The 71,258-nt window shown below is 43.4% G+C and overlaps 4 protein-coding genes, 1 non-coding gene and 1 pseudogene across 5 annotated transcripts; 5 read left to right on the top strand and 1 right to left on the bottom strand.

Annotated features, from left to right (window-relative positions):
• The first annotated feature begins 19,732 nt into the window (after positions 1–19,732).
• LOC136480149 (uncharacterized) lies at positions 19,733–22,628 on the top strand (annotated as a pseudogene).
• Positions 22,629–24,572: 1,944 nt separating this feature from the next.
• LOC136482240 (lysM domain receptor-like kinase 4) lies at positions 24,573–26,815 on the top strand. Its single transcript, XM_066479467.1, has one exon. It carries the CDS (start codon positions 24,635–24,637, stop codon positions 26,729–26,731), a length of 2,097 nt encoding a protein of 698 aa, XP_066335564.1. The 5' UTR covers positions 24,573–24,634; the 3' UTR covers positions 26,732–26,815.
• Positions 26,816–28,393: 1,578 nt separating this feature from the next.
• Positions 28,394–28,467, top strand: TRNAE-UUC (transfer RNA glutamic acid (anticodon UUC)). Its single transcript has one exon. It is a non-coding gene; the product is annotated as a tRNA-Glu (tRNA).
• Positions 28,468–28,556: 89 nt separating this feature from the next.
• Positions 28,557–31,415, top strand: LOC136482239 (uncharacterized). The gene is made up of 7 exons (XM_066479466.1): positions 28,557–28,713; positions 28,832–28,928; positions 29,039–29,180; positions 29,255–29,337; positions 30,259–30,393; positions 30,745–30,849; positions 31,020–31,415. Exons 1-7 carry the CDS (start codon positions 28,649–28,651, stop codon positions 31,134–31,136), a joined length of 744 nt encoding a protein of 247 aa, XP_066335563.1. The 5' UTR covers positions 28,557–28,648; the 3' UTR covers positions 31,137–31,415.
• A 7,025-nt stretch (positions 31,416–38,440) lies between these two features.
• Positions 38,441–40,672, top strand: LOC136482238 (actin-related protein 2/3 complex subunit 5A-like). The gene is made up of 4 exons (XM_066479465.1): positions 38,441–38,765; positions 38,847–38,919; positions 39,006–39,106; positions 40,333–40,672. The coding sequence occupies exons 1-4, from the start codon at positions 38,665–38,667 to the stop codon at positions 40,466–40,468; spliced, it is 411 nt and encodes a 136-aa protein (XP_066335562.1). The 5' UTR covers positions 38,441–38,664; the 3' UTR covers positions 40,469–40,672.
• A 12,836-nt stretch (positions 40,673–53,508) lies between these two features.
• On the bottom strand, positions 53,509–55,352 carry LOC136482237 (transcription factor MYB60-like). The gene is made up of 3 exons (XM_066479464.1): positions 54,997–55,352; positions 54,707–54,836; positions 53,509–54,351 (listed from the first exon to the last, which is right to left on the bottom strand). Exons 1-3 carry the CDS (start codon positions 55,130–55,132, stop codon positions 53,721–53,723), a joined length of 897 nt encoding a protein of 298 aa, XP_066335561.1. The 5' UTR covers positions 55,133–55,352; the 3' UTR covers positions 53,509–53,720.
• Between the last annotated feature and the right edge of the window lie 15,906 nt (positions 55,353–71,258).

Here is a 71,258-nt window from a genome sequence, read left to right as displayed (position 1 = left end):
TTGAATTACTGTGATCTTGGTTGTATGCAAGTTGGTTTGAAATTCTTCGTGGTTTTAGTTGACTACCGAGTTTATATGGTCTCAAGTGCGAGAATTTGATCGTTTCGGTGATCGTTTTTGTACTTGTGCTCTTATAAATTGGATGGTTCTACGACAGCTAGCATCAGAGCTAGATTCATCACTAAACATGTCATACGAGTATTTAAAAACAAAAGCTTTTGTTGCGAAAATGGTTTCCAACTTATAGTTATATATAAGAGTTTCAAAATCTAAAATTTTATAGTATGCTGGTGATCACATCCCTTGTAGCCCACATAAGGACTTTTAGGTGGCTTATATAATTACTAACTTGGGGGAAAGTGATTGTTTCTATTTCGTCATCTATGCGGCGTGCTATTGCATGGGTGCCATTCGCTTGAATGGTAATGTATGGATCAATTGCCTCTATGCCAAGGTAAGTGTGAGTTGTGAGAGCATGACCGTCCAACTGTCGGTCTAGGGGAGAGTTAGTTGTGGTTACTGGAATATTTACATGTTGCACACATGTATATATGAAGGTACTTAATTATGGGTATATTTATCGGGTAGTTTTGGATACCAAAGTATATATATCCGGGGATATATAGAGAGAGTATCTTAGCTTACTACTTTCATTGTTAGCATTATATATTGTTGGGTTGGCCTGCAATGAAATTTTCTACAGGTACGCTAACAACGCACTATGTAGATCGACTAGTTACCGCTATTCAAGAGAACGTGTGTATGCCACCGTATATTCCGCTAGAACTTAACTTTTCTTAGGTTTGTGAGGACGTACGGAACATGCATGCATCATATTCACTCATGTCATTCATATTGCAGTACTCCCTCCCTTATAACTTACTTATGCCTACCTTGAAAATAATCCTCTCATGAGAGTTGCATCCCTTTTGATACAGATGGACACGCCCGTGTTTCCTCCTGGTAGTAGCACCTTTTTGGACTAGTTTGGTATGCCTACCTTGCTCTAGAGGGTGCTAAGCTCAGTTGGGTACCCGGAGGGGCCCCGTTATACATGGGTGTAGACAATGCCATTTGGAGAGGTGACATGGTACAATGTGACCTTGGTGGTGCCACAGAACCCCACGAGACCGCTATGGCATGGGTGGAGCACCGAGTCTGATGGGCAAAGCCCATGGGAAGCCACACAGGTTGCTGCCCTTGAGGTGTTTATGGACATAGCATAGAGTTTTGAAGACGAATTAGTGGGTGGACCAGCTGCATCCATTCCCTGAGTGGCTCCTATAGATGTTGAGTGGACTCAAGAAGCTAGCCAGGCCTTGGTCTAAGGCCATGGTGAACGTGTTTAGAGCGACAATGTGGGAATGAGTGCTATGATGGCCATCTTGAAGCTTTGTCAAGTCAGGCAGGACACCCTCTCTAGAGTATTAGAAGAAGCTAGCAAGGCAATGGCAGCCTAGCACAAGTTTAGGTTGCGTGCCCGCAAGTATCGCCGTAGGGCGGAGGCATGTGGGCAAGCTCAGTTGGAGGTAGATGAGATTCGAGGCATTGCAAATTATCAACTACAGTAGTGGGGGCAAATAGCATGCGAGAGAGATGAGCTCCATAACCAGCTTATGAACCTCACCATAGAGAGATGAGGCAGTATAGGAGTTGGACCATGTGACCCATCATAGAGACATAGCTCTAGAGTTAGCAGAGGAAAGGCGTCAGGGATGGATTATGGCTAACCACAATGCTTTTTAAAGGGAGAATGAGCTCCAAGAGCAGCTAGAGGAGCTTCAGGTTGAATACCATCACCTAAACAAACGCCTGTTTCCTATTCCTCACCCTCCACCAGTTTACCCAAATCTTGGACCTCAAGTGATTGAGGCCGATGAAGAAGAAGAGGACATGCAGATAGATGTCAATGCAGCTGAACCTGCAAATGAAGAGGAAGAGGAAGAGGATGACCCTGAAGAAGTCCAGGGCATCTCTAATGTGGACAGTGACCACTTCAATGAGTAGTTAGCTAGCAAGTCTCCCTAGTTTAAGCTTTTGCCGCCATTGTGTAATGGACTCAGTACTATAGCGAATGTTGGATGTACCTTTTAATTTGAACGTGGCATGTAATGTACCTTAATCCGCTTCATTCGGGATGCTTATCTTAGTTGGTGGAATTTACAAACTTATCATGTTGGAATGCACTGCGAATGGCGCTAGTAATCTATTAATGATGTGGAGATTGGAGAATGAATTATTGCCTCTGTTTTATTGCATGAATTTTACATTCTCTCCAGTAAATTCAGTTTAGCATAATTATATTATTCCTCTCTAATGTGCTGACATCACCAATAATTGTTGGTTGCGCAATGTTGCATATGTCGCGCACTCGTGCCACTGGTATGGCTAGTGATGATGATGATCTCCCACCGCCACCACCGCCCACACCCGTGGAATTGATGGCAATACTAGTTGAAGGATAGCGCACTATGGCAAATGCTCTCCTCACGATTGCAAATCATGATGGCCGTGGTGCACGCCAAGGACCTGAACCAAATTAGTATAGCAACTTCAAAGATTTTCTTGACACTAAACCACCGATCTTCAAGGAGGCTAAAGAGCCCCTCCAAGCTGATGAGTGGTTGAACACTCTCGAGTAGAAATTCTGTCTGCTTTGCTTGACTGAGGTGCTAAAGACTGAGTATGCATCTCACTAACTGCATGGGCCAGCTAGTATTTGGTGGAGTCATTATCGGTCCACTATGCCCACTGACGCCCAAATCACTTGAGATCTGTTCAAGTCTACTTTCAAGGGAAATTATATTCCTCCTGGTCTCATGGCAATCAAGCACATTGAATTTATGAAGCTAACACAGGGGAACAAGAGCTTGAATGAATACATGTAGGCTTTCAATAACCTTGCAAGGTATGCTACTGAGTTTGTTGACACTGATGCCAAGAAGATCGCTAGTTTCAAGCAGGGACTTAGCCCTAAATTGATGAAGACTATGGGAAATTGTAAGTGTGCTACCTTTAATGAGTTTGTTAGTGATGCTTTATCTCAAGAAAACAACAATGCTATATATGCTACTTCAAAGAATCGCAAGAGAGCCTATGAGGCGGGTGCCTCATAGTCCAAGGCTCCAGTCACACCTAAGGCTCCATTCTATTCTCTGGCATCAGCTGTTAAGTTCCGTACACCGCTGAAGAAGAATCCAGGCAAGACTGAATTTCGCAAGGCTTTTACAGTTGCTCTTCCAAAGGGCACTACTAGTCAAGGCAGCTCCAATGTTCCTCCAAGTAACATGCCATGCTGGAACTGTAGCAAGCCAGGTCACTAGGCAAGGAAGTGTCCTTATCCCAAGAGGAATAATAACCAAGGTGGCCGCCAAGGGCAGGTGAACTACACTAATATTGCTGATATTCCTTCAGGAGAGGTAGTCATGGCTGGTAAGTTTCTGGTTGATCAACACCCTGCAGTTGTACTATTTGATTCGGGTGCTTCACATTCTTTTATGAGCCCCGCATTTGCATCCAAGTTTAAACAGAAAACATACACTATAGAGGGTGAGGGTTATTGTATTAAGGTTGCTAGTGGTACTATCCCCACAAAGCTAGTTGTTGGGGGTGTGCAACTTGAGGTAGAGGGACGAAGTTATCAGGTGGATCTGGTCATTTTACCGGGGCTGGGTATTGATGTGATATTGGGAATGAATTGGATGAGCAGTCATGGGGTGCTTATTGATACATCAACTAGAGTAGTCATGCTCAGAGATCCTAGTAATCAGGAAGGTTTTCTAGTGCAACTACCTAGGGACATCAATCTCTCTTGTGCAGCAAATGCGGTGCAAGCAAAGGCTATTGTAGATATCCCAGTAGTGTGTGATTTTCTAGATGTTTTTCCTGATGATTTGCCTGGATTGCCCCCGGATCAGGATGTGGAGTTCAAGATAGAGTTGCTACCTGGTACAGCGCCCATATCTAGAAGACCTCATAGAATGCCTCCCAATGAACTAGCCAAACTTAAGACCCAGTTGAATGAACTTCTAAAGAAAGGCCTTATTCGTCCTAGTTCGTCTCCGTGGGGGTGTCTGACTATCTTTGTGAAGAAGAAGGATCAATCCCTGCGCATGTGTGTAGATTATAGGCCTTTGAATGAAGTCACAATCAAGAATAAGTACCCTCTACCATGCATAGATATCTTATTTGATTAGTTGTCTAAAGCAAAAGTCTTTTCCAAGATTGATTTGAGATCTAGTTATCATCAAATAAAAATCCGACCTGAGGATATTCCAAAAACTGCCTTCTCTACAAGATATGGTCTTTATGAGTATCTTGTTATGTCTTTTGGATTGACCAATGCCCCCACACACTTCATGTATTTGATGAATTCGGTGTTTATGCCCGAGTTGGACAAATTTGTGGTGGTATTTATAGATGATATCTTGGTCTATTCTGAGAATGAAGAAGATCACATTGAACATTTGCAAGTGGTTCTCACTAGATTGCGTGAACACAAGCTTTATGCAAAGTTCAGCAAGTGTGAATTCTGGCTTTGTGAGGTACCTTTTCTCAGACGCGTGTTGTCCAATGGTGGAATTATGGTGGATCCCACCAAGGTGCAAGAAGTGTTGGACTAGAAGGCTCCAATCTCGGTGCACGAGGTTCAGAGTTTTCTAGGATTGGCTGGCTATTATCGTCGCTTCATCCCAGATTTCTCTAAAATAGCCAAGCCTATGACTCGGTTGCTGCAAAAAGACACGAGGTTTGTCTGGACTTCCGAGTGTGATGCAGCTTTTCACACCCTGCGAACCCTTCTAACTTCGGCTCCAGTTTTGGCACAACCGGACATCGAGAAACCTTTTGATGTGTTTTCTGATGCATCCAGCATAGGTTTAGGAGGTGTTCTTATGCAGGAAGGACGAGTTATTGCTTATACCTCTCACCAACTTTGGAAGCATGAGGTGAATTATCCTAAGCATGACTTAGAACTCGCTGCAGTTGTTCATGCTTTGAAGGTCTAGAGACATTATTTGCTTAGCAATGTGTGCAACATCTACACTGATCATAAAAGTCTTAAGTACATCTTCACTCAACCTGAGTTGAATATGCGTTAGAGAAGATGGCTCGAGTTGATTAAGGATTACAACCTCCAAGTGCATTATCATCCTGGCAAGGCAAACATCGTTGCGGATGCCTTAAGTAGGAAATCTCATTGCCACTCTTTGATTGAAAGTGACCTCCATTTGTCAAAACTCCTACATCCTACAGTCCTTCACAACATCGCTGTCAGTTGTACTCTACAGAGTTGAATTATTGAGCTACAGAAGACCGATCCAGGTGTGTTCCACATCAAGCGCAAGATGAAAGAGCAAGAAACCAAGCATTTTCAGGTAGATGAAAATGACGTGTTATGGTTCAAGGATAGGTTAGTGGTCCCAAAGGATAGAGAGCTTAGAAATCAAATCATATCCGAAGCACATTCCTCTAAATTATCTATTTATCCTAGTAGTAGCAAAATGTATCATGATTTGAAGCCTCGTTTTTGGTGAACCAAGATGAAGAAAGAGATAGCCACTTATGTGGCTAGGTGTGACACTTGCTGTCGAGTCAAAGCTGTGCACATGAAAGCTGGATTGCTTCAGCCACTCTCTATTCCAGGTTGGAAATGGGAGGAGATAAGTATGGATTTTATTGTTGGACTCCCTACTACTCAGAGGAATTTTAACTCTATTTGGGTGATTGTAGACCGTCTGGCCAAGTCTGCACACTTCATTCCTATTTGCGTAGATTTCCGTCCAACTGACTATGCTGAGTTATACTTCAATCAGATAGTCCAACTTCATGGGATACCTCACACTATTATCTCTGATAGAGGACCATAGTTCACTGCTCGCTTTTGGGAGCACTTACACGGATTATTGGGAACTAAGTTAGTAAGAAGCTCTGCCTATCATCCGCAAACCAATGGGCAAACTGAGCGAGTGAATCAAATCTTAGAAGATATGTTGAGAGCATGTGTCATCTCATCTAAGGGTTCATGGGAAAAGTGGTTGCCCCTAGCTAAATTCTCTTATAATAATAGTTATCAAGAGAGTATCAAGATGGCACCATTTGAAGCTTTGTACGGCTAAAAGTGTAGAACCTCGTTGAATTGGGTTGAAGCCGGTGAAAGGAGGTATTATGGAATTGATTTTGTTCAAGAAGCTGAAGAACAAGTCCGTACTATCCGAACCCATATGGCCGCAGCTCAAGCTAGGCAAAAAAGTTATGTTGATCGTCGTAGAAAACCTATCGAGTTCGAAGTTAGACACTTCGTTTATCTGAAAGTCTCGCCCATAAAGAGTGTCCAACGCTTTGGTGTGAAGCAAAAGCTTACACTGAGATATGTCGGTCCATTTCAAATCATTGGACAAAGTGGTAAGGTAGCATACAAGATCCAATTACCTCCTGAGATGAGTGCTATCTTCAATGTCTTTCACATTTCTCAGTTGAAAAAATGTCTTCGCGTCCCTGAAGAGAGAGTTCCATTGGGGGATATCGAGTTAGAATCTGATTTGACTTTTGAAGAAAAACCGGTCCGAGTAATTGACACTCGTTAGCGAGTGACTCGGAGTCGGGTGGTCAAGTTTTACAAGGTCATATGGAGTAATCAGGGTAGTGAACACGATGCAACTTGGGAAAGAGAAGATTATCTGAGGGAAGGTTATAAGGAATTCTATCAACAATGGTACGCTTGTCAAATCTTGGGATGAGATTTTTATAAGGGGGGAGGGTTGTAACACCCTAGGTGTTTGGCTTCCACATTTGCACTGGCATTTCATAAACATGAGCATCATTCATCCATTCATGAGCTTGGATTATTGAAACATGCTTTTGAAACATTGCAACATATTATTCTATTCCATGTGTGTTTGTTTTATGAAATGAATAGTGTGCAACACTCAAGTGCAACATGTCCAACTCACTCTTGAAATGTGTCACATACTTTAGTAACATGGTTAGTTAGTACTATGCAACAAACTCATGAAACATATGAAACATGGCTTCGAAACAAAAGTAACATTTCACTTGTTCTTCCTTGTTTCAATACATGTGATGCTTGACTTTTGTGTGATCCATATGTGGTGTGGCTAATTATCCTCTTAAACAACTTATCTACACTTAGAATGTCATTAGGAACAATGTTCATGTTGACCATATTGCCTAATTAGACTTTCAAGTAATGGTTTGACTTGTGTTGACCCCTAGGACTCTTTTGTTTGACTATTTAAAAAGTACAGCTTAGAGTGTTTGCATGGCTGTACACCCTTAAGCAAAGTTGTAGGAAATGTTATAAGGAACAAAAGTTATTTTATGACCATCTCATGAAAATATACACAACATGCTAAAAAATGACCCACAAGTCAGTGTTGAGATCTATTTGGAGACTTAGAATTTTTTTAAGTCTTGGGACTGATTTTTAGTTTCATGTGTCGATATTTGGAGCCTTGTATCTTCCAAACCAAGCCAAAACAGCTCGAGCTCCAATTGTAAAAGTTTTAGTCCTCATGTAGATCTCCAACTTTGTCAACTACGCCATGAGCTAGATCACCACGGTTTAGAAAATATGGAGCGATGAATTTGCTCTGTCAGTCGGCACCGTTGAGCACTGAAACAAAAGTTCAGTCCGGCACAGTGGCTGACCGGCGTCAGGCCAAGCTCGCCAAGTGGTGGCCGTACGCTGGCGCTGCCCCCGCCGGTCAGGCTATCGCTGCCATGAAGATGCCACACACCCATTGGCTCGCTTACTCACTTCATCCGCGCCTCCTCACCTCGCCAGTTCGCCAAAAGCCGAGCGCAGCGCCTCCGCCATTGCTGCCGAGCGCGTCGCCGTCGCCTAGCTCCCTCGCCACCACAAAATTGCTGCCTCCAGCTATCCCCAAGCTTTGATGTCTTCCTCCCTATCTACTCAACATGTTCTCAGGACCAAACGAGCTATGGTGAGGGCAGATTTCGCCATTTTTTCCTCATCGGAGTTCACTGACTCCTTGGCTGCCATCACGGCGAGCTCACCATCGCTCTACGCATTCACCCATTCCCTTTCCTTCTTCATGATAGTACTAGCTGAGGGTGTCCTTTAGCTTGGTGCTGACCTCATGGCGAGCCATGACCTCACCGGCGTCGAAAACGATGAAGAAGATGATCAAGTGCAAGTGCTCTCTAAATCAAATATGCAAGATGACACTAATCAAGCAAGTTCAAGTGGCTCTCATAACAATGAACAAGATCAAGTGGCTAGTACATCATCTCAACCCAATGATCAAGCTAGTGCAAGCAATTAAGTTCTTATTATCCATCTAACTAATATTGCAAGGGATCATCCATTGGACACTATCATTAAAGATATTTCTGGAGGTGTACAAATTAGATCAAGATTGGCTTCATTTTATGAGCATTTCTCATTTATGTCATCTATTGAACTAAAGAAGATAGATGAAGCATTGAAGAATATTGATTGGGTGAATGCTATACATGAAGAATTGAACAACTTCACAAGAAATCAAATATAGGAATTAGTTGAGAGACCAAAGAACCACAATGTAACACCCTAAAATTTGCATGTTTTTAAAATAGCTTAAAATGATTTATTTATGTATTTGTTGAGCATGTAAACTTAGAAAAATAATAACTTTGTTAAAACTAAAACCAAATATAAGGTCTATATACATGTTTATGCATTCATGCTGATTTGTTGTTATGAGATTTGTAGCCCTCGAGCCCCTGGGTGATTTGGATAGAATCACCTAGGGGTAATTTGGACCCTTCGCGGGTATGGCTATGAGATTTGTTGTTTTGATAACTGGATAGTTCAATTGGAGTCCTGGTATTTTGTTCACGGGGATCCGATAAGAGTTAGCCTGGCTAAGACTTAATCGTGGGTCAAGATACTTGTGGCACTCATGTGCCTAGGTTTAGGCCACTCGTGGGCCTATCCTTCATCGTAAGGCTGCCTTGGGACAGTCATCGAAACCATTGATGGGCCAGCCCTCGAACTCCTAGGCCTAGGCGAACCGGAGGAACACTTTTTTTACTTGTATCCTTTCACTGGTAAAGAGTCCTGGTCTGTCCAGGAAGGCAAAATGTTTGGCGTGACTTTGGTGGGAAAGGATAGGGATTGCGGGCGCATATCTCATGTGGTGACATGGTGGCGAATCATGGCAGGCATGGAGATCTAGGCGGACGGTTGCCTTCCTCGCATCCATCACCCCTATAAAACCAAAGGGTTTGCCCCTAGGGTTTCATATATTGCCTCCATGCCTTTGCATCTACAACCTCCATCGCCAATCGCCTAAGGCTTCCGCACCCACATCTCTGCCACCATCAAGTTCACATCCACCCTCCCCAATCGTTCAATGGAGCCATGGTGTAGATCCGATGTCACCCTCCAGCGCTTGGAGGGCCTCATTCACCGTGGCCTTCTTTGCGCGCGGACCACCACCGAGGAGTGGTGGCTTCCCAGCAATGAGGACACGTTGTCACCACCCGAAGGCTACGTTGTGTCCTTCGCTCACTTCCACAAGTGGGGATTCACCACCCCCGCCCACAAGTTCCTTCAGGGGTTGCTAAATTACTACGATGTGGAGCTACGGCACCTTACTCCTAATGGGATCTAGCACATTGCAGTGTTTGTTGCCCTATGTAAGGGGTTCTTGGGGATTAGTCCCCACTTCGACTTGTGGTGGCATTTCGTCGCCGTCATCCTCCTGAAGAAGCGGGAGAAGAGGCAAGAGCTGAACGTGCCGATGGGATGCGTCGGCATCTAGCTCCGCAATAACCGGGTCAATGAGTATCCATCGATGCATCTATCAACCTCCAACAAGGGGTGGCATTTGCATTGGTTCTATGTCAGGAACAACATAGCTGCCCCCTTGTCGGAGTTCACCGAGTGCCTCATCGAAGAGGTCCCGGAATCATGGAGGAAGTGGGGGTTCTAGAGAAAGACAAGAAGAAAATCTAGGACCATCTCACCACCGTCCGAATCCTGAAGGAGAGGGGTGTGAAGGGGTAGGGGATCATCGGTGCCTATCACACGTGAAGGGTGGCGCCGCTGATGAAGCGCGCACTTCCCTTGCATATGATGGCGCCCGAGGTGTCGCTCGATGGGACAACGCTCGCCGAGGGAGCGCTCTCCCCCTCCGAAGTGGCACAGCGCATCAAGGAGGCGATGGAGCCTTCGCAGGACAACATCGGTGCTGTTCTTGATTTTATGTATCCAGTGCCGGGGCATCCCCCAATGCGATCAAAACCAAGGTACATTGACTTTGTAAGTTTTCTTTCCTCGTGCCTCCTTTTTAATTGAACTCCCAACCCCTTGATGCTAATATTAAGATAGGGAGACCAGCCAAAGAGACTCATTTTTATAGATCACATGGCCCCGCTGTCGAAGGACCCGTTCATGGCAGTGGCAAATCGCACCGCAGCCGAGTGGTAGAAGAAGGCCAAGGAGCACAAGAGGAAGAAGAAACTGTAGAAGCTGCTAGCATGGGAGCGAGGAGAGGAGACTGATAGTGATGGCGATGATAGCAACGATGAGGAGGACGACAAGGTAGCTGCCGACATTGAGTGGGAGGACCCGGCAAGCGAGGTACGCTGACAGGTATCCACTCATCCATGCACAGGCCTTTCTCGTTCCACGTGGGGGAAAGCGTGTTCGTGGGGCCGACGGAGATAGGCCGAACCATCGGCCTACCCTAGGAGATAGCAGGAGCAAGCGGGTCTACCGCCATGCCTGAGGTGTCGGTGGAGGGGGGGTGGCTCTACTGCCATGCCCTCGGATGCAAGGGAGGCAGGCCCCTCTGCCCAGGAGCAGGGGGCGGTCTCAAAACAGTCCCACCCCGACAAGGCAGAGCAGAGGCTCAGGGGTTCATCCCCCAAATGTCTCCACCGCCCAACAGCACCAACGTAAGTCACATGCTTCTCTGTTTTTCTCTATTTTTGCCTTTTGTCATCGTGACTCACACCTTTGGTTTCTTCTACAGCGTCAGGAGGCGGGTTAGACGGGGCACTTCTTTAGTGCTGGCACCTAAAAAGAGCATCACCATTTAGGCAAGGTGGGGGCCATCGCCTGACATTGCTCCCATTTTGGGTGAAAGCGGAGCTGGCATCACAGCCTCATCAGTCAGTCAGGCGTCACCCGTGGCGGTGCTCGTGCCCTCGGTGGGTCAATTGGTCAGCGAGGCTAAAGGAGCGTCCTCAGAGGTCGCCAAGAAATCAATGACGAAAGCAATTTTGCCACCGACATTGGAGAGGGCAGAGCTGCCGGCCATACTCGTTGTGTCGACCATGACGGGCGTGGCACAGCCAGACAAGGTCCTACCGACGAAGGCAGAGGTGATGGTGGCTATAATGGATGGGTCACAACCAAAAGTTACGATGGCGGCGCCTAAGGCAGCGGCATGTCCCGTGCTACCGGCGGCCCTAGAGACGACGCCCGTAGTGGGCAGGATGGAGGGGGTCATGGCTGAGGGACCCCAAACACCATGGCGATTACCAAGGAGACTGGTAGGGTGCTGTCCTTGGCCCTAACATCACAGGGCTGCCATCCGCCCACACGGGATGAGCCCCTGCTTTGGTGGGTGAGTCCACGGGACCCGTTGTCAAAACCCTTCACCCTCGATGATGCTGCCGAGGGCACGGAGTGGGAGAGTTTCAATGAGGAGATCATGACCGCACTGGAAGCTCTAAACTAAGCCAGGGGCGCCCTACAAGACGTCATCATTCCCACCGGCTAGGTATTCACTTAGTCTTGCCTCTCACTCTCTTCTTTCTTCATTTATTTTTGTTTTCTAACCACCATCTTTTTTTAGTCTCTACAAAAAGGGAAAGATTAGGGTCCAAGTTATCTTAAATTAGGAATGTTTTCTTCTATGCCGAAGATTGTAATGAGTCATGCTCGAGTATGATTCATGTTTAGGCTCCGAGTATAAATATTGGACCCCGGCTATTGTAAGAGGACACACAATCAATCAAATACAAGTTACTTACTTTTTTTGGCTCCGGCCACCCCTTAGGAGTAGGAGTAGAGTAGATCTCGGTGAGTTCTTTAGCAAGTAGGGCTGCATCAGTCCGGTCGACCTCTGGCTTGTCTATAAGTACCATCATGGCTTATACTTCTGTTCGTACAGCTACATCGATCCGGTCGACCTCCACTGCGACTCTAGTATAAGCTAGTTATCGACTCTTGCTTAGTTCAAGTAAGGCTGCATCAATCCGGTCGACCTCCACTGCTCGAACTAGATCAAGGTCAAGTTATCGTCTCTATCTAAGGGTGGCGTCATTCGGATAGATTTATTAAGTTACTGATATTGCTTATTGCTTTTATTATTTATTTAATTATAGCAATATCACTTTGTCCGATTGGGATATATCTAGATCGGCCTTATATCCTATTTAACCCATCGTTTATTAATCTAAATTGATCTAATCTGCACCTTAAATGATGAGTTATGTTTTATCGGCTATTTTATATCAATCTTGATCATGCATAGTGTGCGGTTAAGGCATGTCTAGTCTTGAATAGATCTATTGGCTAACGAAAATCGTTCCATGGCCCGTTATCACAGCCTATGTGATTCTACCTCACACCCAACTATTAGCACCATAGAGTGGGGATCATTATTTGGTAGATCTATTCCTGATAGGGCACGACCTTAATTGTGCGCTATGCCTGAATCGGCTGTTTTAGCCAATATCGAGTGTTTTCACATATTCAGTTCACATCACGAGACCATTGAAGTAAAGATAGGTTGAAAGATGTATTAGCCCCATGATCTTATTATTGTATTATGGCTTGCATGATTCTGCTTCATGTCCCACTGATATTAGCAATAAGTTAGGGTTGTTGAATTTATTGTTGTTTCTACGGCCTGTATGATTCTACCTCATGCCCCACTAGTCATAGTGATAGATGAGATCTAATATGTTCATAGATTTATCTCTATTAAATGGTTAAATGATGATGGGCTAAAATTTTCATGTAAAAAAGGGATTCGGTTACTTGCAGTCATTGGCCTACCATAAACTGATTTGTATTGACATCCTGTTGCTATTGACTAATATTTGTCTAAATAATGATGTTCATCCTAAATGATAACTAATTTTTCTTCCATAACTCTATGAGCTTTAACTGATTTATTCTTATGAGTATGCTGGAATCAATTATTTAGTCGATCTTCTTCCACATCGGCTCTCAAAGCCACATATTCGGGACTGTCTAGCAACACCGGCATGTTCCGCCTTAAATTACTGATTAGCTTTCTCTCCTTATCAATTGCAGGGTCAAATTGACTAGCATGTCTCGGGAGTGTGCAAGATCGATAATCTCTGTGTTGAAGCCAGGTGGATCTCCAGCTCCATCAAGCGAACCCTTCTAGCTTGCTCGTGTGCCCCGGCACAGGACAAAAATTTAGTGTCGATAGTGAAAGTGTATAACCTTTACAGAGTGTAAAACTGGTATATCAGTCATGCTCACGGTCATGAGCGACCTTGGACCCTTATCGAATAGATGATCACTAAGAATTAATCATTTATGCTATTCATTATTCATGTTTACATTGATCATGTGTTTTACTTTGGGATTAAAACAATTTGTTGCTATTCATATGCTAAAATTGTGACAACTAAAAGCTAAATGCGGTTAAACCTATGTCAAGCCTTTTAAACCTCATGAACCCTATGTTACACTTATTGAGTACGACACGTACTTATGCTTGTTTATTTTCATTATTTGAATAAAAATCCTGGATGGGTAACAGATGGCTATGGTAATGATGACTTTTTTGAGGACTACTAGACTTGTGGTCAACCAGTTAATGTCCCTGTGATATGGAGCTTCCGCGAGAGATTTTTTCCTTATACTTCCACTTCATTTATGTGAAGACTCTGTCTTGTTATTTGTGATGTGATAAACACTTGTGATGATACTATTCATAATTTGTCTGCTTATGTGTGTGACTGATTTCTGGGCGTACATAAGATTTTGTATCCTATTTTATCCTTAAAATTGGGTGTGACACACAATGTGATTAGAACCAAATGGGTCTATAGAAACAAACAAGATCAAGATGGGATAGTAGTAAGAAATAAAGCAAGATTGGTAGCACAAGGTTACACTCAAGTTGAAGGTCTTGATGTTGGCGAAACATATGTCCCGGTGGCTAGATTGGAAGCAGTTAGAATCTTGCTAGCCTATGCTTGTGCCCACAACATCAAGCTCTATCAAATGGATGTCAAGAGTGCATTTCTAAATGGCTACATCAATAAAGATGTATATGTTGAGCAACCTCCCAGTTTTAAAGATGACAAGAAGCACGACCATGTGTACAAGTTAAAGAAGACATTATATGGCTTTAAGCAAGCACCTAGAGCATGGTATGAGAGGTTAAGGGACTTTCTACTCTCAAAGGGATTTATAATGGGCAAGGTTGACACCACTCTTTTCACCAAGAATATTGGCAAAGACTTGTTTGTGTTGCAAATATATGTTGATGACATCATATTTGGATAAACCAATGAAGACTTTTATGAAGAGTTTGGAAAGATGATGGCAAATGAGTTTGAGATGTCCATGATTGATGAGTTGAGTTACTTCCTTGGTCTTCAAATCAAGCAATTGAAGAATGGTATATTTGTGAGTCAAGATAAGTACATCAAAGACATGCTCAAGAATTTTGGCATGAATGAGGCAAAAGCCATAAGTACACCAATGGGAACAAATGGAAATTTAGATAGTGATGCAAGTGGCAACATGGTGGATCAAAAGTTATATCGGTCTATGATTGGAAGCCTACTCTGTGTGACCGCATCAAGGCCAGATGTCATATTTAGTGTGTGCATGTATGCAAGATTTCAAGCCTCACCAAGAGAAAGTCATTTGAAGGTTATAAAAAGAATATTGAGGTACTTGAAGCATATACAAAATATTGGTTTGTGGTATCCCAAAGGAGCAAAATTTGAGCTAGTTGATTACGCCGACTCGGATTATGCGGGATGCAAGGTTGAAAGGGAGAGCACCTCGGGCATATGTCAATTATTGGGAAGATCACTTGTTTCATGGTCATCAAAGAAGCAAAATAGTGTTACATTATCAACCGCCGAAGCCGAATATATATCCGTTGGTAGTTGTTGTCCACAAATACTTTGGATGAAGGCTACCTTGAATGACTTTAGAATCAAGTTCAAGAAAGTGCCATTGCTTTATGATAATGAGAGTGCAATCAAGCTAACCAATAATCCGATTCAACATGCAAGAACAAAGCACATTGATGTCTGCCACCATTTCATTAGAGACCACCAATAAAAAGAGGATATTTGCATTGAGAGTGTGGGCACGGAAGACCAACTTGCTAAAATATTCACCAAGCCATTAGATGAGAAAAGGTTTTGCAAGCTAAGAAATAAGTTGAACATATTGGATTTCTCAAATATGTGTTGATGCACTCCTACTTATATGACATGCATCTCCTTCGAGCAATCCAAGGTAAAAGTTGATTGGCATGCATACATCCTTTGCTAAGGACTTGCTTAGTGCATCTAGTCATTCCTCACATGTCTTAGGCTCATTTACGAAAATCAAATGAATTTGATGCTTGTATGGTACCACTATTGCTTCTATGCTTGATTTGATCTAGTGGTAGCATATGACATGTGTTGTGGGCTTGTGAACCTAGTGTTTAATCTAGAAAATGAGCTATAAGTGTTTAACTCAACATGGTACAAGATAATCCTTGAAATGAGGTGTGAAGAAGCTTATCCTTAGATCAATCCAAGTTAAATATCTTTGGCAAGTGTTCTAGATTGGACCAAATATGAGAAAATGATCCTCACCCCATTGATTGACATTGATAATCTTAACCTATCTAAAATTGAACATTTGTTGTCATTGATGATAAAGGGGAGAAATTGCACAAAGATAGTGAAAATATGACAAAGGGGGAGAACTTTAACATAGGGGAAGAGACATGAGAAAGTAAGGGGATCAATTAAAATTTGAGCACACAAGTAGGGGGAGCAAGCTCATAAACTTGATTAATGCATTTGAATGTGCATTTCATATGTTTGCTTATGTGCCACAAGTTTTTTTTAATTTTAAAATTCCATGCTTGTGTGGTGTATGCTAGTTGTAGGTTTAAATGATGAAATGAAAAACTAGCATGCATAGGTTGAGTAACTAGATTTGTGCTTATATTGTGAAAACTAGACCCTTGCTTCTAATATTGATCTCACGGGGTATTCTAGTTTTTGTGTATGTCAAGTCACTAATGGTGCTAAGGATGGTATAATAGTGCACTCCGATTGGTATCACGCTTCAAAGGTCCATCTCTTATACCTTAGCATCATTCGGTAGACATTGACTCCTACATTTCCTATCTAAGCATATGTGTAAGCTTTAATCTAAACTCTTAGCACATATGTAGGGGGAGCAATTGCTACCAATTAGAGTTCATGAAACTTGTCCATATCCTTTTACACATGGTAAATATGCTTGGGCAAGCAACATGGATTCAAATGAATTTCAATTCATATCTTTGTGAAAGGATTGTCATCAATTACCAAAAAGGGAGAGATTAAAAGCTCTAGTTTAGTTTTGGTGAATTGATGAAACCCTAAGTGCTAACCTAGTTTATCTAAGTGATCATGAGATAGGTAGCACTATTCCAAGTGGTGGATCAATGGTAAAGATCATGATGATGGTGTGACCATGGTGATGATCAAGTGCTTGGACATGGAAAAGAAGAAAGAGAAAAACAAAAAGCTCAAGGCAAAGGTGATACTTGATAGGAGTTTTTTATTTAGTGATCGAGACACTTAGCGAGTGTGATCACATTTAGAATCGATAGCCGTACTATTAGGAGGGGTGAAACTCGTATTGAAATACGGTTGTCAAAGTGCCACTAAATGCTCTAACTCATTGCATATGCATTTAGATTCTAGTTTGTGCTAACACCCTTGAAAATGTTGTGAAAATATGCTAACACACATGCACAAGGTGAAACACTTGGTGGTTGGCACATTTGAGCAAGGGTGAAGCTGGTGAAGTGAAGGAAATGATTTTCACTTAAATTTAGTGACCGGACGCTGGTGACGTGTTGACCACTCTGCCGGGTAGCGTCCGGTCAATTGTAAATGAAGAAGGCGTGCTTGGGCTCTGTTGGTGGAGTGACCGGACGCTGGGTCAAAATGTGACCTGACGCTATGGTGGTGAGTCTAGTCTAGTCTGATGAACGCTGACGTAACGTGGTGAAACTGACTAGAGAGTCATGTTGGACCGGACGTGTTAGGTCACGATTTTGCCTCTCTGAACCCTCTCTGAATTCGACCAAACTCTGAGTGGGTAGCGAGTCAGGTAGCGTAGCAGTGAGTCCGGTCGCGGTGGTGGCCGAGCGAAGGCATGTGTAAGCAGACGCTGGGCGGCCACGTCCGGTCGTTATTCGCTGGATCCGGTTGCCACTTGACCATTGAGATCAGGTGATCATGGTTGAACTGAGAGGTTACGTGGCAGCAGATCAGCAACCGAACTCTGAGGTGGCACGTTCGGTCGTGTCGTGGAAACTGACAGCAGAGAGCCAACGACTCTATTTCAAGGGGACGCCTATATAAGGTGTTTATCCAGCTCTAGCTTATACTCTTGGTCATTTGCATTGACATAGCAACTTTGTGAGCTTAGCCAAAGCCCTCCCACTCATCTTCATCATTGATTCATCATCTTTGTGAGATTGGGAGTGAATCCAAGTGCATTGCTTGAGTGATTGCATCTAGAGACACTTGGTGTTCATGTTTCGCTGCGAGATTCGCTTGTTACTCTTGGTGGTTGCCGTCACCTAGACGTCTTGGTGTAGTGAGGATCGTCGAGCGGAGGAAGGTGTTTGTCTCCCGCTCCGATCGTGATGATTGTGAGGGGTTCTTGACCTTTCCCAGCAGTGAGCCAAAAGGTACTCTAGTGGATTGCTCGTAGCTTGTGTGATCCTCATCTTATGTTGGTTGTGCGTCACCCGGTTGTGGGTTTAGTGTGTGATGCCAATTAGCATGTAAACCTCTAAGTGAGTGAATTGCTTCAACGGGGACTAGCTTGATGACAAGCAAGTGAACCTCGAAGGAAAAATCATTGTGTCTTGATTGTCTCCTTGGTATTCATTGATTGATCTCTTACCACGATGGTATACCTCTCTACCACTCTCTTGTATTACATTGTCCCTTTACTTGTGTAGAGCTTATGGTAATTGAAACTAGTTAGTGTAGCTCTTAGTTGTAGTTTTCTTGCTAGCTTACGCACCTAGGTGTAAATTAGTGACTTAGCCTTGTTGTGATATACTAGAGATCATAGATTTTAGAATTTGGTAGGTGACTTGCAAAACAAGTGTAGTGCTAGCACAAAATTCGCTTCTTCTTATTTACTAATAACTTACCTTAGTGTTGTTATAGAATTTTTAATAGGCTATTCACCCTTCCTCTAGCCATTAAGACCTTTCATATTGGCTGTTTCGATGTATTTAAAGATGTGGCTACTTGAATCTGTGGAAGTTGATCTCACATATTTTTCTTTCATGGTTACAATTTGTGCGTACTTAGAAAAATCATTTATTGTGACCCATAGCGTTAGCATGGGTAATATACTAGTAAGAACATAATAGAGGCATCGTAGGAATAAGTGTGAAAATCAAAAAATTTCGGACCACGTTAATTTGGTGTTGAAGAAGAAAACATTAAGGCCTCGTTTGGTTCTACGGAACAATTCTAGCTGAAATAGTTCACTAATTTATATAATCTTGATCAAGCCAGAATAGTTCCTAAGCATGGAATGATCCATTTTGGGTTAACCGAATGAGGCCTAAACATTACTCCCTCCGTCTGTATCTAAGGCCAGTTTCAGTTGAGAGTTTCATTATGTTATTTTCAAGACGATATAATGGAATTAAATATGGATGAAACACCTATTCTCAATGGTGAGTTTTATTCTAGAGTTTTATAGACATTTAATTTCATGATTCATAAAGAGTTAGTATTCGTGCCAAGAGAGTTTCACCCCATGAAACTCACTTCTTCTCTTTTATTAAAACCTTGCCACATCATCAAAAGTGCTTATGTGACAGCTCATTAAATGCAAATAAAACTCTGATGAAACTCTCACTAAGACTGGCTAAGTGTCGCCGTGGGAATCGTGCTGGTCAAACTTTAATTAGTTTGTAAAAAATATTAGTAACATTTGTATCTCCAAATAAAAATATTATAAAAATATATTCGAGAATCAATTTAATGGTACTAATTATATACTATAGATATTAATATTTTATTTTATATATTTGATCAAAATTCAATACATTTAACCTCTCAGGAAGTGAGAAGCACAGAATAGAGGAGTACTTTCTCCGTCCCTAAAAACAACTGTCGTTTTTTATTTTCGTGTTATAAGTTTGACTGAATTTATAAAAAATACGTACAATATTTATATCTCTAAATAAATTTATTATGAAAATAGATTTAATAATCTATTTAATGATATTAATTTTGTACTATAAATATTAATACTTTTATATATATTTAGTAGGATTGTTTTCCGGGAAACGAAAACGGCAGTTATTTAGGGACGGACGTGTATATTTTTCACTAATAAAACAGTACAGTACCAGCATGTACCCTAAGCCCACGGACCCACTGGTCAGATCCAATCTCTTTTTGAAAAGAGTCGCATCCGGAGCCTTCTCAACGGATCTCCAGTCCCGACACAGGCCTTCTTCTCGGCTTCTCCCCGCCGCATCGCACACCACCGCCGCATTTCGCCGAGCCGCCGGCGCTGGAACTGGGACCCCTCCCCGACCTCGCAGCTAGGGATCACCGACGCGGCCCCTACCGCGCTGCGATGGGCCAGACCCCGCTGCCGGAAGGAGCATGGAGCATGGAGCCGCCTTCTCCCCCGATAGATCTAGCGGGCCAGCCGCCGGAGTGAGCGCCGGTCAAGGGCGTCGGCGCGATCCAGTCTCGCCTGCTTCCTTGACCCCCGTTGCCGGCTCCTCAACCGGGCCGCCCCCAAATCCTTGCTCAAATCCCCCGATTTCTCTGGCATTCCAAACCCTAGTCCTCCCACGCTGGTATGATATTTCCCTTATTCTGGCTAGATTCATGTGTGTTTTTTGTTGGCCCGTTGGACTACATTCTTATGGGTATTGTGTCGCTTACATGGAGGAGCAGCAGAGAAGACCCGAGGTGCACATCGTTGCACGCACGAGGAGTAAGTGTGCCCAGTCTCCCCTTCTCATTTGGTTCCGTAGTGTTGATCCTATGCAGTCGTGTATTCTACTGGGCTCTTCATTGTGTGATGCTCTGCGTATTAGTTTATATGGCTAGGGATCTATGGTTGCGTTGTTTATTAAGACGTTGGTTGTTTAAAAATGATGCACGTGAGATACCCACTGAATGACTGAACACAACTTTCCAGGTTTTGCTCGCAGTGCGATTTGGTGATGTTAGGCTTATATTATATCTCAGCCCCTGCAGAGCCAAATAGATTATACTTCTCTGAGACAGAAGTCATTGCAACAATATTGTGTGGGGGTGATTTTTCTTCATGTGTGATGCAGTTGCCCTTTGTGGTACCATGTCCACTGGTGAGATGTATTTGGGAGATTGCACTGTGCCCAGTTTCTTGATCCACCACTTAAACCAATTCCCTGCACCAAGGTGCAAAAAGCTCATCAATCAGTCGCAGCATCCAGCCACCAAGTTTCCCCTGATTGTATCTTCTTTGTTAACACTTGTCAACCAGCACCAAACCCTCTGATCTTTATACCAACAATCTCAATGAAATTGAGGTGTGGGAGGAGGGAAGGGAAGCTGCAACTATGGGTGCTGACGGTATCTTGCTGCACTACAGCTGAGTAGGAAAATACAGCTGAGAGGAGAAGATTGTATTTAGAGACTGACATATGGGCCCTGCCATTTTTTTTTACAATTTTATTTGAACATTACGTGTCTTTGCCTATTGGGTTGACATCACATCCTAAAAACAGCCCATTTTAGTTCCACCCTGGATTAAAACCAGAGTGCAACGGCCTCGAGTGGTTAAAATGTCCAGCATTGGCTAGTGTGGACTGAGGACTAGCTTTTTCTTTCCTCAACTCAAAAGAATGTAGCTGAGATTGCCTATTCCGTTCATGTTTCAAATTCATTTTGTTTTCCACTTGCGATAACACATTCATTTGCATATTATTTTCACAGTGTAGTCCTTTAGCTTACATTTCTTCTCCTCTATGTATTCCTTTGTTCTGCAGAAACAGTATCCGTGCACAACACCTGCTAGATTGAATGCCCCTGATGAAGCAAGTTCTTCCAGAAACAGGGATGTTTGCCTGTGACGGTGTGGAGAGTAACCCTGACAGGATCAGTGACCTACCGGACGAGTTGCTGCTCCATGTCATGTACTTCCTAACACTGCAGGAGGCAGTGCAGACAAGTCTGTTGTCACGGAGGTGGCAGAACCTCTGGGCATCTTTGATGTGGCTCTACACCGATGTGGCCAAGTTCAGCAGCATGGGAACTTTCAAGAACTTTGTTGACAATTTGGTCATGGTACCGAAACTCTTTGCCGGAGCCTGTGCCACTGGATGCGTTTTTTTATTTCTGCCATCTGCAACAGCTCCGATGATTCCCTTGAATATTCTGACATCCATCCATGGATTCGCCATGCCCTTGATAGCAATGCCTGGGCTCTAGGCATACTGAAGCATTCTGGCCCCAAGCCCCTATCTATGATGGAGGGTTATCCCTTCCCATTCACCTCGGTGCACTTGAAAATTTTAGGCCTTTGCCATTTTTCGGTAGATGACTGCTTTGTCCAGAACCTCTCCATCTGTTGCCCATTGTTAGACGATCTAGAGTTGACAAGTTGTGCCATCCATGTCACCAAGTTTTTGTCAACCAGTTTGAAGAGTTTGACCATTACCAGTACACAGAATGATAAAGATGTCCCTGGAGAGTTTCAGTATCTTGTGATAGATATGCCAAACCTAGTCTCCCTGAGACTAGAAGAGATACCTAGAAGAACTATTCACCTCACGGATGTTTCGAGTCTGTTCAGCTGATATTAAAACGGTTTCTGCTGATTTGTTGTGAGAGGAAAACACTGTTGCACGGCTGATTTATTCGGATTAAAACCGGCTGAATAGCTCAAGCGAATAGGCCTCAATTTACTTTTTTTCACTCTCTTTCCAGAACCCTCGGGTTCCCTGCAGTATTATTAGTGCTCTGTCAAATGCCATGGACTTGACGTTGGTATCTTCATCTGTCTTTGAAGATGTATGCCACCTACTTTAGATTTACTTTTGCTCCAATGTACTATTTTTGTGTATCTTTTGGAACTTTTCTGGACCTGTTTTCAGGTGGTGCCAAAGGTATTACAGAGTGATCTTCAAAGGTGCGAGACATTCGGCTACTTGAAACGGTTGCACCTTGGCGAGTATTTAATTATTGGAATAATTGTTGGAAACTTAAATGATGGATATGCAAGCATGATAACTTATATGTTGTTCTATATCTCCATGAATCTAGGAACTTTTGCTTGCATTGTATTATTTGGTCTACGTGGTTTCTGCATGGTGGGTGCTATCCACTAATATGCTTTCTTCGGCACTCGCCCCCAACAACAAGAAAGAAGCACGATCAATGCCAAAATCTTTAGCCTTGTAGAATTTAACCCCCCTCCTAACCCATTTCTGGATCCAGCACTGATGCAATGCAGGAAATTAGCAGGATCTGAAATGTATTTATTTGTAGCCTTTAAACCACAATTACAACCGACCCAAGTGCTGGATCTACTCTGTTGGAGCAAGAACAAGCAGCAGGCCATCTTTGCCATTCTAAATTTGTAAGGTCTCATGATTACATATTCCTCAAGTGCTGGATTTAGGTTCTCCTAGTCTTCCTCATCTGATCTGCTAATTTCTTTTTCTTTTTGCTTCTTTAGAGAAATTGATTTACCAGAAAATTGGATTTAAAAGATTGGTCTACTAACCTTGGCTGATGAGGTATGAATCAGACCTCTAGTTTTTGTTCTTCAAATTTCCTGTTGTTGTTTGCAATAAGATTTCTGACCCTTTCCCCTGCTCTATGTGAGCAGAGCCTTCTCCACGCAGAGCATATCTGTTTTCTTTGTTTTGCTTCTTTCTCAAGTATATCAGTTATTTATCTATGGATTTATGTTTTTGGGCTTTCATTATGGGCTTCTTAGTTGTTGGGCTTTATTATTTTATTCTTCAATTGCACAGAAATTACATATAACAACAATAACAGATCTGCATGGGCCTTCTTTTGCTGTTACAGAATAGCCGTTGAATTTACTTCCAAAGGTGAAAAAATTCATGTGCTACAGCTGATTGAAATCGTGTGTTTTACATGAAACCAACAACTGAATGTTAGCTTGTGGTAAAACACACGGATATGTTTCAACTGAATGTTAGCTTGTGGTAAAACACACGGATATGTCTGTTGGGAAATTATGTGTTTTACATCTAGCCAACAACCGAGTGCTACTTTTCGCTAAAACACGCGGATGCGAGTCGTGCTAGACGATCGATGGCTTGCACGAGCGTTAAGTTGGAAAGATACAAGTGTTGTTGTGTTATGTGTGTTCAGCTGATATTGTTTTAACTTATTATCTCTCACAGAATACTATTCAATCATCTAAAATCAGCCGAACGATGTGAATATGCACCAGGCGAACACCTGAATAAACAATGCTCCAAAGAGATCTGCCGCCTTCTTTTTCTTTCTTTTTGTAAATTGTAAATAAAATAACCAAAAAACAGATGATGGCCTTGACAAGTACAGCACTGCATTGTTGACGTTTCAACTTCAACACGTCTCGTGGCGGCTCAGACATCGCAATATATCGTGCTCGTGCTCGTGCCCGTAAAGTACTCCACTTGACCGTTCTCCTGTCCCGTCACTATCATTTTGGTTTTTGGATAATAATAATAAGGCCGTGTTTAGTTCTCAAAAAGTTTTTCTAAAAAGTGCTATAGTAGCTATCATATTGAATCTTGCGATACGTGCATGGAGCATTAAATTTAGACGAAAAAAAACTAATTGCACAGTTTGGTTGGAAATCGCGAGACGAATATTTTGAATCTAATTAGTCCATGATTAAATATTAATTATCAAATAAAAACGAAAGTGTTTCAGTAGCCAAATTCCCAAATTTCACCCAACTAAACACAGCCTAACAATGACACCATGTCCTGCAATTTGCATGAATCTCAGACAAAATTTAAAGGAAATCGTTTCAGTTTCTTCGTTCACTGTACTAGTAGTACTGTACAGTAGTATAGGAGAGGACGTTTCTGTATTTCCCCCACGTTTTGAACTAGGCCTCTGCTCTGAGGACGCTGACTTTGTCCTAGCAATCTTGTTCGCTGAAAACCGATGGATTTTTCCACGTACGAAAAACAAAAAGTTCAACTCTGCAGCGTCACCGAATGCATTGTTGTCCGGTCCAGTCAGAAGCCAAGTATAAACACCACAACACAAAAGGCCCGTTTTGACTTTGACCTTGACCTGTCCCCCATAAAGCTTGAGCAGAAACCAAGAACTCTGCAGGCCAACGCCGCAGGCTGCTCGTGCGATGGCCTCGTCCCACGATCTCACCGCCATGCTCCTCTTGCTCTTCTCCATCCTCTCCGGCGGGTTGGCGCCGCCGCAAGTCCAGGCGCAGCAGCCCTACGGCACCCAGATCGCCGACTGCTCCAACCAGCACAACTCCTCGGGTCTGCTGGGCTACTTCTGCGGCGCCGCCGGCAGTAGCGCACCACCGTCCTGCCCGACCTTCCTCACATTCACCGCCCGGGCGCCGCGCTCGAGCCTCGCCTCCATCGGGGCGCTCCTCGGCGCCGACCCCGCCAGCGTCTTGGCACACAACGACAACGAGCAGGGCGCCGGCGCCGGGGCGGACGCGCCGCTCCCGGAGGGCACCCGGGTGCTGGTCCCGACGACCTGCGCCTGCACGGCCACGCCGGGGGGCCGGTTCTACCAGCGGAACGCCACGTACGTCGCCGCGGCCGGCGACACGCTGTTCATCATCGCCAACAACACGTTCCAGGGCCTCACGTCGTGCCAGGCGCTCGAGGCGCAGGGGCTCCGCGGCGCGCCGCCGCAGAGCCTCGACGCCGGCCAGTCCCTCCCCGTGCCGCTCCGCTGCGCGTGCCCGACGGCGGCGCAGGCCGCGGCCGGGGCCAGGTTCCTCGTCAGCTACCTCGTCGACGTGTCCGACGAACTCGCCGCCGTGGCCGCGCGGTTCGGGGTCGACGCCCAGACCGTCGCGGAGGCCAACCAGCTGCAGCCGCCGTTCACCATATTCCCCTACACCACCCTGCTCATCCCCGTCAGCGCGCAGCCTAACGTGTCGCGCATCCAGACGCCGCCGGCGGCTCCCCCGCCTCCGCCTGTGGTGGTAGCGCCTGCGCCGGGGAAGAAGAGTGGTAGCCGTGTCGGGCTCTACATTGGCGTTGCCGTGGCGGTGGTTGCCGTCGCCGCGATTGCCTCTGCCGGAGCTTTCCTTGCTCTGAGGGCGAGGAGGAGGCGAGCCCGCGCCGTTCTAGCCGCCGGCGCCGTGGTGGCCGAGAAAGAAGGTAAGGCAGGCAAAGGAAACGACAGGGCGGCGACGTCGTCGGACTTCACCGTCACCGGCGGCGAGTTCTCGCTTTCCACTACCGAGGCGTTCTCGAGCATTTCCGTGACGGACATCAAGTCGTCGCTGAAGGTGTACACCTACGCGGAGCTCAAGGCGGCCACTGACGACTTCAGCCCGGACCGCCGCATCGGCGGGTCGGTGTACCGCGCGGCGTTCAACGGCGACGCCGCGGCCGTCGAGGTGGTCGACCGGAACGTGTCGACGGAGGTAGAGCTGATGCGGAAGATCAACCACCTCAACCTGATCCGCCTCATCGGCCTCTGCCACCACCGCGGGCGGTGGTACCTCGTCACCGAGTACGCCGAGCACGGCGCGCTCCGGGACCGCCTCCTCACGGCCGGCACGGGCGCGGCGGCGCCGCTGACGTGGGCGCAGCGGGTGCAGGTCGCGCTCGACGTCGCCGAGGGGCTCAGGTACCTGCACGAGTACGCGCGCCCGGCGTGGGTGCACATGGACGTCAGCAGCGGCAGCGTCCTCCTGGCCGGCGACGGGCCCCGCGCCAAGCTCCGGGGCTTCGGCGCCGCCAGGGCCATCACGGGCGCGACCGCCGGCGAGGAGGCGCTGTTCACGATGACGAGCCGCATCGCGGGGACGCGCGGGTACATCGCGCCGGAGTACCTGGAGCACGGCTTGGTGTCGCCCAAGGCCGACGTGTACTCGCTCGGCGTCATGCTCCTGGAGCTCGTCACGGGCAGGGACGCCGAGGAGCTGGTGGGCGACGGCGCCATGGGCGACCCGTTCGTCGCGCTGCGCGAGCTCGCCGAGGAGCTCGACGGCAGCGGCGACGCCGTGCTGCAGCGGCTGGAGGAGCTCGTGGACCCGGCGCTGCCTGCGGGGAGCTGCCCGCAGGACGCCGTGGTCATGGTGGTCAGGCTCATCGAGAGGTGTGTCAGGCAAGACCCTGCGCGCCGTCCCACGACCGGGGAGGTGGCGCAGCGCCTCCTCAAGCTGTCGGGGGTCTCGGTGCTCAGCTGGCGGAACTCGCCGGAGTCGCCTCGCAGCTCCGGCAGTGGAAAAGGCCTCATGTACTAGCAGAGTAGTCAGTTTTAGCCAATGGCCATGTGTGCCATCGGACACGAATTATCAAGGTACCAGAGAGAAATCTTACGGTACTTTCACTTTTGAGTTGAATTTTGTTCACCACAAAGAAAAAAAGAACACTGTACACACGTGTGTAGTATATTTGATTGCATTCATGCGCAAAATGTAGATATATGGAGCACATCATTTCCAGACTTCGAAAGTAGAAGCGGTGCAAACCTCCTTGTCAATGGAATCGTGAAAACTCTCTAAAGAAGCATATTTAGACCATTTCTAAGAGGCATTCTAAATTCCACGCTCTATACCTTCATTTGGTTATCCACTCCAAAAAAAATCATCTCTTCAATATTCAGCGTACTCCAAAAGACTAGCTATATCTCACTCTTCATTTCTATTGATCTATATTTATTAGTATTCAAATTAATATGAATTGATGTATTTTTTGTGATCTCTCATAATTAAATCGATACTCTTAAGTTCAAATATTTACGAAAGCAGTCAACTTTGATGAATTTTAACTTATAATATATAAGAGATTTTGACTTAAATCCAGCTAAATTGGGTTCTCTGTTAATACTCTATTGGCAAAAAAAAAAAAAAAGATATTATTTTGTATTTATGAAAGGAGGAGAAGGAATGGAGTTTATGAAAGGAGGAAAAGGGATGGAGTTTTGGAGCAACACAAACGTGTCACTAGGTGTAGCGAGGCACACCGGCCAGCCAAATTTGGCTGCCGACGCACACATGATAGCACGATGGCATTGGCTAGGCCAATTTTCTTATACATTGGTTAAAGAAAACAATAGCGAGTTAGATTCCAACTCTTTGAGATGTTCTTAGGTAGTTTGCGCCTAAGATTTTCCAAGTTATAATTTGGGTATCTTCATCTTAAAGAAATTATTCAAAGCGAAAGCTCCGTACTTATTGGAATAAACAAAGATTACTCATGAACAATTCAAAATTGCACAAAGAATCTTGTGAGAAAAAAAGAAAACCAGGAGTTAAGATTTCTATGTAGAAAAGTTTCCTACGCACCCAAAAAATTTTGCTCTACATTTCTATGCAGTGGTACAGTGCATGATCCTATACGAACTTTCTTTCATGTCTCCAGGACCACTAACGCATAAACCACGTCAAACCAAGAGAGATTAATATCCAAATAGGACGGATTCGAAATTCTCATAGAAAAAATTCCAGTGTGAAAATCCTTATTCAATGAGAAACTGAAAAGGTAAATGCGTTTTTGACGTGTGGTCGATAGGTTGTACAGATGTTAGTTTTGCATTTCTCAACAAGGCTCTCTGCTTTGAATTCCTATATATGACCTTTCAACATTGTGAAAATTCGTGGTGTTGCGAGTTATATACACAACTCATATCTTATGTGTTTCTATTACTATGTTTCAAGGCCCTCAATTTCTAAAAAAATGTAGATCTAATTTTTTTTCACGGCCTATGCTTATTCTAAATTTCTAACACAAGATCTTCATCCGAGAGGTAATCATTTGCGTGTTTCAGTTTTTTTTTTGGAGCAGATAAAGATTACTCATGACTATTTTATCAAAATAAAGTCACTTTAAAATTTATATTTCAGTATTAAACCAAAGGAATAACAATATTACATAGGACAGCCTCAACAAACTATTGACATCAATCCATTGTCGTCTAGTCCGGTTAGGATACCTGGCTTTCACCCAGGCGACCCGGGTTCAAATCCCGGCAATGGAACGCTTTTTTTTGTTCCCTTTCCTCACGCGCCTTTTTTCTTTCCCCCCCCTATCTTGACCCTGACCGTCCATTCACTGATCGGACGGCGATGCTGCCCCGCCGTAGGGTTCAACGGACCCCCAAGTCCGTCCCCAACCCCAGCAGCGCATCCCTTTCCCGCCTGCACACGCCGCCGCCGGCGATGGCCGCCTCCGCCGACGACGTCGCCCCGTCTACCGCCTCCGCCTACCTCGACCCCTCTTACTGGTTCGGTCTCCCTCCCTTCTCTGCTTCACCCTCCTACCCTCCTGACCAGCAAGCAATCTGACTGACTCTGACGCGACAATGGATGGCCTCGGCCTGGCCGTGCGGCGGCCGCTCGCAGGGACGCGCGGTTCGGGAAGGAGGAGCACTACGAGTGGTTCAAGGACTTCTCCCACTTCCGCCACCTCCTCGCGCCGCTCCTCTCCCCGTCCCTCTCGGTGCGTTCCCTTCTTTGCCCTCTCCCAGTCCCTGCTCCTTTTGCCCCCAATCCTGTCACGTACGCGTAGCATCAGTGGTAAAGAGGAGAGCTCTGTTTGCGTGCGTGTAGGTCCTCGAGGTCGGGTGCGGCAACTCGCGGCTCGGGGAGGAGCTCCTGCGGGAGGGCGTCGCCGGCGGCATCACCTGCGTCGACCTGTCCCCCGTCGCCGTCCAGCGGATGCGCGGCCGCCTCGCCGCTCAGGGCACCAGAGGTAGTAAATTTGCTGATAGATAGAGGAAGCTTTCGCACCATCTGGGCTGAGATTTTGGTGCTTTCTTCTTGCAGGCGTGGATGTTGTGGTGGCGGACATGCTTGATCTGCCGTTTGAGCAAGAGAGCTTTGACCTCGTCATCGAAAAGGGCACCATGGTATGTAATGTTCATTAACTCGTTCCATCTTCTGTGTGCCCTAGTGTCACTAAATAGTGCCTTGAAGTCGGGAAAATAATTCAGACTGGCTAGAAAGGCAATCCCATGACCTCAATTTGAAGAGTACACTTCGTTGTTTGGCCTACGCTTTAGTGTTCTAACCATAGTACTGTATTTTGAAAGATAACAAGACAGCTATTTTTAGCACCATTGTTCACATGTTAACAAGAACAAGAGGCTTGCGTCTAGATAGCACGTGCGCAAAAGCTCAACATGTACTGTCCGGTTACAAAAACTAAAACTTGAAGGATGGCTTGTTATCTAGCGTTGAAATGAACAGATTGGATTCGTCTTTAAATGCAATACATCCATTTTATAAGTTTTCTTTAACAGTACAACAGCCAAAGGGCGCCTAGCTCAAGCGGTTAGGTGACCCAGCGGCACTCCTCAGGTCCTGGGTTTGACTCCCCGTGGGAGCAGATTTCAGGCTGAGGTTAAAAAAATCCCTTCGCCCGTCCCCATGTGCCAAAGCGCAGTGGAAGGCTCCGGCCCGGTTCTCACAGGGTTATGGCACCTCCTGCGTCAGGATGGGGGCGGGGGTTCGGGGGTTTTCTCGATCTGTGTGAGAAGATCTTCTTCTTAACGGAAAACCCGGAGGCCGTCATAACCCCCCACAGGTCGAGTTTTTTTTTAACAGTACAACAATATGTTGGAGTTGTGAAATGGTTTCAAAGGAGAACTTCTGCTGAAGTAAATTATATTCCGACAGCGAAGAGGACCTGGTCCGACATTCATGTCTTCAATTAATCATCATTCGAAACAACCCATAGCATGATGTATTCCATTCATTCTACTGGCTAGTGCTATTATTTTACATGATGTTGTCTGTTACACTTAACAAAAGACCATCCTTTTGTACAGGATGTGTTGTTTGTGGACAGTGGCGATCCATGGGACCCCAATCCTACAACAGTGGATAACGTGATGAAAATGCTTAAATGTATCCACAGGGTTTTGAAGCCAGAAGGCGTCTTTGTATCAATTACCTTTGGACAGGTAGGGAGATTTACCAACAATTTTCTGTGTCAGAGTTCTTTTGGTTTTTCCATCTTTCGGTTTGGTCTGAAGATATTTGATTTACCTATTTACAGTATATAAATGTGTGCATTACATGGGAATTGGGTTTCTTTTTGAATGAAATCACTTTTTTTCAGAGCTATGTGCTACTGAACCATTGCTACTGGAAGATGATATTGTGAAATAGTTAAAGACTGTCTTTCCTATAGGATTAAATAAATAAGTAAAGATGGAAAAGAGGATCTGAACTGAAGGCGGAACTGATGTCTTGTCCTTTCCTTTTATCTACTAACCTTCTGTTCTCAATGAAGTACTACTTTTCATATTCAGCCACACTTTCGGCGGCGATTTTTTGAAGCTCCTGAGTTTACATGGTCTGTTGAGTACAGTACCTTTGGTGATGGCTTCCATTATTTTTTCTACACTCTTAAGAAGGTTAATTATGGGCACTTCCTTTGATCTCACTCCATCCTATCAGTTTAGCTTGAATATTTACCTCATACAAATTATGATTTTTCCATTATAGAAGTTTTTTTCATTGCTGCAACTACTTTGCCCTAGAGAAAAGCTATCTCCTTAATTATTTGCCTTTATTTAATCTCTAGGGCAAGAGGTCACTGGAGTCCAGCAGTTTCCAAAATACATTACCAACTGCCCCAAGAATAAATATGGTCCACGAAGAGCTCGAGAGTGAGGATTTTATATTCCTCATAAACCTTTGATGAGCTGTGAGTGGCAGCTTAACAAGCAACTGAGCTAACACAACAAAAAACGTTGGTGATCCTGCAGTGATGTTTTTTTCCTGGGCGGCAAATGGGAAGGATGCCTGTAAAATGTGTGATTTAGGATAGAATTACATTTTGGGCTTTGCTGTTTAGTAATGCTATAATACTGCAGGCCAGAGATCTATGTATGATCTGTTTAAACATTATGAATTTCCTTTTAAAATCTATGTATTGTTTTAACTTCTGAACATATGGAATGAAATTGCATTATTTCTGCTGTTATATGAAATCCATAAATGAGAGTAGTTGTTAAATTTTTTAAACACATTTTTTTTCCTCAGAAACTGATTTAATTTGGCCATTCCTTTTCTTCTCAAAGTTCATGTTTTTTCTCTTTCAATAATTAATTAATTCATGATGTTGTTAGACACAAACTTTTGCCCATCCCCAGCACTCCCTCTTTTAATTTAGGGCTTTTTACATATTTACCATTATTACGATCGCCACTTACAGGAATCGCACTCTTAGAATGACGCTTACAAATTTAACCGTTTTAGTTCGCGCTCCTTTCATTTTTACCACTTTCGCCTATGTGGCACGCCAGCTCGTGCTGACACGCTGGCACCGGCACGGGAAATGACCCCGCTGCCCCTGGCCATCTTTCAATTAGACGCGCCGTTGCCCTCTCCCTTTCCCCCCTCCCCATTTCGTTCGCCGCCGCCTCCTTCCTCTGCCCGCCTATCGCCCCCATCCTGCTTGTCTCCACCGACACGGCCACCACAGACGACAACCATGTCGCATAGGGCGGAGTCATCCAGCTCGAGTAGGCCGACGAGGAGGCTGAGTTCCGCGGTCGCTAGGTTTGTGGCCTATCCGGTTGGTACGGAAACAGGGCTCCCCTTGATTGTCTGCCCCGATTGCAAGTTCGCTCGTGTGATTGAGCTTCGCGTGGTGCAGGACACTCGAAACAAGGGCCGCAGCTTCTTCAAATGCCCTAGAAACGGGGTGAGTTTTGGTGATTTTCCTTTTTCCTTCATTCTAGCCCTAGCTTGTCTTATTTATTTCTTTTTTTGCACAATCCGCAGCTCTGTAGCTTCTATAGGTTCTAGAAGGCTTATTTCGATGAATTGGTCGACAAGAAGATCATCAGGATTTGCTGCGAGGAGATTGAGGAACTGGTGGAGGAGGGAGGAGAAGAGCACAGTGAAGGCGCCCATCTGGGGGTGGAGGGCTTGAAGGACCTGAAGACTGAGGCACTGGAGAAGAAGCTTGAGAAGATGATGTCAAAAATGAACTATGTCATTGTTTGTCTTGTGGTTGTTGTGTTTGGAGTAGTTTTCAAATCTATGATGACCTGATGTAGTGACTTTGTATGACAATGAACCCTTTTATTTCAATGAAATTGGTTGTCCAGTATGCTTGAATGAATGAGCAGTTGGAATTGTGCATTCTCAGTTTCAAATGAATGAGCAGTTGGAGTTGTTTTCAGTGAATGAGCAGTTACAACCAACTTGTAATGAAAAAGAGCAACTGTAAGCTGACATTGAAATAGGGGCTAATTGTTTGCCATTACATTACATAAATAAGATGTTCTTGACATTCAAATAGGGGTTGGTTTGCCATCGCATAACTGAGATGTTCTTCACTACCAAAATAAGGGCACCATGCTTACTGTTTCTGTGCCCATTTAAGTACATAACATAAATTACATGACATTGAACACAAAAGTTTCAGATCATTGCATAAAAGGCCATCCATGGTTACTTGGCCTTGGCCTTGCCCTTCCCCTTGTCCTTCTCTCCATTCTTCTTAGGTGGTGGAGTTTTCTTCACTTTAGTTGCTAACTGCTTCCTCGGTGTAATTTTCTTCAAAGGCTCAGGTTGGATTTCATCTTGTGCAAACAGTGCCCTACTATAGGAAAAACATATTTAGTTACCAGCATAGTTTCAATTAACCATCTTAAAGAAGATGAAATGAGTACCTTCTAATTGGTGTTTCTGGTAGAACAGCTTCCAAAGCCATGAGTTCCAGGCCTCCTTCTTCCCTTGCTGCTGCAAATTCATTTCTTGTAGCTTCCATTTCCTCCCTTGCTGCTGCTTCTGCTAGTTCCCTTGCTGCTTCTGCCTTCATTTGTGCTTCCAGGGCCTCCCTCTTAGCTTTTGCTGATGCTTCTCTTGCCAATGCTGCTCTTGTTCTTGGAGTTAGTGCTTCATCACCACCAGATGTCTTGGCCTTCTTCCTCCCAACCTTGGCTGGTTTCTTCTTACTTGCTCTCTTCCTAAAAAGTGTAGGGTCAGTGGTTATCATTTACAAAAAAAAACAAAAACAAGTAAATCACAGTTAGAAGGCACCTTTTCTTTGTTCCAGTGTGGGGACACTTCCAGCTACTAGCCCTGTGACCATACTCTTTATAGTTTGGGCACCTAACTTGCCTAGTTGCTTTGCTTCCTATCTCCCTTGCTGGTTTCATCCTATTTTTCCTCAATCTTCTAGGCTCTTTCTTTTTCTGTAGTGGAGGGTGTACTTTGTACCCCTTGGCCACCTCAGGCCATTGATTCCTATCAGTGATGCTTGGAATTATACCTGCATATGCTGCTTGAAACTTGACCACAGAATAATAGTTGTCCACAAAGGATCCCATGTCAGGGTTCCTCATGCTGGTGATAACTGTTAGTGCATGTGGACATGGTTTACCAGTTAGTTGCCATTGCCTACAAGTGTAAATTTTCTGAGGTAAGTACACAGCATGCCTTCTAACTTCTTCATCTTTGTACACCTCAGTGACCTCAGCTTCAGTAGGGTGACCTTTGGAAACATGCATGTGACCTAGTCCCCTGGAGGCAGCATTGAGCTGATAGATGACAGCAGGCAATATACCAGGAGGCAATGCTATAGAAATCTTCCTTCTTTTGGCAAACAAGATCATTATCTGCTCTCTAATGGCATCTACCATGCAGTGCACAGGCAGGTCTTTGTGCTCTTTGATCCAAGCATTCCAAGATTCTGCTAGATTGTTGTTTATGTAGTCACACTTGATATCAGCAGAGAACTTGCTTCTTGCCCAAAGAAATGGATGGTGCTCATCAAGCCATTTCTGCACCTCTAGACTAGCTGCCAACACTTTGTCAAAGAAGTACTTGAACTTATGTGGGGAATATGCTCTAGCTGCAGGCCACATATTCTTGCCATACACATCACCTGTGTAGTACTTCTTCATATTCTCCATCAAATGCCTAAAACATTCTCTCCACTCTGCATCTGGAAACACACTTTTTACAGCTAACTCCAAACCCTTGTATGTATCTGTGCAGATTGCTAAGTGCTCCATGGGTCCAATTGCTTTCCTAAGTTGTTCCATAAACCAAACCCAATTGTCTTTTGTCTCAGAGTCAAAGAAGCCAAATGCTAAAGGAAACAACCAGTTATGGCCATCTAGAGCTAAGGCTGCTGGCATGTGGCCATTCCAGGACCCATTCAGAGCAGTGGAGTCTACACTGATATAAGGCCTACAACCATTCAAAAAACCATCTATACTTGCTTTGAATGCATAGAAGAATCTGCTAAACCTAACTTTGCCTTCATCATCTGTGATAGTGTCTATCTCTACCACACTACCAGGTGATCTCAGTTCTATCTCAGCCTTTATCCTATACAACCAATCGAAAGAATCATTCCACTTACCAAAAAGCTTTTTAGATGCTCTCCTAGTCCCATTGTACACTATCTGGTAGGGGATGTCAATACCATATTTGAATTTCAACTCCTTTTTCATCTCTGTAGCCCCCATTGATGACTTCTTCTTTAAGAATTGAACTGCTCTCTCTGCCACCCATTTTATTGAGACCATAGTGTTAGCTTCAACCCTTTGTGTAGATGCACACTTATGATCTTGTTTATTTATTTGAATCTACATGTACAAAAAAAGCCATACATAAGTATAATTGAAAGGATTCAAACCACCAGTTCAATGGAGAAGATGCAATGCAAACAAAAACTACAACAAACATGTGTGAAAGCATCTAGGCCCCTAGTTGGGTTTCGGTGATTAATGACAATACAAGATTACTATGACTAACGTGTGTTTTGCAGAGACAAGTAAGTTATGTCATGGTAATGGAGATCAATTGGGCAATCAAGGTTGTCATGCCCCTACGATGGAAATCATTTCGGTTTTCAAAGGATGGACGACAAGGTTAAGGATGACTAGTTCTAAGTGTCGATTGGAGTTGGAGTGACACTTAGAGTAGTTTAGGACTTTGTTTTTCCTTTGGCCATACTATTAAGGGGGGTATGGATGGGTAGCTTGACCTAGGTGAGTATAGTGAGTTAGGTGTGGCGCACACTTGTTAAAACTAGCTCTAGCTAGCTCCTATGAATGCCTAAGATCCTTTGGAGCAAACTTCATTCACATATGATCGAGAGTTGGAAGTGAATGGAGGGTCAAATACTGACCGGACGCTGGCTCCGGGGCGACCGGACGCTGGCCGCAGGGTCCGGTCAGTTCATTTGATCAAGCAGATTGCATTCGGTGCGACCGGACGCTGGAGAGGTCAAGTGACCGGACGCTGAGAGGCAGCATTCGGTCGACTCTAGTAAGGTTCCAGAGAAGGGAATCTGTGACCGGACGTGTCCGGTCAGTACTGATCGGACCCTGGGGGTTCAGCGTCCGGTCGAGTCCAGTAAGGTTCCAGTAAGGGTTTAATGCGACAGGACGCGTCCGGTCAGCGGTGACCGGACCCTGCCAGCGTCCGGTCAACACATATTCACTGGTTCACGGGTTGAACTGACCGGAGCGTCCGGTCAATACGACCGGAGCATCCGGTCACCCCGCAGAAGCTCATAACGGTTCGTTTTTCAGGCTGCCTTATAAATAGAAGCTCCACTCGTGTGTGGAGTCACTTTTGCTCATTCCAACAGCTGAGAAATACGTTAGTGAGTGCCAAGAAGAGCAAGGTCCTAGTGAGGTGATTGAGATTTGAAAATCCAAGAGAGTAGCCTCATTAGTGAATCAAGAGTAGTCAAGTGTGCATCCATCTTCTCATTAGGCTTCGCGTGGTTAAGTGAGAGTTCGTGCTTGTTATTCTTGATGATCGCCATCACCTAGACGGCTTGGTGGTGATTGGGAGCTTGGTGATCACCCGACGGAGCTTGTGGGTGACCCAACTCAAGTTGTGAGCGGCTTTGGGTGATTCACCATGACGGAGTGTCAAAGAATCAACTCGTATAGAGCACTTGATCCTTGCGCGGATCAAGGGGGAGCTACACCCTTGCGTGGGTGCTCCAATGAGGACTAGTGGGGAGTGGCGACTCTCCGATACCTCGGCAAAACATCGCCGAGTTCCTCTCTCTCTATTTACTTTGAGCATTTACTTTGAGCATTTACTTTGAGCAATTCAATACTTGTTCTTACATTCATAGAATTGCTATGCTAGAGTAAGTTTGGAACATAGGTCGCAAGTCCGTTGTGTATTAGATTAATAGAAACACTTTTCTAGGCATAAGGGGTTAATTGGGCTAACCGTAGGATTTGATTATTGAAAGAAAATTTAGAATTAGCCCAATTCATCCTCCTCTTGGGCATCTTGATCCTTTCAATGTGTATAAAATCAGAAAATGTACCCTGACACTGCCATCATGTTGGGTTCTGGCTCTAAGTTTCCATGGGTAGCCTAGAGCACCACAGCAGACCCTGTATCTTTCTGTGTCTGAATGCTCAGTAACAAGCTCAAACTCCCTTTTTATAGCATATTGTTTAATTGCTAGCCTAAGCTCCTCCATGCTGGGATACACAGTGCCTATACTCATATCAGGATTGTCCCTGTCCTATTCATACAGTGGCTCTTCATGAGCAATGTCATCAACATCAACAGCTGCTGTATTCATGTCTTCATGCATCTGTGCTGACATAGCTGGAATTGGTACCTCTTGTGTACCATGTTCTTCCTCTCTTGCCTCAGCTTCCTTGAATCCCATAGCCTCATATATCTGATCCTCAGCAACAAGCCGTGTAGCAGTACCATCATCTTTAGGGTTCTCTTGAATGGTTAGAATGCTCCAATCAACTACTACTATAGGTTGTTCATCATGGGGGGTGGGGTGCTACAAGTATCACCATAGCCTTCAACATCATTAGGCTCTGCACTATGTTCATTAGTCACACCAGAGACACATCTAGCTCTAGAAGCAGCTGAACTAGCATTGTCATTACACACACCTTTCTTGACAACATCAACTGTAAGAAAAGCCACCCTCTCATCCCAGTGGTCCTTAATCATTTGCTGCACATGTTCATCCCTCCTAAGCTTCCACTCAGAGCCAGTCTCTTGGTCTACAACCCAGACTGCAAGTGTTTGAGAAGGCCCCCAGATAATCTTGGTTGATATATCATCATAGAATTTAGCAAGAAAATACTGATCGTTCCTATCAAACCAGATGTCATGCTGCTGCTCTGCCATGACCACTGGACCATATTCATCAGCAACATATGGACCAACCTTAACAACTAGCCTAAATGCACTGCCAGGATCGATCCTGGCATCATCATAGACATAGAAAAACATGAGCAAGTACAGACTAAGTACTACACACCTATTGTGGTAAAGTGCTTACCAAGGAGGGCGATCACCAGTGGCCATTGCGACACGGATCAGATGGAGACGTACTACATCAATCGTCTATGAAGAAAATAGCAGAGCAAGACTAAATCAGCGAACATTAACCTAATCCCTAACCCTACTCGGCGCGGGCTCTCTACCACACTACGAAGTAGGGCACGTACCTTCGATCCGTCGATGATGGATGTGCCGAAGAACACCAAGGTTGCCGTCCGTGGTGGCCGTGGCGGTGGAGATGAGCAGGATGGGGGCGGCGGGCGGGCAGAGGAAGGAGGCGGCAGCGAACGAAATGGGGAGGGGGAAAAGGAAGAGGGCAACGACGCGTCTAATTGAAAGATGACCGGGGGCAGCGGGTCATTTCCCGTGCCGGTGCAAGCGTGTCAGCACGAGCTGGCGTGCCACATAGGCTAAAGTGGTAAAAATGAAAGGAGCGCGAACTAAAACGGCTAAATTTGTAAACGCCATTCTAAGAGTGCGATTCCTGTAAGTAGCGATCGTAATAATGGTAAATACGTAAAAAGCCCTTTAATTTAGTGTTACGAACTGCATAAAGATGAGATTTTGAAGCACACTCCCTCCTTTAATTTAGTGTTACAAACTGCGTAAAGTTGAAATTTTGAAGCTACTGTTTGATGGTAGAGAGAAATTAATAACCTTTACCAATTTTCTCGTTCTATCCCGTCCTCCGATTCTCTCCTGTGTCCTGTCACTCCTCTGTTCCTCTCTCTGGTTATCGGTGAGCAGAGACACCGACCCCGTCCACCGGACAGCCCCGCCCAGCTACCCCAGATCCGTTCGTTCACTGACGACCCTGTTCACCGGATCCAGTCGTTTACAGACGCGGGACGCCCGTCCTTTTCGTAGCAGCCCCGGCAGCCAACCCCGCCCTCCGTGTCGCCGGCGCCGGCGGGATGGCTTCGTCGGCGGCGTACCCCGACGCGGACGAGAACCTGGAGGCCATCATCACCCGCATCGAGCAGAAGTCCCGAAAGATCGAGACCCTCCTCAAGCAGTACGCCCCCCCTTTCCCTCTCCTCTCGACCCCTCCCCTGCTTTTGATTCGCCTGCTCATTTCTCCTCGGCGTGGGGGCAGGTCGAAGCCGGTGGAGGCCCTGAAGACGGCGCTCGAGGGGTCGCCGCTCAAGACCCGCGACGAGCGATGCAAGGTTCGGTCTTGATATGGCTCGTCTCGTTTCTTCCGTGGGTTCGATCTGGGTTTCTTGGATTGTTCATTCATGTCGGTTGCGCGCAGTCGGCGAACTGGATTGTGGTGCACCGCGCGATGATGGCGATCAGGGACGTCGACGGCATGTTCAACTCCCTGGATCCCGAGTACTACGACATCCTCATGAAGTAAGGGATACCACCTCTCCCCTGCTCCTCCCTTTCCATCACTTGCTTCCCACATCCAAATTTACTGGTCAGAGAAGGTCAGTGGTTTCCAATTCGAGTCCTGGCAATCACCGCTTCCTAGTTGAGATCCCAGAACTAGATATCAATCACTGCATTATAAATTTTGTTGCATTGATCCACGGTGATTGTGTAATGGTATTGCTACAAAACTTTAGTTTTTTATGACATCAGTTTTGTGCGGTGGGATGACAGTTGATGATTGAGAACAGTTATGCTGTACCTAACATTGGTGATTTTCATCCTGCCATGCTTGTTATCATTTGTCATTCTGCTGCGGTAGCTGGTTGGGATTTTGGGAAATTTTGTTTTGCCCTTGCAGTCTAGATGTTGCTTAATTGTGTGTTAATTATTGGGAAATTGGATTGGAGAGAGCACACAATGGAACCTTTGATTATACCATTACTTTGTGTGGTCAGGAGGATATAACATTTCAATTATTTCATGGGACTGTACAACTTCCAGTAAAAAATGAGTGCATTCTAGAATGCATGCAGTCAGTCTATGTTTGTTTGGATCGACCATATGATTAGTAGTTCAATTTACTTAAAAAAATTATTGTAATTCCGTTGACCTAAAATTAATTTAGAATAGGAATTGCTGATCAAGTTAATGCTTTGGACTGGATGACACACTGTTTTATGAAATCTGTTCTATAAACGACAGTGTACTATTGACAAAATGACAATGAGTTGTATGATTCAATACCTGAACAAGCTCGGTTCTATAATCGACAGTGTACTATTGACAAATGACAATGAGTTGTATTACTCAATACCTGAACAAGCTCTGTTCTATAAACGACAGTGTTGACAAAATGACAATGAGTTGTATGACTCAATACCTGAACGAGCTTTGGATACTATGGGCTGTCACTTAGATGTGTGCATTTCTTGTTTAATATTGCTCACGACATGATCGAACGAACATGTATGTATGCTGATCAATATTCCTATGCTTGTCCACTTTATCACGTTTCACGTCATCCTTGATTTCACATTATTGAAGGTTGATGTGCCGCTCACCTTAGAACTGTGGTAAAATTAAGTTAGCTGTACACCATTTTACTCACATATCTCTCTTTATTTCTGTCTTGGAATTGTTGCCTTCTATGATTCCTTTTATGCTAATATGAAGATTATTAGTCTCTAAATATCAGTGTGATGCAGGTACCTTTATAGAGGTTTATCTACAGGGGATAGGCCAACATGTGATCAGTGCCTCAAAATTCATGAAAAACTGACTGAGAAGGCAGGCCTAGGCTGTATATTGCGGTCCCTTGCTGATACTGTAAACACTGTATGAGCTTTGTCTCTGCTGCTGAGGGTGGATATAACAAAGTTCTCTTCTTGCTCTTTACTGTGATAAATCACATCAGGAAAATTAGCTGTAATTGTTAACTAGATGTTTTACATTCTCTCTTTCTTTGCCATTAGGCAATTTCAGTTAGAGCATCATTGTACCCTAACTAGAATGGCGGAAATAAATGTGTATTATGTTGGTTTTCAAGTCTTTGTACTTGACGGTTATATTTTTTTTGCTAAGTGATTTCTGTACCATCAGAGCTGAATAAATGTCTTTTTGACACCAATTATTACACTTCCAACTTATGGTTATGTTCTTGATCCTAAATGTATATTATCTGGCTATCAGAGCCCTTTGTGTCTAATTGTTCCCTCCTCAATGCTCAGCTTCATAATTTATTATTAAGTGCTTAGAGTTGTTATTCTTTCCTTCCCAAATGGATTTTCATACTAGCAAACAGAAAAGGACATGTCCTGTGATAAGTGCTGAAAGTGAAATTATTCTATATATGGTGCTAGAATAACATCTAGCAATCATCTCAAAATGTTACTAGTATCAGCATTGTCATCTTGGTAAAGTAAGTAAAACACTAGCTAAAACCATTGTTCTACCTGAAACCTTGAAGCACTATATATCAGGTAGTTAAAACTCTGAAAAATATTTTCGTAGACAAGTAGTAACAGTACTAGTGAAAATATTGCTGCATTATACTCCATGTTAATGACTTTTAGAAATAAGGAACATATTTGCATGCATATCTAGCTAGATTATATACTCAATGTCAATGATTTGTATAAATAGCCAACAAACTGCATTATATTAGTGCAACAGCATTTTCAGCAACCAATGTAACACCCTAAAATTTGCATAACTTTGAATAGGAGAAAATGATTAATTATGCATTTTTGTGGGCATTTGAATTTAGGAAAATAATAATTTTATTAAATTAAAATCAAATGTAGGTTCACAATCATGTGTGCGCGTCCATGCTGCTGCATATCTTTTTGGCCCTGTTCGGCTGGCTGAATCTTGACTGTAACTGGCTGAAAATACTGTTCTGACTGAATTGTTGTGAGAGAAAAACACTATTCCGGCTGAAAAAATAAGCCGAACAAGCCGAATATGGGGTAAGCCAAACGGGGCCTTTGTATTGCTTGATTTGAAATCAGATTCCAAGTTGAATTGAATTTGCATTCAAAATTGATTTTGAAATTGTTTTGGAAAAATTGAAAAAAGAGAAAACGAATTCCCCTCTCTCCCCTTCCTTTCGGCCTGGTTGGCCTGCTTCTGCCCGTGGCCTGCTTCTAGCGCTGGCCGCCTCATTTCCCTCCACGTGGCCCGCTCCTTCGCGCGGCCTAGCCGAGCGCCTCCCTTCCCGCAGTGGCCCAGCAAGGCAGCTGTCCTAGCTCCGCACGTCGCGCCGCGTCTCCGTCCCGCTGACGCGCCGGGCCCGTCCGTCAGGCGTTCTTCTTCCTCCGTCACGTAACCGAGCCAGAGACCACCGCCCCGCCGCCGCCCGAGTCCGGCCCTGCTACGTCGCGGGTGCCGTGCCTCCCAAGACGTCGCGCCCCTTTAAATATCGCCCGTGCCTGCGCCGCCCTCCTTATCCCTCCTTGCAGCAAGCTTTCCGCCTCGCCAAAGAGGTCGCAGCCGCATCGCCCTAGCGCCGCCACAAGCTTGGAAAGCCGCCGCTGTTTCGCCGAGCGCCGCGCAGTCGTCGCTTCCCGTCCGTTCTTTTCGGCTCCGGTGAGATCCCCATCTCCTCCGCTCTCTTCCTGTGTCACCGGTGAGTCCAACTGTGCGCTGTAGGCCGAACACCGAGAACTCCGATGAGCCGGCAATGGCGCCGCTGTGACCGACTTTTCCGGCTGGCCGTCGTCCTCCTTCCCCACATGATCTGTTTTGGCCCGTTAGATCGGGATCCAACGGCCGATATCCAATGAACCGATTCGGCTAGCTATTTTGCAAAAAGGTCCCTCGGGTTTTTTAATTATAGAACCCGCCATCCCTAGCGTCTTTTCAGATTCCGTTTTCTTTTTCTGAAAGCGTACTTTAGTTCGGTTAGATTGAAAATACGTTTTGAGCTATTTACAGTTTCGCCACTCAACTTGTTTTAGCCATAAAATCTCCGTTGTAACTCCGATTTGATTCGTTGACGTTGCGTTAGGTTCATAATTAAGTAATCTACATGTTCATACTACTGTTATGTAGGTTTTCAACTTTTAAAATTCGAGGTTAGATTTAATCTATTATTTTACTAAAGGAAAACTTGTTTAATTCATAACTTCTTCGTTTTAGCTCTGATTTTTGTGATCTTCGCGTCTGTGTGTTTATAGTGAGACGTAGATTCATTTTTCAAACTTTCCATCTTGATTTATGCTATTGGTGTACTATTCTAATCTATAGCTTTTGTTTGCTATGCATGATTGTTCCTGGATGCTTGTATGTTGCTGTGATTATCGAGTATAGACGATGAGCAATTCATGGGTGACCAAGAATACTACTTTGACCAGCACGAACATCAAGAGTACTTTACTCAAGGCAAGTATAGCATGGGATCATCCTTGATTCCTATTCACTTTAATATATTAAATTCATGTTGCATGAGTCACCTTGATAGGGATTCCCTAGAATTGAACTTTTACCTTGTCACCTACGGGTTATGCATTGGGTAGCTTTGCTAGTGCTCAATTAAACCATGATCTTGTAACTTGACTAATGGTATATGCAATAAACATTAAAGTATGACTTTTTAGCAACTTGGAAACAGGGGGCTAGAGTATTTAGTTACTTTCTAAATGGTTCAGATTCCTCTCCCTAAGGACTTATCTGTAAGTGATCATCCGATAGTACAACTGTGAGGGCTACATGGCTCTGGCTTTAGCTCAGTATGAGGACCTTTTTCTAGCTTGTTAGTGGTTACATTTATTGGCGTAAGAATGGCTTGCCGAATTGGGTATAGTACGGCCTCTGTCCCCTTGTGTATAGGCTGCGTGTCATTGTGCATCGGGAAGGGGGCTCTACATCTGTTTGCCGAGTGAATCTAATGGCGCTAACTTGTTAGACAAACCTTTAAAAGGCTTCATAGTGAACCCTGCCGACCTTCCTTGGTAGTGGGTGAAGAGGTTGTCCGCCTTGGGCGAAAGGGTAAATCACGACTCACAGTGAAAGTGCACAACCTCTGCAGAGTGTAAAACTGGTATATCAGCCGTGCTCACGGTCACGAGCGGCCTTAGAACATTTACGGAATAGATGATGAAGACTGATGATATTGATGATGAAAATGCTCAATATTGATTACTGTTTATGCAACTCATTATTCATATTTACATTGATCATGTGTTTTGCATTGGGACTTGAAACCACTTGTTGCTACTCTTATGCTAAAAATTGTGACAACTAAAAGCTAAGTGCTGTTAAACCTGTGTCAAGCCTTTTGAGCCTCATGAACCCCATGTTACACTTGTTGAGTACGACATGTACTTGTTTATTTTCATTATTTGGATAAAAATCCCACATGGGTAACAGATGGCTATGGGTATGATGAATTTCTTGAGGACTTCTAGACTTATGGTCAACCAGTCGACGTCCCTGTGAAATGGAGCTTCCATGAGAGATCTTTTCTTTATACTTCCGCTATATCTATGTGAAGACTCTGCCTTAATATTCGTGATGTAATAAACACTTATGATGATACTATTCATAATTTGTCAGCTTATGTGTGTGACTGATCTCTAGGCGCACATAAGATTTTGCATCCCATTTTATCCTTAAAATCAGGTGTGACAGATTGGTATCAAAGTTGTGTTGACTATAGGATGCAAGCCTAGTTAGCAATGGTTATTTTAGTTTCTTTTGCTTCACTCATTTCATGCTTTCTATCTCACCCTTGTTATTTGCTAAAGTTTTATACTTCTTTTTTCTTACTCTATTATGAAAATTATTGCTTCTAATCTAATCTAACTAAATTTAATTCTATAGATGCCTCATGCCAGTAAGACTGCCCGCATCAGCACCGGAGGTTACTACCCGCCTCGTGGTTTGTCCATAGAGACTGAGGAGGAGGAACCCCAGGAACAAGAATTTGATTCGCCAACACCTGAACCTACGCCTGAGTCAGTCCAGGAGGAACCCGAAGAAGTCGAGGTCGTCCAACTGTCTGACGATGATGACGAGGAAGATGTCGTTGAAGAGGATGAGCCGATCCCGCCCCTAGGATGGGCAAAAAAGGTTTGGTATAAGCCGGGATGTGAACCTCCGTTTCACACCACCGACTCATGAGCATTCTTCAGACCTACTACGGTGACTGGGATGCAGCTGTGGAGTACGTCTGCAATTAACATACGCACCCGCTAGAAGACACCTATTGGAAGATCAGGGTGTGCATCTCCATCAATGGCGAATAGAAAGGCGCATATCAGCTGGATTCAAACTATGCACATCATGCTCACTGTGCTACCATGGAGGATAGCATAGAAGATGCATCCGCTGAAGCTTGCATAGGTCTCCGTGGTCATCGATTCGAGGATATGAAGAATGACCAATATCGATTCCTCCCTCACCAACACCCAGAATTGGGATGGGCGATGATGGACCCTCAGGGCACGGATCCAACAACCCAAGTGATGGTACACTTTGGCTATGAGTCCGTAGCAAAGATTCACCGATTGGAGGATCAGTTAAAGGCACAACAGAAAACCATCAAGAGACACCGACAGGTGATAGATGAGCAAAGGATGTGCCTCAACCTGCCAAAGATGTATGAGGAGCTTCCCCATAAACCTTGTCCATAGATGTTGGAGTCCCTTATATGTAATAAAACGATAGTAGAACGAGTCAAGTTGAGTCTAGTCGAGTCTATTAGTGCGGTGTGAACATTGGTGTGCCTAGTTGATTTGTTATTATGTTTATGTGTGAGTTGGATTTTTGTAATAAGTGCTGGAACTTTGTGGGTATGTCTACAAGTTTCATAGTTAAGAATATTAAAGATTGGGTCAATAAATAAATAGTTGAGTTTGGTACATCTTGTTCTCTCGGAATCTATTTTTCGAAGCAGTCTGCCTTTATCTTCATGCCAATTAAAATCTACTTGGCCAAAAATTATGAATTTTTTATGGGAATAACTAGACTTAAGTATCTTTTCAATTCCTCTGGAATCACCCTCATATCTGATCTGGTTTGTGAGATATCGCTGTTTCAAGATAAAGTTTCTGCGCAGTCTGGAATCTGGAAACAGTTTTGGTTGTATCCTATTTTTGAGTCACCTAAACACAGAATCTGGGCATGTGGTCTGAATAAAAGTTGTAGATAATTTCTTAATATTTCCAACCATATAAAGTACGCCTCTTTTGGATATCCGGAACTTGAGATATGACTATTTTACCGAGCTGCTAATGTTGGAACTCGTCCAGAAAATTTTTAGAATGCATTCTAACTTGGAAATCTCTAAATCTTGAATATTTGTGTTGGATGGCAGATGTCTGGAAGAGGAAGAGGACGAGGTCGTGGAGGTGTTCCCCCACATGCACCACCACCACCACTACCGACAATTGAGCAACTTCTGGCAGTGCAGTCATAGCCCATGCAAGCGTTGGTGCAGAATCAGCAAAACCAACCATTTGGTGGAGCACCGCGTGATAAGCGTGGTGAATTCTTGAAGGGCCATCCCCCGGTGTTCTCTCATGCCACTGATCCACTAGAAGCAGATGATTGGCTTCGTTCAGTGGAAAAGCAACTCAACATAGCGCAGTGCGATGATCAACAGAAGGTGTTGTACGCTTCAGGACAGCTCTAGGGAGAAGCTCAAGACTAGTGGGAGTCATTTGAGTATGGACGTCCAACTAATGCTCCTTCTGTCACCTGACAGGAGTTTAGAGAGAATTTCTGGTCCTATCATATACCTAAAGGATTGATAGAGCTCAAGTAGGAGGAATTCAGAGCTCTAAAGCAGGGATCTATGTCTGTTGCGGAGTATCATGATAAGTTTGCTCAGCTGTCACGTTATGCTCCGAATGAAGTGGCTGATGATGCCGACAAGCAGCGCCACTTTCTCAAGGGTCTGTATGATGTTCTGCAACTCTAGCTTATGTCCAATATATACCTCAATTTTCAGACGCTGGTGAATCACGCTATTGTTATTGACAACAAGCGCAAGGAGATGGAGGCCAAGAAGAGGAGGCTTCAGGGACAGGCCTCTGGGAGCAATACTCGTCCATGCGCCAACCCTCAGCAAGGTTTCTAGCAGAGGTTCCAGGGACCACCCAATCAGTGGAATCATGGTCAATACCCCCAGCACAACCAGAACCAACATCAGATTGGCAATCAACGCCCTCAGCAGCAGAGTGGTCAGTAGACACCACAACAGGGAGCACCCAACAACACTCCCATGAAGACTAGTGCCCCTAGCACTCTCAATAAGTGTTTCCGCTATGGTAAAGAGGGTCACCTGTCTTATAATTGCCCTGAGAAGCCCAACCAGCAAACCCCCTAAAGGCAGAATAGTTATCAGAAGCCAGCACCCAACATAGGAAAGGTGAACCATGTGTCTACCGAGATGGTGCTTGCGGAACTAGAAGTCATGCTCGGTACGTTCAATGTCAACTCGACTCCTGCCACTGTTCTTTTCGATTTTGGAGCTTCGCATTCATTCATATCACAAGCATTTGTTAGAAATCATTACATACCATTATGTGCCATGCAAAATCCTATATTAGTAAACTCATCGGGAGGTAGTATGCAAGCTTCATATCGTTGTCTTCCGACTAGTCTATTCTTAAGGGGGGTAGAGTTCAAAGTGAGCCCTATTGTGTTGAGAGCATCTGGTATTGATGTGATTCTAGGTATGGACTGGATGAAGCAACAACAAGCAGTCATTCAGTGTTAAGAGAAGGTAGTTGTTGTGACCACACCAAATGGGGAAAGAATCAGTGTTGATGTTGTAGTACAAGCACAGCCGACAGCCATAGTGAATCAGCTTGATGATAGCGTCGACAAGGAAGATCCAGTGGTGGATGAGTTTCTAGATGTGTTTCCTGATGACTTGCCAGGTATGCCACCTAACCGTGACATTGAGTTTATTATTAAATTATTACCTGGAACTGCACCTATAGCTAAGCGTCCATATAGAATGGGGGTTAATGAACTAGAGGAACTTAAGAAACAAATAAAGGAGTTACAGGAGAAAGGTTTTATTCATCCTAGTTCATCACCTTGGGGAGCACCAGTTATATTTGTTGACAAGAAGGATGGTACTCAGAGGATGTGTGTTGATTATCGGTCACTCAATGAGGTTACTATCAAGAACAAGTATCCGTTGCCTAGAATTGATGACTTGTTTGATCAGTTGAGAGGTGCTTGTGTTTTCTCTAAGATTGATCTTTGTTCTAGCTATCATCAGTTGAAGATTCATGCAACTGACATACCCAAGACAACTTTTACTCCGAGGTATGGTTTGTATGAGTACACTGTTATGTCATTTGGTTTGACCAATGCACCTGCATACTTTATGTACTTGATGAATAAGGTGTTCATGGAGTTTTTGGATAAGTTTGTGGTGGTATTCATCGATGATATATTGGTATTCTCTAAAACGGAAGAAGAGCATGCTGAACATCTAAGGTTGGTCTTGCAGAAGCTCAAAGAGCACAAGTTGTATGCTAAGCAAAGCAAGTGTGAATTTTGGTTGAAGGAAGTTTCTTTCCTAGGCCATGTTGTTTCTAATGGTGGAATAGCAGTAGATCCAAGCAAAGTGAAAGATGTATTGAATTAGAAACCACCAACTGATGTGGGAGAGATTTAAAGTTTCTTGGGATTAGCTGGATACTATAGAAGGTTCATAGAAGGTTTCTCTAAAGTTGCCAAGCCTATGACAGCTTTGTTGGAGAAAAATGCCAAGTTTGTGTGGTCCGAGAAGTGCCAGGCTAACTTTGAATAGTTGAAGAAGAGGTTGACTACCGCTCTAGTGTTGGTTTTACCAGATTTGAACTAGAGCTTTTCAATTTATTGTGATGCATCTCGTCAAGGTCTTGGATCTGTTCTTATGCAAGAAGGAAGAGTGGTGGCTTATGCATCCTGACAGTTGAGAAAGAATGAGTTAAATTATCCTACTCATGACTTGGAGTTAGCAGCAGTGGTTCATGCTCTGAAGATTTGGAGACACTATCTTATTGGACATAAGAGTGACATCTATACTGATCACAAGAGTCTAAAGTACATTTTCACTCAAACGGATCTGAATATGAGACAGCGTGGATGGTTAGAGTTGATCAAAGATTATGATCTAGAGGTACACTATCATCCTAGAAAAGCGAATGTTGTTGCCGATGCTCTTAGCAGGAAGAGTTATGCCAATGAGGTGCAAGTGACATCGATGTCAAGTGAGTTGTGTGCTGAGTTTGAGCGACTAAATTTGGGCTTTGTCACTAATGCAGTGGAGTTGGTGTTAGAGCCTAAACTGGAGCAAGAAATACATAAGGGACAGTTACAGGATGCGAAGTTGAAAGAGATAGCGGAAAACATAGTGATTGGTAAGACACCAGGTTTCTGTATGGATGATAATGGAACTCTGTGGTTTGGGAAAAGACTATGTGTGCCTGAGGATAAGGCTATACGAGAGGCAATTCTTCGTGAGGCACATGAGTCTGCTTACTCTATTCATCCTGGAAGTACCAAGATGTATTTGGATTTGAAAGAGAAGTATTGGTGGTACGGACTAAAGAGAGATGTTGCTGAATATGTTGCTTTGTGTGACACATGTCAGAGAGTCAAAGCTGAACATCAAAGACCTATAGGATTACTACAACCAATGAAGATACCTAAGTGGAAGTGGGAAGAAGTTGGTATGAATTTTATAATTGGGTTACCACACACTCAGAGAGGTTATGATTCAATTTGGGTAATAGTGGATCGGTTAACTAAAGTTGCTCACTTCTTACCATTCAAGACTACCTATACTGGTCCTCAATTGGCTGCATTATATATGGAGAGGATAGTGTATCTACATGGAGTTCCCAAGAAAATTGTGTCTAATCGAGGTACTCAATTTACATCTCATTTTTGGCAGCAAGTACATAGTTCGTTGGGAACAAAATTGAATTTTAGTACAACATATCATCCACAGATAGATGGACAAACTAAGAGGATTAATCAGATCTTAGAGGACATGTTGAGAGCTTGTGCATTGCAGTATGGTATAAGTTGGGACAAGAGTTTGCCTTATGCAGAGTTCTCATATAACAATAGTTATCAGAAAAGTCTCAATATGACACCTTTTGAAGCTTTGTATGGACGAAAGTGTAGAACCAGGTTATTTTGGAATCAAACGGGAGAAACTCAAGTGTTCGGACTAGATGTTCTGAGAGACGCAGAAGCGCAAGTAAGGATGATCAGAGATAACTTGAGAGTGGCTCAGTCTCGACAGAAGAGTTATGTCGACACTAGAAGAAGAGAATTGGTTTTCGAAGTAGGGGATTGTGTTTACTTGAAAGTGTCACCTATGAGAAATGTGAGGAGGTTTAACATGAAAGGGAAGTTAGCACTAAGGTATATTGGACCATTCAAGATTTTAGAGAGACGTGGTGAAGTAGCTTATCAGTTGGAATTGCCTGAGAGTTTGTCAGGTGTACATGATGTGTTCCATGTGTCTCAATTGAAGAAGTATTTGCGTGTACTAGAGGAGCAGATACCGTTAGAAGAGCTTACCATTAAGGAAGATCTCACTTATGAGGAATTTTCGGTAAGGATTTTGTAGATGGCAGAAAGAGTTACAAGGAGCCGAGTTATAAAGATGTGTAAGGTTTAGTGGAATCGGTATACAGAAGATGAGGCCACTTGGGAAAGAGAAGAGGATCTAAGGAAAACATACTCATAGTTATTTGGGTACGCATCGTTCAAATCTCGAGGACGAGATTCATTTTAAGGGGGGTAGAATTGTAACACCCTAAAATTTGCATAACTTTGAAATAGGAGAAATTGATTAATTATGCATTTTTGTGGGCATTTGAATTTAGGAAAATAATAATTTTATTAAATTAAAATCAAATGTAGGTTCACAATCATGTGTGTGCGTCCATGCTGCTGCATATCTTTTTGTATTGCTTGATTTGAAATCAAATTCCAAGTTGAATTGAATTTGCATTCAAAATTGATTTTGAAATTGTTTTGGAAAAATTGGAAAAAGGGAAAACGAATTCCCCTCTCTCCCCTTCCTTTCGGCCTGGTTGGCCTACTTCTGCTCGTGGCCTGCTTCCAGCACAGGCCGCCTCATTTCCTTCCATGCGGCCCAGCCAAGAGACCGGCCCAGGTCGCGCTGTGCCCCGCGCCTCCCTTCCTGCAGCGGCCCAGCAAGGCAGCTGGCCCAGCTCCGCATGCCGCATCGCGTCTCCATCCCGCTGACGCACCGGGCCCGTCCGTCAGGCGTTCTTCTTCCTCCGTCACGTAATTGAGCCAGAGACCACCGCGCCGACGCCGCCCGAGTTTGGCCCTGCTATGCCGTGGGTGCCGTGCCTCCCAAGACGTCGCACCCCTTTAAATATCGCCCATGCTTGCGCCGCCCTCCTTATCCCATTTTGCAGCAAGCTTTCCGCCTCACCAAAGAGCTCGCAGCCGCCTCGCCCTAGCGTCGTCGCAAGCTTGGAAAGTCGCCGCTGTTTCGCCGAGCGCCGCGTAGCCGTCGTCGCTTCCCGTCCGTTCTTTTCGGCTCCGGTGAGATCCCCATCTCCTCCGCTCTCTCCTCGCGTCACCGGTGAGTCCAACTGTGCGCTGTACGCCGAACACCGAGAACTCCGGTGAGCCGGCAATGGCGCCGCCGCGACTGACTTTTCCGGCCGGCCGTCGTCCTCCTTCCCCACTTGATCTGTTTTGGCCCGTTAGATCGGGATCCAACGGCCCGTATCCAATGAACCGATTCGGCTGGCTGCTTTGCAAAAATGTCCCTCAGGTTTTTAATTATAGAACCCGCCGTCCCTAGCGTCTTTCTAGATTCCATTTTGTTTTTCTGAAAGCGTACTTTGGTTCGGTTAGATTGAAAATACGTTTTGAGCTATTTACAGTTTTGCCACTCAACTTGCTTTAGCCATAAAATCTCCGTTTTAACTCCGATTTGATCCGTTCAAGTTGCGTTAGGTTCATAATTAAGTAATCTACATGTTCATACTAGTGTTATGTAGGTTTTCAACTTTAAAATTTGATGTTAGATTTAATCTATTATTTTACTAAAGGAAAACTTGTTTAATTCATAACTTCTTCATTTTAGCTCCGATTTTTGTGATTTTCGCGTATGTGTATTCGTAGCGAGACATAGATTCGTTTTTCAAACTTTCCATCTTGATTTTATGCTGTTAATGTACTATTCTAATCTATAGCTTTTGTTTGCTATGCATGATTGTTCCTGGATGCTTGTATGTTACTGTGATTATCGAGTATAGACGGTGAGCAATTCGTGGGTGACCAAGAATACTACTATGACTAGCAGGAACATTAGGAATACTTTACTCAAGGTAAGTATAGCATGGGATCATCCTTGATTCCTACATTAAATTCATATTGCATGTGTCACCTTGATAGGGATTGCCTAGAATTGAACTTTTACCTTGTCACCTACGGGTTATGCATTGGGTAGCTTTGCTAGTGCTCAATTAAACCATGATCTTGTTAACTTAACTAATGGTATATGTAATAACCATTAAAATATGACTTTTTAGCAACTTAGAAACCGGGGTGGAGTATTTAGCTACTTTCTAAATGGTTCAGATTTCTCTCCCTAAGGACTTATCTGTAAGTGATCATCCAGGACTTACAGTACAACTGTGAGGGCTACATGGCTCTGGTTTTAGCTCAGTATAAGCACCTTTTCTAGCTTGTTAGTGGTTACCTTTATTGGCATAAGAATGGCTTATCGAATTGGGTATAGTGCGGCCTTTGTCCCCTTGTGTATAGGCTGTGCGTCATTGTGCCATCGGGAAGGGGGGCTCTACATCTGTTTGCCGAGTGAATCTAATGGCCCTAACTTGTTAGACGAACCTTTGAAAGGCTTCATAGTGAACCCTACCGACCTTCCTTGGTAGTGGGTCAAGAGGTTGGCCGCCTCGAACGAAAGGGTAAATCACGACTCACAGTGAAAGTGTACAACCTCTGCAGAGTGTAAAACTGGTATATCAGCCGTGCTCACGGTCACGAGCGGCCTTGGAACATTTACGAAATAGATGATGAACACTGATGATACTGATGATGAAAATGCTTACTATTGATTATGGTTTATGCTACTCATTATTCAAGTTTATATTGATCATGTGTTTTGCATTGGGACTTGAAACCACTTGTTGCTACTCTTATGCTAAAAATTGTGACAACTAAATGCTGAATGCTGTTAAACCTGTGTCAAGCCTTTTGAGCCTTATGAACCCCATGTTACACTTGTTGAGTACGACATGTACTTACGCTTGTTTATTTTCATTATTTGGATAAAAATCCCGGATGGGTAACAGATGACTATGGGTATGATGATTTTCCTGAGAACTTCTAGACTTGTGGTCAACCAGTCGACGTCCTTGTGAAATGGAACTTCCGCGAGAGATCTTTTCTTTATACTTCCGCTATATCTATGTGAAGGCTCTGTCTTAATATTCATGATGTAATAAACACTTGTGATGATACTATTCATAATTTATCGGCTTATGTGTGTGACTGATCTCTGGGCGCACATAAGATTTTGCATCCCATTTTATCCTTAAAATCGGGTGTGACAACCAAGGAGTGATTCATGTGAAAAGATTCATCTAGAAACAAAAGGTTCACCCTATGAAATGCAGTTTGCGCACGAGGGCGGATAGAGCACGAATAAGAATAAGAATAATGATCTTCTGAAAACCATATACGATCATAATGATTTTTTTGAACGAACATATACGATAGAATGAATGACCTTATGACCTACACAAATTTGCATATACAAATTTAAAAGGTGTTATGGTAACATCAAATGATAGAAGTAGAACACAGCATCAAAATAAATCTAATAAATGAGTATCCAAATTATGTACTGAAGTGAAACCATTTTATTATATCCGTCAGTACTAGTAATATCTCCAAATAAACTGGACCATCTCCAGGATTTTTCTCCCGAGGAAACAAACGGCCTATTACCAGAAACATAGGATCGACGACCCGATCATATCATTCGATCAACCGACATTACAAGTGCAAAAAACCAGCATTGAGAATGAAGCCTATGATAGCCATGACGCCAATAGAACAACTAGAACATGATGGGATCTGCACAGCAACCGGCAGAGATCCCCATGAGCCCATCCATGGCCTGCCCGGGCATGTCATCGAGCCGCCAGTCCTCGAGCAGCGAGAAGGTAGCGGTGCTCGCCGATCCCATCACCGGCGCCACCACCATCTCCAACGCCGACGACTTGTTGTTAACATCACCGCCGCCGGTCATCACCATCTGTTCCTGGCAAACGATGGAGGCTGCTGCTGCAGCGTCTTGCTCTTCCTGGAACTCTTGCATGGCGACCTTGCAGTTAGCTGCCGCCGCTGCTGCTGCTGGTGACGGCCTCATCATCCATGTCTGGAAGAGGTTGGAGACGCCGGCGGTGGTAGTAGTCTCATTGTTGCTTGGTGCGCCGCCGCTGCAGGCGGTGTTGGGGTAGCTGTTCATGGGCTGCTGCATTCCTTGAAGGCTGTGGTGGGTGCTGCTGCTGCTAGGGCTGTAGTAGTTTGGGCTGAAGGTGACTTCATTGGAGGAGGCAGTGGTTTGGAAGGAGTCGGCTGCTGCCGGTTGTTGCAACCTCTTCACCTTCTTCTTGAGGTGTGTGTTCCAGTAGTTCTTGATGTCGTTGTCGGTTCTTTGAGGGAGGTAGGAGGCTATGGCTGCCCACCTGCATGAAAGCACAAGATGTACATATATATGAGAAACCAAATTATATACGTGATGAAGAGCAAGGCAGATATGGAGCAGTTGTTTGTTGAAGCCATAGATTATGCTGTTTATACAGTTCTTAGTCATGGCTTTGCCTGACATACTTCAAGCTAGCTTGTTTGTTACTCAATGAAATGGAACTGAATGGATTTTCAAGCTGGTGATGGATAATGAAGTTGATGAGTTCAAGAAAGTTATAAATCTATATTAGATTCAATGTAATTTTTTTTTGGTGCTTACAGATCTGAGTGGTACATCAAAATATTTTAGGAGGTTCTAAAAAAAATCAATTTTAAGAATGACACGGTGATTACTTGTTGCCAAGCAACGCCTGGAGGTGGATGATGATCCCTTCCTCATGAGGAGTGAAGTTCCCACGCTTGATCCCAGGCCTGAGGTAGTTGGTCCACCGAAGCCTACAGCTCTTGCTGCACCTCATCAACCCTAAAAAAACATGTGTAACATCAAAGAATCAAACACACTACTTCTTTCTCAATGAAAACCAAAACCAAGCACAACTCTCAACATGTATGTACAATCCCTTCAGTGAAAATCTGATCAAGTGAGCAAATAAAGCAACAAGGAGAGAGTTCGGCGATCCAACCTGTGTTCTCTGGAACGGACCGCCAGTTCCCGGGGCCATGCTGCTGGATGTAGGAGACGAGGACGATGTCCTCCTCCGGCGTCCATGGCCCTTTCTTGACGCCGACGCCGTTGTCGCAGCACGGTGGCCTCCCCATGCCTGCTGCCTGCTGTCTCTCCTAACCTCGGACGATCGATACACCTAGCAAGCAAGCAGCTAGCTACGCCTAGAGCTAGTCTAGCTTTGGCTAGTAGATATAGTAAGGCAAGTAGTTGAAGAACAAGAAAAGATGGGAAGCTGTGGCTGCTGCCTACACAGCCACGGCGGCCCCTTCACAATGGCCTTCTCCCTGGAACCCTCTGCTGATACGATATCGGCCTCCTTTTATTCTAGGACTAGGACACGCCAGCAGGCAGCAGGCCCTAGCTGCTTTATCTCCTACCTGTCCTCTTGCACAGGTGCCCTAGCTAGGTAGCTGCATGTGAGTGCTTATATACTGCATGACCTCATATAAGCCACTCCCTGTGCTGTGCTGTGCTGCGTTCCCTTTTGATCTCGCACTGTTGCTTTCCAATGCAAAAGTCAGCCAGGTGATCACATGAATGGGCGTCTCTCTTGCTCCGGGTGTGATCTTTGCTTTGTTGCATGCGCTGCTTTTGCGTGTGCAAGCCAAGAACACACGGCCGGTTGACGTATTGCTGGAGGACTCCTTTTCTGCTGTGGCGCTCATGAAGGGAGTAATTGCTTGCGTTTGTCTGTGTCTCTCCAGATTTCTTGGGCATTGATGAGGGCCGTGTGTGTGTGTGACTGCGTGTGTGCACCTGGCACAAGCAGGTTGGCTCTTCTCTCTTCCAGATTCAGAGGGCCTCTCTCAGGAATCTGCAAGAAAAATCAAATCACTTGCTATACACATTGCTGAAATGGAAAACTCTTCTCCATATCCTCTAGATTGGGATTTGGATAGGAGCGGAGCAGAGAATTACCCGCACCATTTTCACTCCTAATTGGGGATCCTTATGGTGGATCCTGCGCAAGTATTGACCACCTTTCCTCATAGATAGATTTAAAACCCTAGACACAACATGGAGGATACATCATACATGATTGCATGAACATGTCAGCAGATGGCCAGAGGCTGAGCCAGAAATGTGTTTTTCCCTTTTTTTTAGGGTGGAGGGAGGGGGGCAGAAGTACAATTTTTCTTAAAATTTAGTCAAATTTCTAGTTAAAATTTGTTATCTTGGAACTACGTCTAAAAAAGAGTTTCAGATCTTAAGAGTTTCACGCCATTTATTATTTTTTCCACCAAATTAGAAACATTTATTTTTCACATTTCAGAGATGTGGTATGTTTATTTAATTTAATGGAAATTCAATATATACACAACCAACTCACCGTCATCATTAATATTTCATATGTCAATAAACATTAATTACAAGACAAAAAGTTTATTCATATATATTGTACACATATATATGACAATGTTTTCCTAAACGGTAAACGGTCTCTACACGGTCGCCCTTCGTTTAGCATTTAGGCTGTTTACACGGTGTTTAAACGAAGTTAAACGATCTAAACGGTTTTGTACTTTTAAAAAAATACATATAATTATATATGTGCATGTAAAAAATCAAGTATTCTAGCATTTATACATATTTATCCGAGTAAAAATTAATTATTTTGGTATGTATATATATTTATGCATGCGAAAAGAACCAAATATAGATATTTATGCATGTAACATATCAAGTGTACACATTTATAAATATAATAAACTTAAGTATACAAATTTATCCATACAAAACTGAACTAGATTTACCCTGTGTTCGCCTAAATAGCCGTTTAAACAACTGTTTAGCCCGTTTAATACTGTTTATCTCCGTTCCGTTTAGGCCGTTTAGACCGTTTTTCCCGTTTTTGACCGTTTAAACGGTCAACCGTTTAATTTCCGTTTACTCCCTAAACAAAATAGTTTACTACCGTTTACCGTTTAGTGGCCGTTTAATCAGCTGTTTAGGCGAACACTGATATATGCACAATTAAGTTAAATTAGTTTCAGCCTTGTTCAATCGAGAAGTGATTGAAACTTATTTCTATCACCATCTTGCCATCAAGGTGAAAGAACTGGCCATCCCTGTGACAAATTTTGTGATGGACCTTTCTTACTGAGATGGGAAGAAAAAAAAGGGATCTGAAGCACATGGTCTAGAGATCTAAAAGTCCACATTCATGATGAATGCCTTTAGAGCAAAGAAAAAAAAATCAAATTGGGGGGCTATAGAATGGAAGAATCATGCAATGATGCAAATATACTCAATTGAAGTAAGCTTGACCACAAATTTAAAATTAATTTGAAGTCTAAAGAAATGGTTTAAAACAACATGCCCTCTCTAGGTCACAAACACATATTAAGCCATAAATTGTGTGACAAACTTTGAAAAGAACATAGGAATGTCATATTTTTACATTTTAGTGCCAACTTTCTTTAAGGGAATAAAGACTAATAAACCTTTACTCTTGTAGCTTGCAAAGTTTTTAGTCCGACAAGTGAATTGCTCCTTTAGACAATGTTGGTTTGAATGAAGCAACCAGGGAAGGAAACCGTTTCCACAGGCGAGCCTTGCATATCGGCCATGGGTCCCCTTGGCTTATATCACAGGTAAAATCCTGTTACAGACATCTTTGGATAATAAAAGTGGTGTTTGGATAAACTTTCTTTTATATATGCAGGTAAATTTTGCACTGCTTGAGATCATATACTTTCTTATGCTGTACTTTTTTTTAATATTAAGATCCTTATGTACTATATACTTCGATAGATGTGCTAGGAATACGATACATGCGGTTTGTGCATTATGTGTGTGTTAAATATAAGTTACTCAATGTCGAGAAAGAAAATCTCGTGCTTAACAAAAGATCTAGGTAGTTGCAACCTAACATCATCAAACTTTAATTTGTTTTCTTTGTTGGGAGATCCCTCTTATTCTTATCTCTCTCTCTCTCTCTCTCTCTGTCCGTGCGCGGACGCAGCTTTCAAGTGGCATGTAGAGACGGACATGTATATATGGACCCACGATTGGCTGGCCCGGCCAACCATGAACCTTCACGTATCCAGCTAGCTTGTGACAACGAAAAAGCAAGCGATGGATGGAGCCATGCGTGAAATGGCGCACGTGAGGATGAAGTCGCGCCGTGATTGACCTCAGGGCTCAGGCTCAGGGTTTAAGAATTCGATGACAAGTCAATGTTTATCCCGTACGTACGCACACGTGTACGACCGATCGAGTGCACGAGCTTGCACACGGGAGCGAACGTCAAAAGTACAAGCAACCGCAGCAGCAGTCAAAAAGTGCACTCCAAGTATTTTCCCCCCAAAACCATACACTCATATACATGTGTACTCAATCAGTCAATCACTCATATGAACGTACTCCTATCTCTAGCTAGGAACACCTCAAAAAGATTAAGTTGGATCAACAACTCTCAAGATTGATAAAGTCAACATGGACATTTTCCCATAGACAGACATGTGACCAACCATCTTATAATAAATCTAGAAAAATGCAAGCACGGTATGAAGTCGAGTACTTGAATACAGATAAACATCTTTCACCGTAAGAAACGAACCAATTGAGCTACTCTCACTTTGCGCACTAGAAGTACATGACACTAATGGAAAAAACGGGAATTGCCCTATGTGTATCAAAAGTTTTTTGTTGGTTTTTAGTTGTACCGGTAGGGAAATTCATGATTCCCTACGCTAGAACTGATAATCACTGCCGGGTCAGAATCCACCATCACTGCCGAAAATTCATGCCGACTGAGGATAATCGATAGTGACGGGGTATCCTATCACCGGCAGTTTGGCGACCCGACAATGATAATGGACTATCACTGTCGAGTCAAAGCATCAACCAATAGTGATATCTATGACCGCCACTGTCGGATTGGCTCAGGAACCGACACTAATATATAGTGTCATTGCCGGGTTGACGCATGAGCCGGTAGTGACATTACTACACAAATGATTTTGTGAGGTGGTGCCCTTTTATTAACCGAGGCGTTTACAAAATCGGACCGCCTCAGTTAATGCCTGGGATTAACGGAGGCGGTTGTTTTTATTAACTGAGGCGGTCACAATTAACCGCCTCGCAAAATTAATTTACAGAGGTGTCCTCCTAAAATCTATTAACGTCCAAAAATGCCTCCATTTTCGGAGGCAGACCTCCTAAATGGCCCGCCTAAAAAAAGGCTGAGGCCCAAATAGGCCCAGGCGAGGCCCGATAGCGTCTTCAAGTATAAATACATAAACTTTAGGGTTTCTTTGTTCCTCTCTATTTCACCGCCTCCCTCTCCCACCGAGCCGGCCGCCTCCCTCTCCGAGATAGAGACCGAGCCTCCCTTTCCCTCTCCGAGACCAAGCCGCCTCCATCTCCCTCCCCACTCTAGCCCCATCTCCCTCTCCCTTTCTAGAGCTAGGAACAGGCCTGGGGCGTAGCCCCTTCCGGTGGTGGTGGCCCCTCCTCCAGGGATGGCGCAGCACGGTGTGCACAACCCCTCCTTCAGCAGTGGAGCTGCAGCGCTCAGCGCGCTCCTCCAGCGGCGGGTGGCCCCTCTCTTACCCTAGATCCGGTAAGGAGGCGTCAAGTCCAGCATTGGGCGGCTGGATGCAGTGGAGGATGGCCGAATCCATGGCAGGTGCGCCCTCAGCGATGGATCCAGGGCCGGCGGCGCGCTTCCCGACAGCGAATCCAGGGCGGGCTCGTCCTCTGGCGGCGGATCCAGGGTAGGCGCATTCTCCGATGGCGGATCCAGCGATGTCGATGGCGATGACATGCAGATCTAGCTAGCGGCGGCGGCGGTGCGTGGATGGGCTCGGCGGCCCTGTCCACGGGTTTTTTTATTTGATTTACTGAGGCTGGCATTTGAACCGCCTCGGTAAAGATTGATTTACCGTGACCTTTGGACCGAGGCGGTTGTGATGCCCGCCTTGATAAATCCATTTTGCCCGCCTCAAAAAAGATTACAGTAGTAGTGTATTGAGTGTCACTGTTGGGTTGGGACATAACCTGATTATGAAACTTAAGATGTCACTATTGGATCGTGCTTGAACCTGGCATTGACACTCATGCCACTCATGAAACAAGGAACATCCCATATACATAGGAGGGGTTGGTGTTGTTCATCGACACCGCCTAGGGTTCGCTCGCCACTGCCTCCTATGTCATCACTACCAAGGAGTGCTCCTACGGCAGCGCCTCCTGTGCCCTCGGCGCAAAGAGAGATCATTCTCCTATGACATCACCAAGGAGAGATCTATCTCCATCTCCATGGCCGCTGCTACCGCCAAGGAGGTCTACTGGATCGAAAAAGGTCCAACCCCTTGGTAAATTAGGTCCCTGAAACTCATGGGAATAAAAGGCATATGAGTGGGAGCACAACTAGCCTATTGCAAGGCCCACGTCAACAGGATCCTCGAATGCAAGTAATAATGATTCATCCTCGAATGCAACCTTCCAAGGAACAACACTAACCCCTCTTGTGTATCTGGGATGCTCCTTGTTTCCAAGTGCATTGTTCAACATGTCCCTCTCCTTGTTCAATTCAAACCTCCCTTAGGTAGACTCCTTATGCACTACAACAACCCTATTGACGAGCTCCTGCATTGACTGGCTACACGCGGCCCCCTAGTGTGAGTGATCTGTCATCATTGTAGGATGCCCCTCTCGCTAAAATGAACCTCTTGGATCGAGGCTCCTAATCGACTGTTGCAATGGTAATGCCACACTCGACCACCTCTTCCTCTTGCCTATCCCATTCAGGGAGTTCCTTTGCGTATCCAGGCGAGCCGAGCCTAGCTATATGGAATTATGTTCTTCTCGGAGTTCAGCTTGTTTCTTATGCTAACTTCCTATGCCTCGCTCAAGAGATTGTATTGCTTGTATTCGTCCTAGTACTATAACTTGTTTGACAACTTCTCTCAATTTGATTCTGCCCCATTCTTGATGTGCTTGTTCAACTCACCCTTGAAGTTCTTGAATGAAGTGGACATGATCTAAAGTCCATGTCACTTGACTAATGCCATGTCACAACCATCTGTGAACGTGATAACCTCTACAAACTTTCCCTAGATCAAATTGTGAGTCACTAGAGACAACTAAAAGGAGTCAACTCCATATATAAGTTGCCTATTAAGCCGATTCATGATTAGGTGGAACTAAATTATGGTGTTAAGCTGCTAGGGGATGGCTCCAAGAAATGAAAAACATTATGATGAATCAAACTGTTGGGGATTTAACTTTGCCAAGAAAACTCAGCCCCTAAAACTTCGGAGTTGAAATTGTGATTTCTATAACAGAGTTTACTTGCAGTAAAAAGAAACGAAGCCAAGATGGAAATTTGACTTTGCCAGAAAGATTCCATCTTCGCTGAAGAGATTTCATCTTCGGTTAAGAAAAGAAGAAAGCAAGATTAGGCGAAGACAAGGATTTGACTTCGCCTTACATTTTGAAGGCAGAAGAAGATCAAAGCAAAAATCGACTAAGTCTAAAAGATGAAGATATGAGGAAGATTGATGACCAGAAGTTGAAGAATGAAGGCTTAGAAGAAGAAAAAGACCACTTCACCCTTATAGTTGAAAAGGGTTGTAACCATTTGAGTTAGTGGTAAAATGGTCATTTTATGTAAAGTACAAAGACTGGGGCCCCTATAAATACCCCATCTGACACGTATAGTAGGACCATGAAATGAATACAACTTTGTCTTGTGTTCAAACTTTAATGCTTGTGTGATTTCTTTACCCAACATCAGACGCCCACCGTTTGTGTGTGCTCGAAGACTCCCATGACCACGCAATGCTAATGGGTAGAGGTAACAAGAAAGTTACCACTAGGGTAATCGAAGATGACCCACCAACAGTCGAAGACCAAAGTCTTGAAAAAGATGCATCCCCAAGACCCAAACTCTTCAGGGGCAAGCGAAGCCGAAGAACAAAAACTAAAAGAACTAGAAGAACAAGTGTTGAGAAAACAAAAAGAACTCAAAGAATGTTGCGCATGTGCAAGAGAAAAGTCTCTCAAACAAAGAATAGAAGAAGCCGAAGCCACCCTTCATGAATTAAATGAACAACTTCAAAGCACAAGTCACAAAGTCATACATTTGGAAGAACCAAATTCAGCAACCAAAGCCTCTCAAGAGAAGAATTCCCAAAAGTCATTCATATCAATTGACATAAGCTCTCCCTTATTAATAAACTTGCAGCTAGCACAATGGCCCTTGGGATACAAATTTAGTATGATACCAACATTTGATGGCCAATCTGACCCAAGGCAATTTCTGATGAGTTTTGAAGCCACAGTAATTTCTAGAGGTGGCGATGAAACTACATTAGCAAAATCTCTTGTCATGGCAGTTAAAGGACCAACACAACAATGGTACTCTTCGCTAAAAGCAAAATCCATACATTCATGGGATCAACTTAAAGCAAATTTGCTTGTTGACTTCCAAGGATTCTAGCTAGTTGTCCTCACAGACATAGATCTGTTCAATTGCAAGCAACAAATCAAAGATCCCCTGAGCTAGTATTTCAAAAGATTCATCGAAATCAAGGCACAAATTCCAAATATCCCAGACGAAGTGGTGATAATAGCCACAATCAAAGGACTTTGAGTAGGCCAATGTGCTTCTCATATCGCTCGACAAAAATCAAGTACAGTTGCTGAGCTTTACGAAGTCATTCAAAAATATTGCAAGTCAGATGATGAGTACAAAAAAAGAATTGAGGAAGAAAACAACTTCAGGGCTCAATTCAAGCAAAGCAACAACAACTTCCCCCCTCCAAGACCGAACAACTATGAGCGAAGACCATTTACACCACACAACCAAGTCAATCAAACCAAAAATGACAACAATTCAACAGTTGCAAGTGATTATGCTCACCAAAATGAATGCAACTAGTGAAGTCAATTCAATGAAAGAACATTTGAAAGAGGAGGCTTTGGCACAAGAGGAAGAGGAGGAAGAGGAAGAGGAAGAGGAAGAGCACCTTTAAAACCTAAAGATATGTACTACATTATTCATGGCAAAGGGGCTAGACATACATCTAAGATGTGTCCCATAGTAAAGAAAAGCATTGAAGAAGCCCAAGAAGAAAATAGGGCACCAAGCCAATCAAAAGTTGTCAATCATGTGAGGCAAGAACATCAAAGTTCACATCAAACTTATTACCCAATGCACTATGAACATGACCAAGCACTACTTCTAGGGGCACCTCCTGCATACAGCCATGAACCCCTAGCAATGTACCATCCCATGCAAAATCAATGGAGGCAAAATCAACCTCAACAATCCAATGTCCAATCAACACAACCTGAAGCTTTGGTTGCAAATAACAACCCACAAAATAGTCAAGCCAAGCAAGAAAACAACTCTTCATCAGCTTCAGCGGTAAACAATAATGCAATCATCCCAAGCAGAGGAAGAATATTGACAATCACGGGAGGAAATAGCTTGGAACATGAAAATAATAGTCAAAGAAGAAACTACTTTCGAAGAGTAAATTCAATTTCAATGGAAGGCCCATATAAGAAAACAAAATGGTCCCATTTACCAATCACATTTTCAGAAGAAGACCTTCAGCTGAAATATTACCCACATATGGATGCAATGGTAATTGAAGCAAATATTGATGGATGGGGAGTTTCAAAAAACATTAGTTGATGGCAGAAGGTCCGCATATATTATATTCACATCAACATTAGATGCCATGAAAATTAATCGCAAAATATTGGGAAGAGTTGAGCACCCACTTTATGGCTTCGGTTGGAAAACAATCCATTCAATTGGAAGGATAGTTTTACCAGTCTCTTTCGGAATAGTGAGCAATGCAAGAACAAAGCAAATAGCATTTGATGTGGTTGACATGTATTACCCATACAACGCACTTTTTGGAAGAGGGACCTTAGACACATTCGAAGCAGTAATAAGCTACTCTTATTTGTGCATAAAAATGCCAGCAATATATGGAGTAATCGTAGTTTATGGAGATCAAACTGAGGCAAGAAACATTAAAAAGAATATACCCCAGGCTAGAAAAATGTTCACACAATTTCTAAAGAAGAAGAAAAAGAAGAAACAGAAAATGCGTAGCCTCAACCCAAAGCTCAAGCTTTTGAAGAGATAAAAAGAGTACCCTTGATCCATTAGTCCCAGACAAACAAGTCATCATTGGTACTGGACTTTCTCAAGAAGAAGACAAACTCATGGAATTCCTTTGAAGCAATAAAGATGTATTTGTTTGGTCATCCAATGGCTTAGGAGGAGTTAGCAGAGACATAATTGAGCACCAACTAGACATCGATCCAAAATTCAAACCAAAAAAGCAAAATATACAAAAATTAGCCGAAGACAGAGTTTAGGCTACCAAAGCTGAAGTTCAAATATTGCTGGATGCAAAAGTTATAAGAGAAGTTCAATTTACAACTTGGCTAGCAAACATTGTCATGGTCAGGAAAAAGAATGGAAAATGACAAATGTGCATTGAGTTTACAGATCTCAATAAAGCATGTCCAAAAGATAATTTTCCACTACCAAGAATCGACACATTAGATGATCAAGCAGCGGGAAGTGAAATGCTATGTTTCTTGGATTATTTTTCTAGATATCATCAAATTTGGATGAAAAAAAAAGATGAAGAATTCACAAGTTTTATCACACCATTTGGGACCTACTATTTTGTAAGATGGCAGAGGGGCTTCACAATGCTGGCACAACATTTGTTAGAATGACTTCAACAGTGCTACGTGATCAAATTGGCAAAAATCTACTCACCTATGTTGTTGACATAGTAGTCAAAAGCAAGAAAAGAGCAGATCATATCAAAGATCTCCAAGAAACATTTGCAAATCTACGGGAAGCAAATTTGAAGTTGAACCCTGAAAAGTGCACTTTCAGAGTCCAGAAAGGAAAAATTCTAGGCTGCATTGTATCGGCAAAGGGAATTGACCCAAACCCTAACAAAGTTCGAGCAATCCTGAACATGAAAGTTCCTGAAAACTTAAAAGATGTCCAAAAGCTGACAGGAAGACTTGCTGCCTTAAATAGATTTATCTCAAAATCAGCAGGACAAAGCCTGCTGATATTCCAAGCACTTAAGAGGACAAAAAGAAACTTCATATGGGGACCTTTGCAGCAGCATGCATTTAAAAAAATAAAAAGATACTTATCAAAGCCAAATACCCTTACTATGCAAACTCTAGGGGCTGAATTGCTCTTATATGTTTCAGCAGTTTTAGTTCAAGAGCAAGAAAATGAGCACTCAAAGAAACAAGTCCTGGTTTACTTTGTTTTAGAAGCTTTATCTAGCTCAAAAATATACTACTCAGAGATTGAAAAAATAGCTTATGCAGTCTTAACAACAGCAAGAAAGTTGAAGCACTATTTTCAAGCTCACAAAAACAAAGTACTAACAAATCATCCTCTGAAAGAAGTTTTGCAAAGTTGCATATCGTCTGGAAGATTGGGAAAATGGGCAGCAAAACTATCTTAGCACTACATCGAATTTAAAAAAAGAATATCAATAAAATCTCAAGTCTTACCAGACTTTGTAACAGATTGGACTCCATCTCAAAGTCCAAGCGAAGAAAAAAGACAACCAGACTAGATCATATATTGTGATGGAGCATGGGGCTTCGCAGGGGCTGGCGCAGCAACAATAATCACATCACCTTCAGGGATAAAAATGAAATACGTTGTAAGACTGGAATTCCAATGTAGAAATAAAATTGCAGAATATGAAGCCGTCTTGCTCAGACTTCGAAAAGCAAAAGAAATGGGAATTCAAAGACTAATAATCAAAATAGACTCACAAGTCATGGCTGGACACATAAAAAAATTACAAGGCAAGAGATCCTGAGCTGGCAAAATACTTGCGTTTTTTAAGAAAACACGAAAAATATTTTGAAGGTTTCACAATTAGAAACATCTCAAGAGCAGATAACTCAAATGCTGACAAAATAGCAAAAGCTGCAAAACAAAATACAAGTTTGCCTCAAGATGTCTTTTTTCAAATCCTAACTCAAGCTTCTGTCAAGACAAAACAAGAAGCTCCAAGACAAGTTCATGTAATTCAAAGCGAAGATTGGAGAGAACCAATCATGACATATCTTCATGAACATTATGAACCGGAAGACGAAGTTAATGAAGTCAGAATGAAACACAGGACAAGGAATTACAAAATCATCAACAATCAGTTGTACAAGCAAGGGATTTGTGAGCCACTTCTCAAATGCATATTAGTAGAAGAAGGAAAAGAATTACTATCAGAAATACATGAAGGAATTTGTGGCACACACCAGGCGCAAGAGCTATGGTAGGAAAAGCATTTCGACAAGGATTCTATTGGCCCTCAACCCAAAGTGACAGCAAAGAAATAGTTAAATCTTGTCACAATTGTCAAATTTCTGCAAGATAAAAGCTCCAGCAACAAACTTACAAACAATAGAACCAACCTGGCCACTCGCAAGATGAGGAATGAACATAATAGGCAAATTGCCTCCAGCCCAAGGAAATTATCAATATGCAGTTGTGGCTGTGGAATATTTCACAAAATGGATTGAAGCCAAGCCAATAACAAACATGTCATCCTTCATAATGAAGAAATTCTTATGGCAGAACATCATATGCCGCTTTGGTGTTCCAAGAAACATCACAATAGATAATGGGACTCAATTTGACAGTCAAGATTTTAGAAACTATTGTCAAAATATGGGAATACAATTATGCTTTGCATTAGTCAGACACCCACAATCAAATGGTGCAGTAGAAAGAGCAAATGGAATCATATGCACTGGAATTTCAAAGTGCCTAGTGGGGCTTCCTAAGGGAAAATGGGTCGATGAATTTCCAAAAGTTGTTTGGGCTCACAATACAACAGTATCAAGATGAACAAATTTTATGCCATTCAAGTTGCTATATGGAGAAGAAGCAATGGCACCCGAAGAGATAAAATTCGAAGGCCTAAGAACAAACGTTCAAATAATTGAGGAAGAAGAGCAAGTAATAAGCAAAGATTTACTTGAAGAAGAAAGGATGAAAGCAATTCAAAATCTTGAGAAATATCATAAGGAAACAAAGAATTGGTACAACAAGAAAATAAGGCCAAGGCAATTGTCTCTAGGCAACTTCGTTCTGGAATGAAAGAGAAATGAGGATACAGTTGGAAAGTTTCAACAGAAATGGGAAGGACCATATCTCATCACAAGAACAAACAAGTTGGGGGCATTTCACTTGGCAAATACGAATGGAGAAGAGATTGACCACACCTGGAACATTGAGGCACTACGAAGATACTACCCTTAGATTTTAATCTTTTTCATTACAAGTTCTATTCTAAAAGTAGATTAGTTCTTTTTCATTCCAAAGTTTCAATTCAAATGTAAACGAGCTGCACTCTTTTTCCACTCAGGGGAAGCCTTTCATAGGGTGAGTGGGTTTTTAACGAGGCAGTCTCTATTGTAAATTCTAATTAGATATAAATGATAAACTATTCCCCTAGACCTTGAGAACAGCCAAACTAATAAGCCGAAGAGTATACTTAAAATATACTCAAATATCAGCTAAAACAAACTAAAATAGGTAGCATCATTTTTCGAACAAGCAAAAAGTAATGCTAACCTATCTAAACAAAAATTCTATCTACTTTTTAGTTTTTCAAATCCACTAAGGTGAATTATGTCTTCCAAGCGAAGTCTACGCATTGCCTTCGCAAAAAAAAGGAGGGGATGGCATTTTTCAAATTCACTAAGGTGAATTATAACTTCTAAGCGAAGTCTACGAGTTACCTTCGCAAAAAATGTAAGGGGACAGTGATTTTCAAATTCACTCAGGTGAATTATGACTTCTAAGCGAAGTCTACGCGTTGCCCTTGCAAAAAGTGAGGGGACGACATTTTTCAAATTCACTAAGGTGAATTATGACTTCTAAGCGAAGTCTACGTGTTGCCTTCGCAAAAAAAAAGTGACTTCTAAGCAAAATATATGCGTTACCTTCGCAAAAAAATGAGGGGACAACGTTTTTCAAAATCACCAAGGTGAATTAAGACTTTTGAGCAAAGTCCACGCATTGCCTCCACAAAACTTTACATATCACTATAAAACAAAGTATACAAAAACTTCAAACACATCATGAAACAGAATCATTTGTTACAAATTACAACACGGGGAGAAAAATTTACATCAAAAGTTACAGTCAATCACTTTCTGAAGCTACAGTAGTTGCAGCTTCACTAGTCTTCAATAACCTTATCCAACATATGATCAACTTTAGATCGTAAAAAATCTTCAGAAACAAAGCTTGGCGAAGCACTTGAACATGATGACTGAAAAAATACAAGTGTCAAAAATTTCGTATCGCATTCAAATATCATGAGAAAAAGGAAGAACCAACAACTACCTGAGAAATTTTGCTGAAGTCGACAATTCGTGTCAAACAAGGTCTCTTGTTTGCTGCAGTAAGTTTATTAGATTCAAAATATAAAAGCAGCATGTATCATCAACAAAAAATCACAATGACAAAAAACAAAACATCATAACAAAACGCTTACGTTAGCTTACGTTCAACAAATGTATCAAATGTGGGATTCTCCTCGTTGGTTTCATACTCCAACCACAACGAAGATTCAATGATGAAGTTGTCCTTACACATTAACAACAGCATAACACAAACTCCGTCCTGCACATTCAATATTTACAAACATCAAAAGATCTTTAAACCTCACCCCTCAACTTAAAAATCTAAGAAAAACTAAGCTATGAAGACACCTAAACTAGATGATCACCAGCATCATCATCTCTCGCATTCTCTTCATCCCTCTTGTCTTTCTCCTTTTGTAATTTTTCATCAGTAGCAATCTCCTTCTCAAGCTGCTGCAAAAAGAAAACAAAATATTAGAATGAAAAAAAAATAAAAGAGAGAGACAAGAAACAAACAAAAAAGAGAAATTTTTTTCTATCTAACCTTTTCCATCTTCTTCTTCACCTTCATAAAAGTGTGCTCACTGCCACCCTGATTCCAATACTCAAAAATATTTCTTGCAAAGAGCTTGAGTCCTTGAAGAAACTTGGGTAAGAGAATCCACCGAAGGAAACTTGTAGCTCTTGTCAAGCAGCTGCTCATACAGGGGATCATGGCCTCTTTCATCAAATGAAAGAGAGCCCTAGTTGCATACATACAACTCAAATCAGCAGTTGTTTGTAGAATAGTAGACAGATCTTCATATTGATGATAGAGCCAACCAAAGAAAGGATCAAACTCCCCTAGCTCCCAACAAGCATCTTCAGGCTTCGCTCCAAATTTGTCATAACATTTTTTGCAAAGCTCCCACAAGCGATTGCATTTTTCATGAAACTTTTGATCCTTTTCAGCAGCCTTCTTCTCAAGATATTTCTTCTCCTTTTCAAGCTTCTCACAATCTATCTTCAAATTTTGGCACTCTTCAGTTTTTGCTTCTAACTTCGCTTCCATTGAAATACATCTTGTTTCCATAACATGGAGAGTATCAATAGTTTCTACTCTTTCTTTTTCTTTAGCAGCGAGTTGAGATTTCAAAGATTTAATCTCCTCAAGCAAACTTTTCTCACGAAGTGCCACATTTTTAGCTTCTTCTTCAAGAGACTTACGCAAATTCCTTTGCAAAAGAGCACTCTACAAAATATATAACACCACAAAAAAAGTCAAGTTACGAAGCCAAATCAATATACGAAGTCAAACAAATATATATGTACATTATAAATCATGGTAACGCTAGCATCTGCCAACTCAAGGGAAGATTTCCTAGCAAGTTGAGCTTCAGCATCAGGAACTACGAAGGCATCATATATTTTGACAACTTTAGCTCTGACTTCTTTGGCATAACGAAGTCTGTCCAAGCCAATCCCAACAAATTTAAAAGTATCTAAATTCACACCTTGAGCTTGGTAGTACTCCATGCACCTCTTATACACCTCAGGATCAACCCCACCAGCGATTGTTTCTAAGGCTTCGGCAGGAGTAGCGGGTTCTTGAGCCACATCCTTCATTTTCCAAATATCCACAGTTGTCTCTTTCTGAGACGAAGAATTAGGGAAAAACTCCTCTACACACAAAAAAGAGAGACAAAGTCAAAAATAAGAGGGGTATAGAAACATAAATTCAAATCAAACAACACAAAATAACAAGCAAAATTACATGTGGAAACACCCTTCTCAAGTTGACATGAAACTTTCTCACCAGTATTAACATCAAAGGTGGATTTAGGAAGACGAGAAGCCCAAGCATTTTCAGCCTCTTCGTCAAAAACATCATCATCAGACTCATCAAAATCAAGGGTAAGAGTAGCAGTACCCTTACCCTTGTAAGCCTTAGCTTTTGGAATATCAGTCTCCACAGGGCCACCTCCTAAAGCACTGTCTTGCATTTCAACTTGGGGGGATGAGGCAACATGAACATTAGCACCAACATCTCCTGCAGTTTCTTGTGAAGTTTCAACAACAAATCTTTGAGAAGATGGCCCTACAGTCTCTTGCGAAGCCGTAGTTACAATGTCACCATCTTCCATTTGCACATCAATGGTAGCGGTTGCATCAGCAATAGCGCCAGTATCGAGGACAGGAGACGAAGCTGGATTAACCAGGGAAGAAGGCAAAGTGTCTTTGCCAATATTTTTCCAAGGCGAAGTCAAGCTAGCCTCACCAACACTCTACAAGAAATGTGTTGATACATGATGGCTTCTAAAACTATCATCGAATTCTAAATCTACGATGGTTTGAGAATTAGGTGCTAACTCTATGATGATTTCAACCATTCGTCACCTCCATAGTTATCTATGATGCTTTAGAGTAAACATCACAAATAGATGTGGGGTGACATGGACTATGGGATGGTGATGTGGACGGTGATATGGACAACAGCCTAAATAGTGCGAAAAGAAAAAAAGGCAGCCAACCTAGGAATCAAACCCGCGATCGGCCAGGCCAGAGGGAAGTGCCTTGCCACTGTGATGCCAAGGAGATTGTCAGCCTATTCGCTTGTTGGTTTCAGTCAGGGCTTATCAGCTAGCCAATAGTGTTTTCCTCTCACAACAAACCAGCACCAGATGGGCTTGTGAGCCTAGAAACCAACTAGCGAACAGGCTGTGTGATTGAAACAGAATGTTTTTTCTTTATACTAAACAAACACCGTGTATGTTTATGAAACAAATCAGACAGCTCCCTTGGTCGTTGTCGGCATTTGTAGAAACAAATAACATG

The sequence above is a fragment of the Miscanthus floridulus genome, chromosome 9 (assembly GCF_019320115.1).
Source record: "Miscanthus floridulus cultivar M001 chromosome 9, ASM1932011v1, whole genome shotgun sequence".
Lineage (NCBI taxonomy): Eukaryota > Viridiplantae > Streptophyta > Magnoliopsida > Poales > Poaceae > Miscanthus > Miscanthus floridulus.
This window is presented reverse-complemented; position numbering and strand designations above follow the sequence as displayed.

What these genes read in the sequence shown, in the direction of transcription:
- LOC136482240 (XM_066479467.1), top strand. Translation starts at nt 24,635, where the DNA reads ATGGCCTCGTCCCACGATCTCACCGCCATGCTCCTCTTGCTCTTCTCC.
- LOC136482237 (XM_066479464.1), bottom strand. Translation starts at nt 55,132, where the DNA reads ATGGGGAGGCCACCGTGCTGCGACAACGGCGTCGGCGTCAAGAAAGGG. An exon ending in GTCCGTTCCAGAGAACACAG is followed by an intron (nt 54,837 to 54,996) that starts GTTGGATCGCCG and finishes ATGTTTTTTTAG; the next exon opens with GGTTGATGAGGTGCAGCAAG. An exon ending in CAGGCGTTGCTTGGCAACAA is followed by an intron (nt 54,352 to 54,706) that starts GTAATCACCGTG and finishes GCTTTCATGCAG; the next exon opens with GTGGGCAGCCATAGCCTCCT.
- LOC136482239 (XM_066479466.1), top strand. Translation starts at nt 28,649, where the DNA reads ATGGCCGCCTCCGCCGACGACGTCGCCCCGTCTACCGCCTCCGCCTAC. An exon ending in TACCTCGACCCCTCTTACTG is followed by an intron (nt 28,714 to 28,831) that starts GTTCGGTCTCCC and finishes GGCCGCTCGCAG; the next exon opens with GGACGCGCGGTTCGGGAAGG. An exon ending in CGCCGCTCAGGGCACCAGAG is followed by an intron (nt 29,181 to 29,254) that starts GTAGTAAATTTG and finishes TTCTTCTTGCAG; the next exon opens with GCGTGGATGTTGTGGTGGCG.
- LOC136482238 (XM_066479465.1), top strand. Translation starts at nt 38,665, where the DNA reads ATGGCTTCGTCGGCGGCGTACCCCGACGCGGACGAGAACCTGGAGGCC. An exon ending in ATCGAGACCCTCCTCAAGCA is followed by an intron (nt 38,766 to 38,846) that starts GTACGCCCCCCC and finishes GCGTGGGGGCAG; the next exon opens with GTCGAAGCCGGTGGAGGCCC. An exon ending in CCCGCGACGAGCGATGCAAG is followed by an intron (nt 38,920 to 39,005) that starts GTTCGGTCTTGA and finishes GGTTGCGCGCAG; the next exon opens with TCGGCGAACTGGATTGTGGT.